The 72,089-nt window shown below is 43.7% G+C and overlaps 1 protein-coding gene across 1 annotated transcript; it reads left to right on the top strand.

Annotated features, from left to right (window-relative positions):
- Positions 1–36,059: 36,059 nt before the first annotated feature.
- On the top strand, positions 36,060–53,789 carry LOC134586112 (astacin-like metalloendopeptidase). Its single transcript, XM_063441622.1, has 11 exons — positions 36,060–36,128; positions 36,236–36,257; positions 38,114–38,248; positions 38,328–38,445; positions 38,708–38,886; positions 39,075–39,156; positions 40,480–40,607; positions 40,738–40,850; positions 52,397–52,622; positions 53,151–53,269; positions 53,550–53,789. Exons 1-11 carry the CDS (start codon positions 36,060–36,062, stop codon positions 53,787–53,789), a joined length of 1,431 nt encoding a protein of 476 aa, XP_063297692.1.
- Positions 53,790–72,089: the final 18,300 nt, after the last annotated feature.

The following is a 72,089-nucleotide window of genomic DNA, read 5'->3' as shown; positions in this document are numbered from 1 at the left end:
CTTTATCACTAATGTAAGCTTCCCTTTTGTATTCCTTGTTGTTCAACTTAGCACATATCCATACCCTTACATATATAGTATTTTTAATATATAATTTTTATAAAGTTGTTTACGCCTATAGTATCCCTTTAATGCACAGGGGTATAGGCATTCTGGATATATAGTTCATATTAAATGTTGTCTACTCTCTAGGTGTGCAAAATGTCAGCTAGAGACCACCAACATTTTGGGGCCTACAATAGAATATGGTATAAAAAATAGAAAAGTTTCCCTTTAACCCTAGATCAACAAAGTTGAATCTGTGGTTAGGGAAATGGGTCAGAGTGGGTGGTACCAGCTCCACCTAGTGGGCATGAACCCTTGATAGTAGATATAATGAAGAAAAAAACACTGAATGCTATGGTAGTAATCCCTGAAAAGACGGGGGACTACCTAGCAAGCTGGTATAATGACAAATCGGTGTTATAGTGAGCCTAATCTATCTGAAAATTGGGAGTCCAATGGATAGGGGTAAACTAGAGGAGCAAAAAATAGGAAAGACCAGCAATACAAAGTGCTGGAAATTATGGATGTGGTGCGAGGAAGTATCTCAAACTTAACAGTGTTACAGTGAAACTTTATTAGCTGCTTATAAAGAGAGATACACTTGTCACAATGTATCCATAATTAATCCTATATCCTATAAATGATACTCCCTGGGAGGCAAATCAATAATCAGTACAGAATGCTATTTCCAGGGAAGTATATGACAGTTAACCCCTAGACAGTATAGTCCCTAAAAGATATTTGTTAGTGCAATCTAGACATATGGTAATAGGAAGCACAATAATCAATAGGGAGACCGGAGAGAAAAAACGTTTAACCAAAGCTGATGCACAGTAGCAAGTAAAAAGGAAAAGTATCTATTGACCAACACAGTTAGCGATAGGAATAATTGGTGCAGAGACAAAATCTCTAATGATAAAACAATTGGATCGCTAGACTGCTAGGATTCCTTTTACTATAAATGGTCCCTTTAAACTTGTATAAGTCGTGCAGTTAGGTACCTATAAATAATAAGAGGCACAGTTATCAACAGAGAAAGGGATGAGGAAAAGAACGTTGTCAATGCTGGTGCATAGTAGTGGAATAACAGAAAAAATGTCTGCTAGCAGGCAAAAGCAGTAGTGGTTATAAAGTATGACGAGAAAAAATCTTTCTAAGTAACGCCAGTCAATCACTAAGCTGCTTCAAATCCCTTAGCTTCTGCTAATAAACACCTTCGTGGGTGTTCTAACGCTAAATGGTTAAACTAAATACTGTTCCTATCCATAATATCGGACTCCAAACAAAAATTAAATTGAATGATCAGAAGGAAAGATTAGTGACAATTAGACATAACGAAAAAAATATATGTGTGCAAGGAGGGGTTTCCATTCGTGCATATCGAGTGGTGCACAGTAAGAGGCAAAGTGCAGTGAGTCGGAAAGCCCCCCCCGTCTAAACCCGACGCGCGTTTCGGAGTCTGAAAACTCCTTCGTCAGGGGTCAATGTACCATATACTACACTGTGTGCAGAATTATTAGGCAAATGAGTATTTTGACCACATCATCCTCTTTATGCATGTTGTCTTACTCCAAGCTGTATAGGCTCGAAAGCCTACTACCAATTAAGCATATTAGGTGATGTGCATCTCTGTAATGAGAAGGGGTGTGGTCTAATGACATCAACACCCTATATCAGGTGTGCATAATTATTAGGCAACTTCCTTTCCTTTGGCAAAATGGGTCAAAAGAAGGACTTGACAGGCTCAGAAAAGTAAAAAATAGTGAGATATCTTGCAGAGGGATGCAGCACTCTTAAAATTGCAAAGCTTCTGAAGCGTGATCATCGAACAATCAAGCGTTTCATTCAAAATAGTCAACAGGGTCGCAAGAAGCGTGTGGAGAAACCAAGGCGCAAAATAACTGCCCATGAACTGAGAATAGTCAAGCGTGCAGCTGCCATGATGCCACTTGCCACCAGTTTGGCCATATTTCAGAGCTGCAACATCACTGGAGTGCCCGAAAGCACAAGGTGTGCAATACTCAGAGACATGGCCAAGGTAAGAAAGGCTGAAAGACGACCACCACGGAACAAGACACACACGCTGAAACGTCAAGACTGGGCCAAGAAATATCTCAAGACTGATTTTTCTAAGGTTTTATGGACTGATGAAATGAGAGTGAGTCTTGATGGGCCAGATGGATGGATTGGTAAAGGGCAGAGAGCTCCAGTCCGACTCAGACGCCAGCAAGGTGGAGGTGGAGTACTGGTTTGGGCTGGTATCATCAAAGATGAGCTTGTGGGGACTTTTCGGGTTGAGGATGGAGTCAAGCTCAACTCCCAGTTTCTGGAAGACACCTTCTTCAAGCAGTGGTACAGGAAGAAGTCTGCATCCTTCAAGAAAAACATGATTTTCATGCAGGACAATGCTCCATCACACGCGTCCAAGTACTCCACAGCGTGGCTGGCAAGAAAGGGTATAAAAGAAGAAAATCTAATGACATGGCCTCCTTGTTCACCTGATCTGAACCCCATTGAGAACCTGTGGTCCATCATCAAATGTGAGATTTACAAGGAGGGAAAACAGTACACCTCTCTGAACAGTGTCTGGGAGGCTGTGGTTGCTGCTGCACGCAATGTTGATGGTGAACAGATCAAAACACTGACAGAATCCATGGATGGCAGGCTTTTGAGTGTCCTTGCAAAGAAAGGTGGCTATATTTGTTTTTGTTATGTTTTTGAATGTCAGAAATGTATATTTGTGAATGTTGAGATGTTATATTGGTTTCACTGGTAAAAATAAATAATTGAAATGGGTATATATTTGTTTTTTGTTAAGTTGCCTAATAATTATGCACAGTAATAGTCACCTGCACACACAGATATCCCCCTAAAATAGCTATAACTAAAAACAAACTAAAAACTACTTCCAAAACTATTCTGCTTTGATATTAATGAGTTTTTTGGGTTCATTGAGAACATGGTTGTTGTTCAATAATAAAATTAATCCTCAAAAATACAACTTGCCTAACAATTCTGCACTCCCTGTAGAACAGATAGCTCTCGAACTAAGACACTGACACTGTACATTTGCCTATCTATCTGTTCCCTGCTTTTAAAGAACCACTAAAGGCACCCAGACCACTTCAGCTTAATGAAGTGGTCTGGGTGCCTGGTCCAGCTAGGATTACCCCTTTTTTCTATAAACATAGCAGTTTCAGAGAAACTGCTATGTTTATATTTGGGTTAAGCCAGCCTCTAGTGGCTGTCTCATTGAAAATCACAGTCAGAAGACGCCAGCGTCCATAGGAAAGCATTGTAAATGCTTTCATATGAGACTGGCTAAATGTGCACACGGCTCTTGCCGCGCATGCGCATTTAGCCGAAGAGGAGGAGTTTAACCCCTTCCTCTCCATCTAGCCTGGCGGGAGGGGGACCCTGAGGGTGGGGGCACCCTCAGGGCACTATAGTGCCAGGAAAACGAGTATGCTTTCCTGGCACTACAGTGGTCCTTTAAGTCTGCATGTTGTTTCTAATGATGTACCGAACTGTTCGCCGGCGCATAGTTCCTGGCGAGCATAGCGTGTTCGCGTTCGCCACGGCGGGCGAACACATGCGTGGTTCAATCTACCCCCTATTCGTCATCATTGAGTAAACTTTGACCGTGTGCATCACAGTCAGCAGACACATTCCAGCCAATCAGCAGCAGACCCTCCCTTCCAGACCCTCCCAAAGCATCCATTTTAGATTCATTCTGAAGCTGCATTCTTAGATAGAGGAGGGAAAGTGTAGCTGCTGCTCATTTGGTAGGGAAATGGATAGCTAGGCTAGTGTATTCAGTGTCCACTACAGTCCTGAAGGACTCATCTGATCTCTGCTGTAAGGACAGCACCCCAAAAAGCCCTTTTTAGGGCTAGAACATCAGTCGGCTTTTTTTTTCCTGTGTAATCTAATTGCAGTTGCCTGCCTGCCAGCTTATGTTGCCCAGTGCCACCACTCATATCACTCATATTAAAAAAATTTTTTCACTGTAATAGATTGAATAGCAGTTAGTTGTCTGCAAGCGTCTGTGTGTCAGGCCTACAGCGTGTACTCTACCAACCTCTGCCAGTGCACAGTGCCACTCATATCTGGTGTCACAATAGCGTGCATTTAAAAACAAAAATTTTTTTTTACTGTTATAGTTTGAATAGCAGTTAGTTGTCTTCAAGCATGTGTGTCAGGCCTACAGCGTCTACTCTGCCAACCTCTGCCAGTGCACAGTGCCACTCATATTTGGTGTCACAATAGCGTGCATTTAAACACAATTTTTTTTCACTGTTATAGATTGAATAGTAGTTAGTTGTCTGCAAGCGTCTCTGTGTGTCAGGCCAACAGTGTGTACTCTGCCAACCTCTGCCAGTGCACAGTGCCACTCATATCTGGTGTCACAATAGCGTGCATTTAAAAACATTTTTTTTTCACTGTTATAGATTGAATAGCAGTTAGTTGTCTGCAAGCGTCTCTGTGTGTCAGGCCAACAGCGTGTACTCTGCCAACCTCTGCCAGTGCACAGTGCCACTCTTATCTGGTGTCGCAAAAGATTGCATTTAAAAACAAAAAAACTTTTTTCACTGCTATAGATTGAATAGCAGTTAGTTGTCTTCAAGCGGGTGTGTCAGGTCTCACAGTAGCTTGCACGCATAGTACCACTAATTAAAAAAAAATGACAGGCAGAGGCAGGCCACCCCGCAGTGGCCGTCATGGTCGGGGTGCTGTGATTCCCTTTTGCCCTAGAATAATGCCCAGTTTTCAGAGGCCATGTACCCTGAACTTGAAAAGTTCTGAGGACATAGTTGACTGGCTAACACAGGACACCCAATCTTCTATAGCTTCTGCTCGGAACCTTGACGCACCATCCTCCTCCAGCTTAGCTTCGGGCACCTCTCAAGATACCACTCACCCGCCTGCCGCCACCACCAACACTAGCACCACAGCCACTTCACTTTATCTGTCAGAGGAGTTATTTACACATCCGTTTGAAGAAATGAGTGATGCACAACCATTATTGCCAGAGGATGTAGATAACAGGGATATGTCTCAGTCAGGCAGCATTACACACATGGATGTACGGTGTGATGAAGATGATGTTGTACCCGCTGCTGCTTCCTTTGCTGAGTTGTCAGATACAAGTGAAGCGGTTGATGATGACGATGCGTCCATGGATGTCATGTGGTTGCCTGCTCGGCAAGAAGAAGAACAGGGCGAAAGTTCATATGGGGAGACAGAGAGGAGGAGGAGACGAGTCGCAAGGAGCTAGTGGCACAGTCAGACAGCATGCATCGGCACCCGGGGTCAGCCCGAAAGCACGCCAATCAACGCATGCTGTGTCCACCACCAGAATGCCGTCATTGCAGAGCTCAACAGTGTGGCTTTTTTTTTGTGTGTCTGCCTCTGACAACAGCGATGCCATTTGCAACCTGTGCCAAAAGAAACTGAGTTGTGGGAAGTCCAACACCCACCTAGGTACAACTGCTTTGCGTAGGCACATGATCGCACATCACTAACGCCTATGGGATCAACACATGAGTACAAGCAGCACACAAACTCAAAGCCGCCATCCTCCTCCTGGTCCAGCATCTTTAGCCACATAAAAGACTACTGTCCTACTTGCCCCCTCTCAACCATCCGCCACTCCGTCTCTCGCCTTGAGCAGTTCCCGCTCATCTGCCCACAGTCAGGACATGTTTGAGCATAAGAAGCCAATGTCAGAAAGTCACCCCCTTGCCCAGTGTCTGACAGCTGGCTTGTCTGAACTATTAGCCCACCAGCTTTTACCATACAAGCTGGAGGAGTCTGAGGAGTTCAAAAAATTTGTAGCTATTGGGACACCGCAGTGGAAGGTACCCGGACGAAATTTAATTTTCACAAAAGTCAATCCCCAACCTGTACTCGATTGTGCAAAAGGAAGTAATGGCATGTCTGGCACACAGTGTTGGGGCAAGGGTCCATCTGACCACTGATACCTGGTCTGCAAAGCATGGTCAGGGCAGGTATATCACCTACACTGCACATTGGGTAAACCTGCTGACGGCTGCCAAGCATGAAATGCGTGGCTCTGCAGAGGAGTTGGTGACACCACCACGACTTGCAGGCAAGCCTGCTGCCACCTCCTCTACTCCTCCTACTCTATCCTCTTCCATAACCTCCTTGGCTGAGTCCTTTTCTGCTGCTGCGTCTTGCTCCACATCAACGGCACCCCCCCAGCTCCCCAGGTACTATTCCACATCCCGGATACGGCAGTGTCACGCTGTCTTGGGTTTGACTTGCTTGAAAGCAGAGAGTCACACCGGACAAGCACTCCTGTCCGCCCTGAACGCACAGGTGGAAAAGTGGCTGACTCCACAGCAACTGGATATTGGCAAAGTGGTTTGTGACAATGGAACAAATTTGTTGGCGGCATTAAAGTTGGGCAAATTGACACATACAACGCTTTGTGCATAAGTACACAGGCTTACAGGACGTCCTGAAGCAGGCCAGGAAGGTGTGTGGCCATTAAGGCGTTCCTACACGGCCATGGCGCACTTTGCAGATATCCAGCGGCGAAACAACATGCCAGTGAGGCGCTTGATTTGCGACAGCCCGACACATTTGAATTCTACACTCCTAATGTTCGACCGCCTGCTCCAACAAGAAAAAGCCGTTAATGAATATTTGTATGACCGGGGTGCTAGGACAGCCTCTGGGGAGCTGGGAATTTTTTTGCCACGTTACTGGACGCTCATGCGCAATGCCTGTAGGCTCATGCGTCCTTTTAAGGAGGTGACAAACCTAGTCAGTCGCACCGAAGGCACCATCAGCGACATCATACCATTTGTTTTCTTCCTGGAGCGTGCCCTGCGAAGAGTGCTCGATCAGGCCGTAGATGAGCATGAAGAGGAAGAGTTGTGGTCACCATCACCACCAGAAAAAGCCTTATCAGCATCGCTTGCTGGACCTGCGGCAACGCTGGAAGAGGATTGTGAGGAAGAGGAGTCAGAGGAGGAATGTGGCTTTGAGGAGGAGGAGGAGGAGGAAGACCAACCACAACAGGCCTCCAAGGGTGCTCGTTGTCACCTATCTGGTACCCGTGGTGTTGTACGTGGCTGGGGGGAAGAACATACCTTCATTGAGATCACTGAGGAGGAGGAACGGGAAATGAGTAGCTCGGCATCCAACCTTGTACAAATGGGGGCTTTCATGCTGTTGTGCCTGTTAAGGGAGCCTCGTATAAAAAGGCTGAAGGAGAACGACCTGTACTGGGTGTCCACGCTACTAGACCCCTGGTATAAGCAGAAAGTGGCTGAAATGTTACCAAATTACAAGTTGGAAAGGATGCAGCATTTGCTAAATAAATTAAAAAGTATGCTTTACACAGCATATAAGGGTGATGTCACAGCACAACGGGAATCTAACAGGGGAAGAGGTGAAAGTTATCCTCATCCTCCCATGACCACGCCGGCAAGGAGACGTGTTGTTGATGGAGGACATGCGGAGCTTTTTAAGTCCTACGCATCGCCACAGCCCTTCGGGATCCACCCTCAGAGAACGACTCGACCGACAGGTAGCAGACTACCTCGCCTTAACTGCAGATTTCGACACTCTGAGGAGCGATGAACCCTTTGACTACTGGGTGTGCAGGCTTGACCTGTGGCATGAGCTATCCCAATTTGCGATAGAACTTCTGGCCTGCCCCGCTTCAAGTGTCCTGTCAGAAAGGACCTTCAGTGCAGCAGGAGGTATTGTCACTGAGAAGAGAAGTCGCCTAGGTCAAAAAAGTCTAGATTACCTCACCTTTATTAAGATGAATGAGGGATGGATCCCGAAGGGCAGTACAAAGGGCGATACATTCGACTAAAAAAGGCCGGATGAGATGAGCTGCCTTGGGCTAAAAATGGTCCACACGCTGCTGTATTTTAGCTCTGAATGCCGGTTGACTTGCGTGACTTATCCGCCACCAACTAGGGTTCAAGCCACAATGTCTGATCGTCCCAGACCGACCTGCTACCGATGCAAACAACCAGGGCATCTCATGGCTAGCTGCCCCCTTAATACGCACCAGACCCCCAAGAATTACAATTACCCCTCTGGGTCATATCGTCCTGCCCGGGCACTCTGTGTTAACAAAGAAGCCCCTATGGAGGAATATTTGGGACCACTTCAGGCTTGCTGGACAACTTGATAGCAGACTTTAGTATGAAGAAATAAGACTATCTGTAGCAAGACAGGTACAGCTGAACTTGAATAATACTTGATTTGAGGAAAGCTGTAGCAGGCTTGCTGGACAACTTGATAGCAGACTTTAGTATGAAGAAATAAGACTATCTGTAGCAAGACAGGTACAGCTGAACTTGAATAATACTTGATTTGAGGAAAGCTGTAGCAGGCTTGCTGGGCAACTTGATAGCAGACTTTAGTATGAAGAAATAAGACTATCTGTAGCAAGACAGGTACAGCTGAACTTGAATAATACTTGATTTGAGGAAAGCTGTAGCAGGCTTGCTGGACAACTTGATAGCAGACTTTAGTATGAAGAAATAAGACTATCTGTAGCAAGACAGGTACAGCTGAACTTGAATAATACTTGATTTGAGGAAAGCTGTAGCAGGCTTGCTGGACAACTTGATAGCAGACTTTAGTAAGTTGAAATAAAGCTTTAACATTGTTAGCTCTTATCTCAGAGACTGTAAGTTACTTAGCTTCTAGAAGTTGAGGGATTGTGTCCCCAGCTCTCCTCTGAGGCGGTTGCTTCAGTGAATGGTTGTAGAGAGTGCTGGCACTTGTCGGTGATGAGGAGAGATGTTGGGGACTCGATTATTCCTCCAGTCCGGTCTAGTAGCATGTGGTCGTCTCAGCGAGGTATGTGAGTCGGTGAGTTAGGTGCGGTACGCGTTTCAATAATCCAGCCTCTATCAGCTGGTGCGGTCGCATTAAATAGTAGACCGCGTCAATGGGGGTGTGGCTAAGCTCCGTCAAACCCGCAAGCATGAGGAGACATCGGGAGGCTTAAGGCCTGACAGTACCCCCACCTTAATGAGCAACCTCAGGGTGCTATATCAACATGGTCTAGAAGGGTAGCGTCTGTGAAAAGCGGAAATCAATTTGTCTGCATGGATTCCAGAGGAGTTTTCCCAAGTATCTTCATCAATTCCATATCCCCTCCATCTAATGAGGTATTGTAAAGAGCCATGATGAACTCTCGAATCAAGAATTTTCTGAATCTCGTATTCTTCTTCACCCTGGACTAGAACAGGATCAGGAGAAGTAGTTACAGCTCCATGGAAAGGATGAGGATGATGAGTTTTAAGTAAGGATACATGGAAAACAGGATGAATTTTCAAAGTAGATGGAAGCTTCAATTCGACAACATTACAGTTGATTATTGACTTAATTGGGAATGGACCATGAAAAAGGGAACTTAACTTCTTAGATGGCCAATTTATGAAAATGTCCTTTGAGGAAAGCCAGACAAGATCCCCAATACCATAATCGGGGGAAGATTTTTCTTTAATATCAAAATTTTTTCTTTGAGTGGATGATGCAAATTCCAAAAGTTCATGCAAAAATTTGAATAAAGATGACATGTGAGAGATTTGATTCGAAACGGAGGAGTTAGACAAAAGATTTGTTTGAGCAGGAAACAAGGAGGGATGAAATCCATAGTTTGAGAAAAATGGATTCATTTTGCTATTAGTATGATAGGAGTTGTTGTATACAAATTCTGTCATGGCCAACCAGGTTATCCAATCATCTTGTAAGTGAGAACAATAACATTGTAGATATTGCTCTAAGCATTGGTTGACTCTTTCAGTTTGTCCATCAGTTTGGGGATGATATGTGGATGCCAGTTTACGTTGGATATGAAGAGAAGCACATAATGCGTTCCAGAATTTGGAGGTAAACTGAGTCCCTCGGTCTGAAATGATTTTGTCAGGCAGTCCATGAAGTTTTACAATATTGTCAAGAAATAATTTTGAAAGTTCCGAGGATGAGGGTAACATCTTTAAAGGGATAAAATGGGACATTTTCGTGAAGCGGTCCACTACCACTAGAATGGTGGTATACTGTTGAGAAGGGGGAAGATCCACCAAGAAGTGCATAGAAATGGATTGCCAAGGTTTTCCGGGAATCGATAGGTTCAATAATTGACTACTTAGGTACTGATGTCCTTGTTTGGATGTTTGGCAGATTGAACAAGTTTTAACATAAGATTTAGCGGTTTTGTCTTGATGAGGCCACCAATAATATCTATTGGACAATTCAAGGGTCTTTTTTATACCTGGATGATCTGCCAGGGTAGAATCATGAATAAAATTGAGTACTTGATTTCTGAAAGCAGGAGGTACGTAAATGTGGTCCTTGAAACAGTAGAGACCGTCTTTCTTTGATAGTTTAACTGATGTAGGAAGATTAAGAGTATCTTTACTGAGTCCTTTTATGTCGTCGAGAAGGGAAGATAGAGTCCCAACGACTGTATGAGGAGGAGGTTCCAGTTTGGTGTCCAAATAACAAGAGGGTATAGCTGGTTCTTTAGTGGTCTGAAAGCTTGGAATATGTTGTAAGCATGTTTTCTTACAATAGTCAGAGTTAAAGGTGAGAGAAAAAGGGGACCAAGAAATTTGAGGGTTGTGGTTTCTTAACCAATTGATCCCTATTATAACTGGATAAAGTGGTGATGGAAGAACATCAAATGTAAGAAATTCAGTATGAGTATGATTGGTGGTTACTTTTAGAGGGATGGTTTCATGAAGTATTGGTCCCGATGAGATGAGGGATCCATCAATCACTCTAACAGGAACAGAAGTTCTTTTACGAATACAAGGAATTTTATTCTTTGTTACAAAGGCTGAGTCGATGAACACTCCATTTGCACCGGAATCGATGACAGCCTTGGTCATAATTCTTTCATTGTCCCACTGTAATATGAGAATGATAGGGGACATTTGAGTATTTGCTGTAGAGGGGAGTGCACTTAAGATGGAAGAGGTATGAGTCTGCTTACTGCCCTTTATCCGTTTCAATAAGGGGCAATCAGAGACCAAATGAACTTGAGAGGCACAATACATGCAGAGGTTTAATATACGTCGTCGATTTTTCTCTTCAGGAGTGAGGGGGCTTCTTATTACCCCTATTTCCATAGGTTCGGTTGGTAAGGATGAGTTGTCAGAAGGCTTTGGAGGATGAAATGATTTTTTCCCAATTGAAGTTGAGAGAGCCTTTTCGGCCTTTCTTTCTCTAAGCCTTCTGTCAATGCTGATCGATAGATGAATCAGAGCATTCAAAGTAGTAGGAAGTTCTATTCTGGATAGTTCATCCTTTACAGCTTCAGATAAGCCGATTCGAAATTGGTTACGCAATGCGATGTCATTTCATTGCGTTTCTACTGCCCATCTTTTAAATTCAGCGATATAATCTTCAACGGGTCTATGTTTTTGCAGCAAGGTTCTAATTGTTAATTCAGCAGTATTTTGTTTGTATGGATCTTCATAAAGAAGAGACATGGCTTTAAAAAATTCCTCCAGTGAATCTAAGATGGGGTCATCATTGTCCAAAAAGGAATGGGCCCAGGACATAGGTTCACCTCTCAGAAATGAGATAACTGAAAAAACCTTAGATCTTTCTGTGGGATAAGATCCAGGTTTTAAAGCAATCAATAATTTGCAGGAATTATAAAACTCCCTATATTTGGAACGATCACCATAGAATTTTTCAGGGTTACATACAGCAGGATCGCTAGTTGAGTGCAGAACAGTATGAGGAGTATGCGTTTGTAAGTCTCTGACATAAGTGAGAATTCTTTCATTTGTAACCTGCAGGTCTTGCACACCTTGGTTAAGTGAATCGACTTGTTGATTCAGCAACAATACTTTAGAATCGAAATCTGCTGGTTCCATTACAAAAGGCTGGATTATTCTGTCACGTTCACAGTAAATGATGTGGAACACAACTGCAGATTTCTTAGAACTTTGATATTTTATTAAGACACTTAGATGGAACTGAGACTTCAGTTCCAGAATTACAGGTACTGTTTCTTTAAATAATAAACAGTTTGTTTCTTTAGTAATGACAAGGTTCAGAATTCATTAGAGTCCGTAATTCTTGTTAACAGTTCAAATTATAAGAGATTGTATACATTGAAATTATTAGTAGCAAGACTGGTGCAGCAAAACTTAAATAGAACTTGTTTTGAGGGATGCTGTAGCAGGCTTGCTGGACAACTTGCATAGGCGTGCGCACGGAGTGTGCCAGGTGTGCCTAGGCACACCCTAATCCCCGCGGCACGCCTGTGAGTCCTGCAGGAACGCGTGGGAACAATGTTCCCACTGTTCCTGCAGGCACTCTGCCACCCCCAAATGCCCTCCTCATCCCCCCCGAGTTACCTCATCCCCCCGCGAGGGCTGTCGACTGATGCTGGGAGCCGGAATATGACGTCATATTCCGGCTCCCAGCTACAGCAGACAGCCTGCGCGGTGAGAGGAAGCAGAGAGCACACAGCTCCCTCGCCGCGGCTGAGATGGAGACCGGCACCCGACCCACTGGACCCCAGGGACAAGTCCACGCCAGCTCTCCAGGTAGGGAGGCTGGGTGGACAATTTTAATAAAAAAATAATAATTTGTGAGTGTCTGTGTGTGTGTCTAAGTATGTCTGTGTGTGTGTGTGTAAGTATGTCTGTGAGTGTGTGTCTGAGTATGTGTGTGTGTGTGTGTCTGTCTAAGTATGTCTGTGAGTGTGTGTGTCTGTGTGTGTGTGTGTCTATGAGAGTGTGTCTGAGTATGTGAGTGTGTGTGTGTCTGTAAGTGAGTGTGAGTGTGTGTGTCTGTGAGTGTGTGTATGTGAGTGTATGTGTATGTGAATGTATGTGTGGGTGTGTGGGTGTCAGAGTATGTGTGTGTCTATAAGTGTATGTGTGTGTGTCTGTGAGTGTATGTGTGTGTGTACGCGTATATATATATGTGTGTGTGTGCACGTATATATACACGAGTGTATATTATTTTTTTAGGGGGGTGGGAATCCACTTTAGTCCACTTTATTCCCCAGGACTTGACCCCTGCCGGCAGGAGAGATCTCCGGATCTCCCCTGTAGGCTCATGCAGAGCCGGCACTATTTGAGTGCCGGCTCTGCTCTAAGCCTCCATGGGCCGGCGGGGAGATCAAAGATCTACCTCACCGGCCCACAGCAGCATGGAGGGAGGCAGGAGAGGACCCGGGGAGCTCTAGACAGAAGCTTCGCCAGGTTCCTCTCGCGAGATCTGAGCATTGCCGTGGCAACGCTCATATCTCGCAAGAGTGAACTCTAGCCCCGCAGGCTAGAGTATACTCTACACTGGACCACCAGGGATGGCACATGGCAGCAAGGATCTCCCCTCCCTACATACGGTAAGAAGGGAGGGGGGATATTTACTACAGTGCACATACAGCACCCTCACACACAGCACACATACAGCACCCTCACACACACAGCACACATACAGCACCGTCACACACACACAACACTCTCACACACAGTACACTAACAGCACCCTCACACAAACAGCACACTCACAAATACACGACACAAACAGCACCCTCACACACACAGCACCCTCACACACACCACACAAACAGCACCCTCACACAGCACACTAACAGGACCCTAACACACCCTCACACAGCACACTACCAGCACCCTCACACACAAAGCGCACCCTCACACACAACACACTAACCCACATAGCACAATACCAGCACCCTCACACACACACACAGCACCCTCACACAACGCACTAACAGCACACACACACACACAAACAGCAGTGTATGTGTGTGTGTGTGTGTGTATGTATATATATATATATATATATAAAACAAATGTATACATATATATACACACATACATGCGGTGTGTGTTTGTGCTTTAGGGTGCACACCCTAATGCAATAGGCTGCGCACGCCTATGACAACTTGATAGCAGACTTTAGTATGAAGAAATAAGACTATCTGTAGCAAGACAGGTACAGCTGAACTTGAATAATACTTGATTTGAGGAAAGCTGTAGCAGGCTTGCTGGACAACTTGATAGCAGACTTTAGTATGAAGAAATAAGACTATCTGTAGCAAGACAGGTACAGCTGAACTTGAATAATACTTGATTTGAGGAAAGCTGTAGCAGGCTTGCTGGACAACTTGATAGCAGACTTTAGTATGAAGAAATAAGACTATCTGTAGCAAGACAGGTATAGCTGAACTTGAATAATACTTGATTTGAGGAAAGCTGTAGCAGGCTTGCTGGACAACTTGATAGCAGACTTTAGTATGAAGAAATAAGACTATCTGTAGCAAGACAGGTACAGCTGAACTTGAATAATACTTGATTTGAGGAAAGCTGTAGCAGGCTTGCTGGACAACTTGATAGCAGACTTTAGTATGAAGAAATAAGACTATCTGTAGCAAGACAGGTACAGCTGAACTTGAATAATACTTGATTTGAGGAAAGCTGTAGCAGGCTTGCTGGACAACTTGATAGCAGACTTTAGTAAGTTGAAATAAAGCTTTAACATTGTTAGCTCTTATCTCAGAGACTGTAAGTTACTTAGCTTCTAGAAGTTGAGGGATTGTGTCCCCAGCTCTCCTCTGAGGCGGTTGCTTCAGTGAATGGTTGTAGAGAGTGCTGGCACTTGTCGGTGATGAGGAGAGATGTTGGGGACTCGATTATTCCTCCAGTCCGGTCTAGTAGCATGTGGTCGTCTCAGCGAGGTATGTGAGTCGGTGAGTTAGGTGCGGTACGCGTTTCAATAATCCAGCCTCTATCAGCTGGTGCGGTCGCATTAAATAGCAGACCGCGTCAATGGGGGTGTGGCTAAGCTCCGTCAAAACCGCAAGCATGAGGAGACATCGGGAGGCTTAAGGCCTGACAGTACCCCCACCTTAATGAGCAACCTCAGGGTGCTATATCAACATGGTCTAGAAGGGTAGCGTCTGTGAAAAGCGGAAATCAATTTGTCTGCATGGATTCCAGAGGAGTTTTCCCAAGTATCTTCATCAATTCCATATCCCCTCCATCTAATGAGGTATTGTAAAGAGCCATGATGAACTCTCGAATCAAGAATTTTCTGAATCTCGTATTCTTCTTCACCCTGGACTAGAACAGGATCAGGAGAAGTAGTTACAGCTCCATGGAAAGGATGAGGATGATGAGTTTTAAGTAAGGATACATGGAAAACAGGATGAATTTTCAAAGTAGATGGAAGCTTCAATTCGACAACATTACAGTTGATTATTGACTTAATTGGGAATGGACCATGAAAAAGGGAACTTAACTTCTTAGATGGCCAATTTATGAAAATGTCCTTTGAGGAAAGCCAGACAAGTGTCAGGATCGGGACAGGGATCCAACACGCAGAGTACAAAGAGTGGAAAGGTACGTATACCGGGCCTTAGAATGGCCGGACTAACGTACCGAGAGTAATAGAGAATAGTCAGAGACAAGCCGAGGTCGAGGGAACGAGAAGACAGATAAGCGAGAGACAAGCCGGGTCAAGGGATAACAGAGAAGCAGGATAGTACAACAAGCCGAGTCAAAACCAAATAGAGCAAACTAGAATACCAGAGCACTGAGTGACTAGACAAGCTAGAACCACGACAGGGCAATGAGCTGAAGTGAGAAGTAAGCTTAAATACCCTGGCTCTGGATGGTAATCACGCCTCTGACAAGTACCGATTGGATATCGGACACTTGAGTGACAGGTCGCTCGTGATAGCGTCATAACGTTACGTATTGAGCGTCCCGCTAGAAAAGGACGTGGATTCCTCGCGGCCGGTGTTTAAGTGACTGGATGAACCGCGAGGAACGAAGGAAACAGCTCGCCTGGACGGACAAACCACCAAGTCTCTACCTCCCTTAGAGGTAGAGGCCTCAGGTACCCTGACAGTACCCCCCCTCTCAGATACGCCCACCGGGCGGAAGGAACCGGGGCGAGATGGGAAGCGGAGGTGAAATGCTCTGCGAAGGCGAGAAGCATGAACGTCCTCCTGAGGTACCCAACTCCTCTCCTCAGGACCATATCCCCTCCAGTTGACCAGATATTGCAATTTTCCCCTTGAAATTCTGGAATCAATGATGGAGCTGACCTCGTACTCCTCCCGACCCTCCACCTGAACAGGACGAGGCGAGGAGACCTTAGAGGAGAATTTGTTGCAAATAAGGGGTTCCAACAAGGAGACATGAAAAGAGTCAGGAATGCGTAAGGCAGGTGGCAGAGCAAGGCGATACGCAACCGGGTTGATACGAGTGAGAACCCTGTAAGGACCTATGTAGCGAGGAGCAAATTTCATAGATGGAACTTTTAGGCGAATATTCTTAGTACTCAACCATACCCTATCCCCAGGAACAAAAACAGGAGCCGCTCTTCTATGCTTGTCAGCGTGTTTCTTGAACAATGAAGAACTATGTAACAGAATTTGCCGAGTCTGATCCCATAATTTCTTCAGGTTGGCGACATGATCATCAACCGACGGTATCCCCTGAGAAGAGGAAACCGAAGGAAAAATCGAAGGATGAAAGCCATAGTTCATGAAGAAAGGGCTAGAGCGAGTTGAATCACAAACAAGGTTATTGTGTGCGAACTCCGCCCAAGGAATCAGACCGACCCAATCGTCCTGGTGTTCGGAAACAAAGCATCGCAGATACTGTTCGATCTTTTGATTGGTACGTTCAGCAGCTCCGTTAGACTGAGGGTGATAGGCAGAGGAGAAGTTCAATTTGATACCCATTTGAGAACAAAAGGATCTCCAGAAACGTGAGACAAATTGAGAACCTCTATCAGAAACAATCTCCGAAGGAATCCCATGTAGGCGAAAAACCTCTCTCGCAAAAATCTCCGCCAATTCAGGAGAAGTCGGAAGTTTAGGTAATGGCACGAAATGGGCCATCTTAGTAAATCTATCCACCACCGTGAGAATAACAGTCTGTCTCTTGGAAGCAGGTAAATCAACGATAAAGTCTATGGACAAACAGGACCAAGGTTTCTCAGGAATGTCCAAGGGGTGTAACAGGCCACATGGAGAAGCATGAGGTAGTTTAGTCTTGGCACAAGTCTCACAAGCTGCGACGAACTCCTCAATATCTTTTCGAAGTGAAGGCCACCAGAAATCCTTGGATATCAGAGAGTATGTCTTGCGAATACCAGGATGCCCAGCTATTTTACTTTCGTGAAAACATTGTAAGAGTTCCAGTTGAAGTTCAGGAGGAACAAAGTTTCTTCCCTCAGGAGTGTCTCCGGGAGCTAGATGTTGTGACTTCAAGATCTGGTCAAGTAGCGGAGAATGAATTTTAAGACTGGTATTAGCAATAATATTGCATTTGGGTACAATGGAGGACACAAGTGGTTCAACTGAAGCAGAAGGCTCAAATTGGCGAGATAGCGCATTGGCTTTAGAATTCTTTGAGCCAGGTCTGTAAGTCAGAACGTAATTGAAATGGGTAAGAAACAACGACCAACGAGCCTGCCTGGAGGACAAACGCTTGGCCTCTCCGATATAAGACAAATTTTTGTGGTCTGTTAGAATGGTAACAGGATGTAAAGTACCTTCCAATAAATGTCTCCACTCTTTCAAAGCCTTGATAACCGCCAGTAATTCTCTGTCACCAATGTCATATCTGCTCTCAGTACCGGACAATTTTTTAGAGAAAAATCCACATGGATGTAATGGTTTGTCAACACCCAACCTTTGAGATAGGACAGCACCTAAACCAGTCTCTGATGCGTCTACCTCAAGTAGAAAAGGCAGGGAAGTGTCGGGGTGAACTAAAATTGGAGCGGAAGCGAAAAGCTCCTTGAGAGTTTTGAACGCAAGAAGAGCTTCAGTAGTCCAATTCTTAGTATCAGCCCCCTGTTTGGTCATATTAGTGATAGGTGCGATAATTGAAGAATAGCCCTTAATAAAGCGCCTATAATAATTAGAAAAACCAATAAATCTCTGTACGGCTTTAAGTCCTTTAGGTAAAGGCCACTCTAGAATGGACTGGAGTTTATCCGGATCCATCTTGAATCCCTCCCCAGAGATCACATAGCCGAGAAAGGTTACCTGGGTTTGATCAAAGCTACATTTCTCCAATTTGCAGTACAAGCCATGCTGAAGAAGCTTGTGCAAAACCCTCCTGACTTGCTTGTGATGAGTCTCAATCTCACTAGAATGTATAAGTATATCATCTAGGTACACAATGACGCACTCTTGCTGAAATTCCCTAAGAACCTCATTTATCAGATCTTGGAATACAGCTGGTGCATTGCATAACCCAAAAGGCATAACCGTATATTCATAGTGACCATAGCGAGTATTGAATGCCGTCATCCACTCATGTCCCTGCTGGATTCTCACCAAGTTATATGCCCCTCTGAGGTCTAACTTGGTGAAAATTGTAGAGCCCTTCAAACGATCGAAGAGTTCGGTGATCAAGGGAATCGGGTAGGCATTTTTAATGGTTATCTTATTTAGGCCTCGATAATCAATACAAGGTCTCAAAGAACCATCCTTCTTTTTAACAAAAAAAAATCCAGCCCCGGCAGGGGAGGAGGACCTCCTAATGAATCCCTTGTCTAAATTCTCGTGAATATACTCCTCTAGAACTGAGTTCTCTTTCGTAGATAATGGGTATACATGACCTCTGGGGGGCATGGTACCAGGGAGTAGGTTAATTTTGCAATCAAAGGACCTGTGTGGAGGTAAGGTATCGGCCTTCTTTTTGTCAAATACTGCCTTTAAATCTAGATACTGAGGCGGAATTTGTGTCTCTGTAGGATTGTCAGAGTTAGCCGATGTGTTGGTTAATCCGAGAGGTGAGACCTTCCGCAAGCATTTTTCTTGACAATTCTGTCCCCACGAAACTATCTCCCCTGACTCCCAATTAATAATAGGGTTATGTCTCCTCAACCAGGAGTACCCCAGAACTATGGGAATAGACGGAGAAGAAATGAGCAGTAAGGATATGTCCTCTCTATGTAGGATGCCAACAGTTAAGTTAATCGGTATGGTCTCATGGAAAATAACAGGCTCAAGTAACGGTCTACCATCGATGGCCTCAACAGCCAGTGGTGTCTCTTTTAACTGGGATGGAATAGCATGCTTGGCAGCAAAACCCTGATCTATAAAGCTCTCAGCAGCTCCAGAATCGATTAGTGCCATAGTCTTAACTACTCCCTTTTCCCACTTTAAAGAAACGGGTAACAGAAGCCTGAGCTCTTTGTAGTTGTGAATAGAGGACAAAGTAGAAACACCCAAGGCCTGTCCTCTAGAGAAACTTAGGTGCGAGCGTTTCCCGAACGATTGGGACAATTTAGGCGTAAATGACCTCTGACTCCACAATACATACATAAACCCTCCCTTCTCCTGTACTGTCTCTCCCTCTCTGTGAGATGAGTACTGCCTATCTGCATAGGTTCAGGAATACGTAAGTCCTCGAACTCAGAATTTTGAAAGGTAGGCGCTAGTTTAAAGGAGGGTCTACGGGTCCTATCTCGAGTGTTCTGCCTCTCTCTTAAGCGTTCATCAATCCGAGATATAAAAGAAATTAAATCCTCCAAATTCTCAGGGAGTTCTCTAGTAGCGACCTCGTCAAGAATTATATCTGATAACCCATTCAGAAACACATCTATATAAGCCTGTTCGTTCCACTTAACTTCTGCCGCCAAGGACCTGAACTCTAGTGCATAATCCACAAGTGTTCGATTGTCCTGTCTAAGGCGCAACAGTAATCTAGCTGCATTGACCTTTCTGCCAGGAGGGTCAAAAGTTCTTCTAAACGCAGCTACAAAGGCATTATAATTATAGACTAGTGGATTATCATTCTCCCAAAAGGATTGGCCCATCTCAGAGCTTTCTCAATGAGTAAAGTAATAACAAATCCAACCTTCGCTCTATCTGTAGGATAAGAGCGGGGTTGTAATTCGAAATGGATGCTAATCTGGTTCAGAAAGCCACGACACTTCTCCGGTGACCCGCCATAACGTACTGGTGGGGTAATACGGGAAGAAGCACCTACAGTGGCTACCTCTAGACCTGAGACTGCAGGAGAGATAGAAGGAGTACGTGTCTCCTCAGGTGGATTACTAGCACGAGACAAAAGTGCCTGTAGTGCCAAAGCCATCTGATCCATCCTATGCTCCATGGCGTCAAACCTGGGATCCGAAGAACCAAGCTGACTATTTGTACCTGCAGGATCCATTGGCCCTGTCGTAATGTCAGGATCGGGACAGGGATCCAACACGCAGAGTACAAAGAGTGGAAAGGTACGTATACCGGGCCTTAGAATGGCCGGACTAACGTACCGAGAGTAATAGAGAATAGTCAGAGACAAGCCGAGGTCGAGGGAACGAGAAGACAGATAAGCGAGAGACAAGCCGGGTCAAGGGATAACAGAGAAGCAGGATAGTACAACAAGCCGAGTCAAAACCAAATAGAGCAAACTAGAATACCAGAGCACTGAGTGACTAGACAAGCTAGAACCATGACAGGGCAATGAGCTGAAGTGAGAAGTAAGCTTAAATACCCTGGCTCTGGATGGTAATCACGCCTCTGACAAGTACCGATTGGATATCGGACACTTGAGTGACAGGTCGCTCGTGATAGCGTCATAACGTTACGTATTGAGCGTCCCGCTAGAAAAGGACGTGGATTCCTCGCGGCCGGTGTTTAAGTGACTGGATGAACCGCGAGGAACGAAGGAAACAGCTCGCCTGGACGGACAAACCACCAAGTCTCTACCTCCCTTAGAGGTAGAGGCCTCAGGTACCCTGACAACAAGATCCCCAATACCATAATCGGGGGAAGATTTTTCTTTAATATCAAAATTTTTTCTTTGAGTGGATGATGCAAATTCCAAAAGTTCATGCAAAAATTTGAATAAAGATGACATGTGAGAGATTTGATTCGAAACGGAGGAGTTAGACAAAAGATTTGTTTGAGCAGGAAACAAGGAGGGATGAAATCCATAGTTTGAGAAAAATGGATTCATTTTGCTATTAGTACGATAGGAGTTGTTGTATACAAATTCTGTCATGGCCAACCAGGTTATCCAATCATCTTGTAAGTGAGAACAATAACATCGTAGATATTGCTCTAAGCATTGGTTGACTCTTTCAGTTTGTCCATCAGTTTGGGGATGATATGTGGATGCCAGTTTACGTTGGATATGAAGAGAAGCACATAATGCGTTCCAGAATTTGGAGGTAAACTGAGTCCCTCGGTCTGAAATGATTTTGTCAGGCAGTCCATGAAGTTTTACAATATTGTCAAGAAATAATTTTGAAAGTTCCGAGGATGAGGGTAACATCTTTAAAGGGATAAAATGGGACATTTTCGTGAAGCGGTCCACTACCACTAGAATGGTGGTATACTGTTGAGAAGGGGGAAGATCCACCAAGAAGTGCATAGAAATGGATTGCCAAGGTTTTCCGGGAATCGATAGGTTCAATAATTGACTACTTAGGTACTGATGTCCTTGTTTGGATCTTTGGCAGATTGAACAAGTTTTAACATAAGATTTAACGGTTTTGTCTTGATGAGGCCACCAATAATATCTATTGGACAATTCAAGGGTCTTTTTTATACCTGGATGATCTGCCAGGGTAGAATCATGAATAAAATTGAGTACTTGATTTCTGAAAGCAGGAGGTACGTAAATTCGGTCCTTGAAATAGTAGAGACCGTCTTTCTTTGATAGTTTAACTGATGTAGGAAGATTAAGAGTATCTTTACTGAGTCCTTTTATGTCATTGAGAAGGGAAGATAGAGTCCCAACGACTGTATGAGGAGGAGGTTCCAGTTTGGTGTCCAAATAACAAGAGGGTATAGCTGGTTCTTTAGTGGTCTGAAAGCTTGGAATATGTTGTAAGCATGTTTTCTTACAATAGTCAGAGTTAAAGGTGAGAGAAAAAGGGGACCAAGAAATTTGAGGGTTGTGGTTTCTTAACCAATTGATCCCTATTATAACTGGATAAAGTGGTGATGGAAGAACATCAAATGTAAGAAATTCAGTATGAGTATGATTGGTGGTTACTTTTAGAGGGATGGTTTCATGAAGTATTGGTCCCGATGAGATGAGGGATCCATCAATCACTCTAACAGGAACAGAAGTTCTTTTACGAATACAAGGAATTTTATTCTTTGTTACAAAGGCTGAGTCGATGAACACTCCATTTGCACCGGAATCGATGACAGCCTTGGTCATAATTCTTTCATTGTCCCACTGTAATATGAGAATGATAGGGGACATTTGAGTATTTGCTGTAGAGGGGAGTGCACTTAAGATGGAAGAGGTATGAGTCTGCTTACTGCCCTTTATCCGTTTCAATAAGGGGCAATCAGAGACCAAATGAACTTGAGAGACACAATACATGCAGAGGTTTAATATACGTCGTCGATTTTTCTCTTCAGGAGTGAGGGGGCTTCTTATTACCCCTATTTCCATAGGTTCGGTTGGTAAGGATGAGTTGTCAGAAGGCTTTGGAGGATGAAATGATTTTTTCCCAATTGAAGTTGAGAGAGCCTTTTCGGCCTTTCTTTCTCTAAGCCTTCTGTCAATGCTGATCGATAGATGAATCAGAGCATTCAAAGTAGTAGGAAGTTCTATTCTGGATAGTTCATCCTTTACAGCTTCAGATAAGCCGATTCGAAATTGGTTACGCAATGCGATGTCATTTCATTGCGTTTCTACTGCCCATCTTTTAAATTCAGCGATATAATCTTCAACGGGTCTATGTTTTTGCAGCAAGGTTCTAATTGTTAATTCAGCAGTATTTTGTTTGTATGGATCTTCATAGAGAAGAGACATGGCTTTAAAAAATTCCTCCAGTGAATCTAAGATGGGGTCATCATTGTCCAAAAAGGAATGGGCCCAGGACATAGGTTCACCTCTCAGAAATGAGATAACTGAAAAAACCTTAGATCTTTCTGTGGGATAAGATCTAGGTTTTAAAGCAATCAATAATTTGCAGGAATTATAAAACTCCCTATATTTGGAACGATCACCATAGAATTTTTCAGGGTTACATACAGCAGGATCGCTAGTTGAGTGCAGAACAGTATGAGGAGTATGCGTTTGTAAGTCTCTGACATAAGTGAGAATTCTTTCATTTGTAACCTGCAGGTCTTGCACACCTTGGTTAAGTGAATCGACTCGTTGATTCAGCAACAATACTTTAGAATCGAAATCTGCTGGTTCCATTACAAAAGGCTGGATTATTCTGTCACGTTCACAGTAAATGATGTGGAACACAACTGCAGATTTCTTAGGACTTTGATATTTTATTAAGACACTTAGATGGAACTGAGACTTCAGTTCCAGAATTACAGGTACTGTTTCTTTAAATAATAAACGGTTTGTTTCATTTAGTAATGACAAGGTTCAGAATTCATTAGAGTCCGTAATTCTTGTTAACAGTTCAAATTATAAGAGATTGTATACATTGAAATTATTAGTAGCAAGACTGGTGCAGCAAAACTTAAATAGAACTTGTTTTGAGGGATGCTGTAGCAGGCTTGCTGGACAACTTGCATAGGCGTGCGCACGGAGTGTGCCAGGTGTGCCTAGGCACACCCTAATCCCCGCGGCACGCCTGTGAGTCCTGCAGGAACGCGTGGGAACAATGTTCCCACTGTTCCTGCAGGCACTCTGCCACCCCCAAATGCCCTCCTCATCCCCCCCGAGTTACCCTGGTAATGGACCCCCATTATATGAATATGACGTCATATTCCGGCTCCCAGCTACAGCAGACAGCCTGCGCGGCGAGAGGAAGCAGAGAGCACACAGCTCCCTCGCCGCGGCTGAGATGGAGACCGGCACCCGACCCACTGGACCCCAGGGACAAGTCCACGCCAGCTCTCCAGGTAGGGAGGCTGGGTGGACAATTTTAATAAAAAAATAATAATTTGTGAGTGTCTGTGTGTGTGTCTAAGTATGTCTGTGTGTGTGTGTGTAAGTATGTCTGTGAGTGTGTGTCTGAGTATGTGTGTGTGTGTGTGTGTCTGTCTAAGTATGTCTGTGAGTGTGTGTGTCTGTGTGTGTGTGTCTATGAGAGTGTGTCTGAGTATGTGAGTGTGTGTGTGTCTGTAAGTGAGTGTGAGTGTGTGTGTCTGTGAGTGTGTGTATGTGTATGTGAATGTATGTGTGGGTGTGTGGGTGTCAGAGTATGTGTGTGTCTATAAGTGTATGTGTGTGTTTTTGTGAGTGTATGTGTGTGTGTACGCGTATAAATATATGTGTGTGTGTGCACGTATATATACACGAGTGTATATTATTTTTTTGGGGGGGTGGGAATCCACTTTAGTCCACTTTATTCCCCAGGACTTGACCCCTGCCGGCAGGAGAGATCTCCGGATCTCCCCTGTAGGCTCATGCAGAGCCGGCACTATTTGAGTGCCGGCTCTGCTCTAAGCCTCCATGGGCCGGCGGGAAGATCAAAGATCTACCTCACCGGCCCACAGCAGCATGGAGGGAGGCAGGAGAGGACCCGGGGAGCTCTAGACAGAAGCTTCGCCAGGTTCCTCTCGCGAGATCTGAGCATTGCCGTGGCAACGCTCATATCTCGCAAGAGTGAACTCTAGCCCCGCAGGCTAGAGTATACTCTAAACTGGACCACCAGGGATGGCACATGGCAGCAAGGATCTCCCATTCCCTACATAAGGTAAGAAGGGAGGGGGGATATTTACTACAGTGCACATACAGCACCCTCACACACAGCACACATACAGCACCCTCACACACACAGCACACATACAGCACCGTCACACACACACAACACTCTCACACACAGTACACTAACAGCACCCTCACACAAACAGCACACTCACAAATACACGACACAAACAGCACCCTCACACACACAGCACCCTCACACACACACCACACAAACAGCACCCTCACACAGCACACTAACAGGACCCTAACACACCCTCACACAGCACACTACCAGCACCCTCACACACAAAGCGCACCCTCACACACAACACACTAACCCACATAGCACAAAACCAGCACCCTCACACACACACACAGCACCCTCACACAACGCACTAACAGCACACACACACACACACACACAAACAGCAGTGTATGTGTGTGTGTGTGTATGTATATATATATATATATATATATATATATATAAAACAAATGTATACATATATATACACACATACATGCGGTGTGTGTTTGTGCTTTAGGGTGCACACCCTAATGCAATAGGCTGCGCACGCCTATGACAACTTGATAGCAGACTTTAGTATGAAGAAATAAGACTATCTGTAGCAAGACAGGTACAGCTGAACTTGAATAATACTTGATTTGAGGAAAGCTGTAGCAGGCTTGCTGGACAACTTGATAGCAGACTTTAGTATGAAGAAATAAGACTATCTGTAGCAAGACAGGTACAGCTGAACTTGAATAATACTTGATTTGAGGAAAGCTGTAGCAGGCTTGCTGGACAACTTGATAGCAGACTTTAGTATGAAGAAATAAGACTATCTGTAGCAAGACAGGTATAGCTGAACTTGAATAATACTTGATTTGAGGAAAGCTGTAGCAGGCTTGCTGGACAACTTGATAGCAGACTTTAGTATGAAGAAATAAGACTATCTGTAGCAAGACAGGTACAGCTGAACTTGAATAATACTTGATTTGAGGAAAGCTGTAGCAGGCTTGCTGGACAACTTGATAGCAGACTTTAGTAAGTTGAAATAAAGCTTTAACATTGTTAGCTCTTATCTCAGAGACTGTAAGTTACTTAGCTTCTAGAAGTTGAGGGATTGTGTCCCCAGCTCTCCTCTGAGGCGGTTGCTTCAGTGAATGGTTGTAGAGAGTGCTGGCACTTGTCGGTGATGAGGAGAGATGTTGGGGACTCAATTATTCCTCCAGTCCGGTCTAGTAGCATGTGGTCGTCTCAGCGAGGTATGTGAGTCGGTGAGTTAGGTGCGGTACGCGTTTCAATAATCCAGCCTCTATCAGCTGGTGTGGTCGCATTAAATAGCAGACCGCGTCAATGGGGGTGTGGCTAAGCTCCGTCAAACCCGCAAGCTTGAGGAGACATCGGGAGGCTTAAGGCCTGACAGGAGGACAGTAGGTCCCCCTCCCCTTATCCTTATTTACTGAATATTCCCCTGTATAACAATGTTTGGCATTTAGTAAATATTCCCTATTCTGCTCTGTGTCAGTGTGCATCAGGGTCTCTGAGGACAGGTGTCAATCCATATCTGCCAAGTGACCCTATGTAGGAGGAACAGTCGCTATTCTGCTTTGTGTCAGTGTGTATCAGGGTCCCTGAGGACAGGTGTCAATCCATATCTGCCAAGTGACCCTATGTAGGGGGAACAGTCCCTATTCTGCTCTGTGTCAGTGTGTATCAGGGTCTCTGAGGACAGGTGTCAATACATATCTGCCAAGTGACCCTATGTAGGGGGAACAGTCCCTATTCTGCTCTGTGTCAGTGTGTATCAGGGTCTCTGAGGACAGGTGTCAATCCATATATGCCAAGTGACCCTATGTAGGGGGAACAGTCCCTATTCTGCTCTGTGTCAGTGTGTATCAGGGTCTCTGGAGACAGGTGTCAATCCATATGTCAAGGTGTCAATATGTCATATGTCAGGTGTTAATCCATATCTATTGTGATTTAGGAATACTAGGTGATTTATGCCCTTTATGGATTAAAACCTGACTCTGCATCAACTGTGTAATTTTCCATGGGAGTTTTGCCATGGATCCCCCTCCGGCATGTCACAGTCCGGGTGTTAGTCCCCTTGAAACAACTTTTCCATCACTATTGTGGCCAGAAAGAGTCCCTGTGGGTTTTAAAATTCGCCTGCCCATTGAAGTCTATGGCGGTTCGCCTGGTTCGCCCGTTCGCGAACATTTGCGGAACCAAAAATGTTATGTTCGCGACATCACTAGTTGTTTCTTTTATCAGTAAATAGTAAAATTCAAAAATTCATAATTCTACACAGATACACATATATCAACATTTTCATGGTTTGATAAAAACTAATTATTCATTCATTCACAAAATTATCATGGAACAATTGATCTCACAGAACTCTCAGGAAGACTTCTTACAGCCTTACAAACAAGTGTTCTCCCTTACATTCTACTGTAATGCTTAATTATAAATTATACTGTCTATCAATCATTGTCTGTGCTTAATCCTTAATGTTTATAAATGAACCTGGTTATCTATAGAAGACTTTATAGGGACTGTATAACAAATATAAAATAAATAAATATGACCTTCATAGTGGGCAATATTTCTGGGTCATATAACAGTTGTAATATAGCAATTTTCTAGGTCCCTATGGTTTACCCAAATGGTAACTGATGCCATAATACATCTGTCAATATTCAGAGCCACTCCTCTTAAACCTGTTAAACTCAAGGGTCATATGAGTTTCCAGGTGATTTTTATAATTCCCAAATCACCATGGTGCATAACTAAACAGTCATTAATGTGTATGCCTGGATCCTAGCCTCCAGACTGAAACCTTTAATGCTGAACTTGCTTTATCAAGACTAGGCTGGTTTTATCATGGAAAGACAAGTCTTGGATAGCACAGGGAAAACCCCACATATTTGACATGCTTCTTGCAATTTTAGCTCCTATTGTAAAAAAATAATAATACTTTATTTAAAGTAAGCACTGTTATTGGCCAATCAACGATGACACTATCCAGCTCCTGTTCTGCTGTTGTCTCGAATGCAGGGTTTTATCAATTTCATAGACCTAATATTTCCATCAAAGATGCATCTAGCAATATATTTATATTTCCATTAATTCAGTGATCTTAAAGGAACACTCCCAGCACCATAAATCCCACTATATTTGTTATGGTGCCTTGGCTGGCCTGGGGCTCTTCAAGTGTAAATTGCCAACTACTTACCTAGGTCACCTGGGCATCTGCGCCACATCAGGTATTATCCTGCAAAGGTAGCCAGATTTATTGTGACAGTTAATAATAAATTACCTTGCATTTTTAGAACTATTTCCCTTAGTGTCTCTTGAGTTATATTGAGAGGTATACAGTAATTTATTTTTATTTGATCTCAAACTGACAATACCCAAGAATACCAACTTATCCATTACTAATATTGTGGAAGTCTGGGAGTCACCAACATATCTGTATGCCGTTGTATGCCATAAAGCAGCTCCCACTTCTTACACCATTTTCACACAAGTACTTCTGTAAGTCACTCTGCTACATGCTAACAAATAGCAGATGCTTTTGTATTTTATGACACTCTTTAACAACATATCAGACTCTCAAATCATCCAAATATCTCATTCTTCCACTTCAATGCAGAGATTAGCTACCTTGATGATATCATTCTTTTTTGTTGTTGTAGGAGTTGAATATTTTGGAAATATTTAGAATTTCCTAATAGAACTCTGACATCATGGATTAATAAATCCACATGTCAGATGTAATATGCACGCCACAAATTCCTCCTGTTTCAAGCCTCATGTTTAGAGCTTTTATAAAAACAATTTCAAATTTTTTCTATCAAACTGCTGGATACGTTTCTCCGACAAAAGCACATTGATAGATATTGGTCTCTGCTTGGGAACGTGCATTTTCCTTAATTAATGCATTAATAAAACAGCTTTGTTTTTGTAACATTGTAACAGAATGCAGTATATTAGTCCACGATATCCGTTGGTATCTTCAGGTAATCCACAGTCAGAGTAGAAAGCACGGCAATATTCCCAATCCTCCCAATAACCGGACGAAACACAGTTTGGGAGTCAACTAACTTGCTTTATTCACAGACTTCCATATTTATGCAGTTCCCCTTGCAAGGGGTTTCCGTACAGATGTTACAGGGGATTTCTCCCATCAGGCAGCCTGATTATCCCAACAGGCATTGCTGCACGAGAGGGATACTCCCACTTAAATGGACGATTAAGTGGATTATCCCCTCGTGCAGCAAAACCGACAATTTATACAGAAATCTATATTTTATACAATTTTACTCGCTTTTAGACGAATGACCATTCGGTAGATAGCTGGGGTCGGTGGGCACATTTAGTGAGAATACCGCTCCGATCCCAGCTAAACTAACCGAACGCCGCACAAAATACATTAAAACATTGAGTTCGGTTTAAAAGTACCGAACATCTATGGGGAACAGAATGTGCCGAACGCGGAACTCCCGAACGCTCTGGAAGTCCAGCGGTGTTCGGATCATTGAGTAGCCGTTTTCAGTTCCAGGCTCTCGAGGACCGAACACCGCTGCAGAGACAAAGGATCCAAGATGGCCGACCGCCGCATGGTCGGTAGCCGAACGACGGCCACCTAGGAGAGCCCTTAATTACCGATTGCAACATTGTTGCAATCGGTTAATTGGTGCCACACGACTTGTGAGTGGGTGGTCTACCTGGGGAGCCCGCATTCGTATGGCGAACGGCCTGGATAGCCGTGTTTCGTCAAATTAAAGGGTTTTGTATGCTGGCAGCGTACGGCTGCCAGCATGCGAACGGCCATAATACAGTACATACACAGTTTAAAATACACAGTATATATTCAGCCTACGGACAACCTTTAATAACTATAGTCCAGAAGTGGCTAGGTTTGCCACAATGCTCCCCCAGAACCAAGCCGGCATACACAGTCTGATCCCAACGGATCGGCTTGGGGATGTCCGGGGGAGTGCTCACAGATCACTTCTCGAGTTCAGTCTGTCTGGATAACCCGTCGGCGTTACCGTTTTGCTTTCCTGGGCGGTAATGGATGGTGAAGTCAAAGGGCTGCAGCGCCAAACTCCAGCGCAGCAGCCTGGCATTGTCCCCAGACACACGGTTCAGCCACACCAACGGGTTGTGATCTGTGAGTAAGGAAAAAGGTTGTCCATACAAATACGGCTGTAACTTTTTAAGGGCCCACACCACGGCCAGGCATTCTTTCTCAATGGCGGCGTAGCTCACTTCACAGGGCAACAACTTTCGGCTTAAGTAGGCTACGGGATGCTCTCCGCCATCGGCTCCCACTTGGCTCAGCACTGCCCCCAATCCAAACATTGAAGCGTCTGTGTGGACAAGAAATCTTTTAGTTGGATCAGGAGCAGTTAACACAGGAGCATTAGTCAGAGCTGTCTTGAGTTGTTGGAATGCCTGTTCCCACTCTGGGGCCCAGACAACCAGTCGGGGAAGGTTCTTTTTGGTCAGGTCCGTCAGGGGTTTGGCCAGGGTGCTGTAGTCGGGAACAAATTTTCTATAATATCCGGCCGTCCCTAGGAACGCTAGCACTTGAGTCTTAGTCCTTGGGGTAGGCCACTTAGCTATGGCCTCAATCTTGGCTGGCTCGAGTCTCTGCTGCCCACACCCTACTCGGTGGCCCAGATACTGCACCTCGGCCATACCTATGTGGCACTTACTAGGTTTTAACGTTAGCCCGGCTTCCCCAATACGGTCTAAGATCGCCCCTATATGGCGTAGGTGGTCTTCCCAGGTCTGGCTAAAGATGGCTATGTCATCTAAATAGGCACAGGCATACTCCTGAAAGCCGTCCAGTAGCCGATCTACCATCCGCTGAAAGGTAGCCGGAGCGTTTTTCATTCCGAAGGGCATGACCTTGAACTGGTACAGGCCAAACGGAGTGACAAACGCCGACTTGGGGATGGCGTCATCGGCTAGAGGAATTTGCCAGTATCCCTTACACAAGTCAATGGTAGTGAGATACTGACCCCGTGCCATCTTATCTAGCAGCTCGTCTATCCGAGGCATCGGGTAGGCATCCGACACTGTTTTGTCATTCAGCCTCCGGTAGTCAACGCAGAATCGGGTAGTGCCGTCCTTTTTAGGCACCAGGACTACCGGCGATGCCCAGGGGCTATCTGAGGGTTCGATAACCCCTAGCTGCAACATTTCATCTAACTCGGCCTTCATATGGGTCCGGACTGATTCCGGAACCCTATATGGAGCCTGTCGCATAGGTAGCTGTCCCGGGGTTTCGACTCGGTGGGTGGCTAGCGGAGTGTACCCAGGTAAATTGGGGAAGGTAGCCCCTTTAGCTACGATCAGCGCCTGTACCTGGGCACGCTCGTGAGGGCTTAGCCGCTCCCCCAGCTGAACTCCCCAGGAGGGCTCTATCGGTTCTTCCGGTTCTAGTAGGTCAGGTAGGGGCAGGTTCTCCTGATCTTCTAAGGCGGAGGCACAGATTGCCGTCACATCCTCTATCCTCTCATGGTAGGGTTTGAGCATGTTCACGTGGAGCATGCGTCTCTTCCCTACCCCTGAGCAGGGGCCAATCACATAGGTAGTGTCGCATCGCTGCTCTACTACCTGGTATGGGCCTTGCCAGATGGCCTGCAGCTTGTCTGTGCGGACGGGTTTTAAAATTAACACCTTCTGTCCCACCTGAAAGCTGCGGTCTCTGGCTCCTCTATCGTACCAGCGTCGCTGGCGTTGCTGAGCCGCCTGGAGGTTGGTGTGCACAGCCTGAGTTAGCGCCTCCAGACGGTCTCTGAACTCCAGTACATATTATACGATAGGGGTTTCGTTAGTTGTACTCTCTCCCTCCCAGTGTTCTCTAATCAAGTTCAAGGGTCCCCGCACCCTTCTTCCAAACAGTAGTTCAAATGGGGAGAATCCGGTCGACTCTTGGGGGACCTCTCTATACGCAAAGAGTAGGTGAGGCAGGAACCTCTCCCAGTCTTTGTGGGTTTCCCTGAACATCCGAAGCATCTGTTACAGCGTCCCGTTGAACCTCTCACATAGTCCATTGGACTGGGGGTGGTAGGCGGAATTGACTATTGGCTTAATGCCACATACCTTCCACATATGTTGGGTGACCTCGGCAGTAAATTGGGTGCCCCGGTCCGATATTATTTCTTGGGGGAACCCTACCCTGGAAAACACTTTCATCAAGGCTTCAGCTACGGTCTCAGCATGAATGTTAGTGAGGGCCACAGCCTCGGGGTACCTGCTGGCGTAGTCCACTACGGTTAAAATGTACTTTTTGCCAGAGGGACTGGGTTTTGGCAGGGGCCCTACTATGTCTACAGCTACCCTGCTGAAGGGCTCTGCAATAATGGGTAGGGGACATAACTTGGCCTTGTGGCGATCCCCTCGTTTACCTACTCGCTGGCAAACGTCGCAGGAGGTGCAATACTGTTGCACATCCTGAGAGATTCCGGGCCAGAAAAACGCATGCGTTAAGCGATATCGGGTGCGGGTCATCCCTAGGTGTCCTGACAAGGGAATATCATGAGCAATTCTAAGCAGCTCCTGCCTATATTTCTGCGGTACCACTAACTGTTTGTTGGTCAAGGTGACAGACCCCCCCACGTCCTTTGCCGTGACACGGTATAATAACCCTTTCTCCCACGTGTACCGCTCCCCCTCTAGCCCCGCCTGGTCAACGTGTGCCCGGTCCCTATATACTTGTAGGGTGGGGTCTGTCTGTACTTCGGTCGCAAAGGTGGTCGGGGTATCCCAGGACATGGGAGTCGGGTGGGGGTCATGGTCTCTTACCTGAGCCTCAGAGTGTATCGGTGTAGCCGTGGTGCGAGCCTGCTGCCGTGTAGTTACGGGATGGGCCTCCTGGTAGGGAGCCTGGGGTATAAAAGCGGAAGTCATCTGGCCCAAGTCATTCCCCAGTACAACATCTGCGGGTAAATTTTGCATAAGCCCCACTTCCACAGTTCCCTCTCCCACACCCCAATCCAAATGTACCTTGGCAGTGGGTAGCCGGTATACTGCTCCCCCTGCCACCCGTACTGCCACTGATCCGCCAGTGTGAGTTGCGCCTGGTACCAAATGCGGTGCAACCAAAGTTAGAGTGGCTCCCGAATCCCGGAGCCCTTGTACCTCCTTCCCCTCCAGGGTCACTAGCTGCCGATGATGTTGTCGGTTGTCGGTGGCTCGGACCGACATTACTTCGTGGAGTACCCCTAGAGGTTCCTCGATTTGAGCGCTCAGCATTTCCTGGGTGGCTGGTGCTACCTGATAGTGATGCGCAGCAGCCCTTGGTGTTAAATTTTGTCGCACCTGGTTCCAAGCTTGTCGGCTCCGGTTTTGCGTACACTCACGAGAAATATGTCCCCACTACTTGCAGGTGTGACATTGAATGTTAGCCCGGCCATTGTATCGAGAGGGGGGTGGTGGATTATTTAGTGCTGGCCTGGACAGGGGTACTGTGGGGCCGGTAGGCGAAAAATTATTGGGTGGCCCGGTAATCCGAGGGAGAGTCTTACTTTGGAGTCCGTGATGCCTCCTGGCATCAAAATGCTGATCCGCCAATCTAGCGGCTTCGGGTAGGGTGAGTGGTTTCCGATCTCTCACCCATTCTTGTGCTTCTGGGGACAAACCATTAAAGAATTGCTCCAGCAGCATTAACTGCCGCAATTCCTCCATATTGGTAGCGTTGCTGGCTTGTATCCAGCCTTGTGATGCTTGATCCAGCTTGTGCGCCCACTCTGCATGAGAATCTTTCTCAGGTTTGCGCAAGCCCCTGAACTTGCGCCGGTACGCCTCTGGGGTAATGGCATACCTCTCCAAGATCGCCCTCTTTACTTTAGGGTAATCTTTGCTGTCCTCTCGGGGCACAGCGCGGTAGGCTTCAGCTGCCCTACCCGATAATTTGCCTGCCAGTAGGGGGACCCATACTGCGGGTTCCAAGTCGTGCAAATCACACAGCCTCTCGAAATCCTGTAAATACCCGTCGATCTCGTCCTTTTCTTCACAAAACACTTTAAATGCGTGATGTGGGACTTTGGGTTTTACCTGTCCGTATATGGAGGCAGTAACAGACTCTGCCCTAGGCGGTGTCTCCGGTGTGCGGTTTGCCATCAGATAATCCTGCACATCTGACATCAGCACGGTCAATATCTCCAAGGGTACTGGCTGTGGCAGAAAAGCCATCCTGGTTCTTAGCTCTTTCTGGTATGGGGTCTCTTCCATGGCTGGTGGAGGTGTACTGCTGCGAGCTCCGTCTCCCTCCATCAGTTCAGCGATCAGCACAGCTTTGGATTTGTTGCTGGCTATCTTACCCCTGGCTTCCAGTAGCTCTTTTAAAGTCTGTCGTTTCAGTATGGTATAATCAATCTCCATACGAATTGCCCTTGCTTTCCTTGTTCGGTAGTTCCAGTTTACACGAACACTGCTTTTCGGCTGTAAGGTTCGGATCCCGTCGCTTGCCACCAATTGTAACGGAATGCAGTATATTAGTCCACGATATCCGTTGGTATCTTCAGGTAATCCACAGTCAGAGTAGAAAGCACGGCAATATTCCCAATCCTCCCAATAACCGGACGAAACACAGTTTGGGAGTCAACTAACTTGCTTTATTCACAGACTTCCATATTTATGCAGTTCCCCTTGCAAGGGGTTTCCGTACAGATGTTACAGGGGATTTCTCCCATCAGGCAGCCTGATTATCCCAACAGGCATTGCTGCACGAGAGGGATACTCCCACCAAAATGGACGATTAAGTGGATTATCCCCTCGTGCAGCAAAACCGACAATTTATACAGAAATCTATATTTTATACAATTTTGCTCGCTTTTAGACGAATGACCGTTCGGTAGATAGCTGGGGTCGGCGGGCACATTTAGTGAGAATACCGCTCCGATCCCAGCTAAACTAACCGAACGCCGCACAAAATACATTAAAACATTGAGTTCGGTTTAAAAGTACTGAACATCTATGGGGAACAGAATGTGCCGAACGCGGAACTCCCGAACACTCTGGAAGTCCAGCGGTGTTCGGATCATTGAGTAGCCGTTTTCAGTTCCAGGCTCTCGAGGACCGAACACCGCTGCAGAGACAAAGGATCCAAGATGGCCGACCGCCGCATGGTCGGTAGCCGAACGACGGCCACCTAGGAGAGCCCTTAATTACCGATTGCAACATTGTTGCAATCGGTTAATTGGTGCCACACGACTTGTGAGTGGGTGGTCTACCTGGGGAGCCCGCATTCGTATGGCGAACGGCCTGGATAGCCGTGTTTCGTCAAACGAAAGGGTTTTGTATGCTGGCAGCGTACGGCTGCCAGCATGCGAACGGCCATAATACAGTACATACACAGTTTAAAATACACAGTATATATTCAGCCTACGGACAACCTTTAATAACTATAGTCCAGAAGTGGCTAGGTTTGCCACAAACATTTACTCTCACATTCTCTCATGTAGTGGATACACACATTCTAATTACAGCTAGATCTATAATAGTGATATTATGGAAAAATCACATAACTATCTCTATCGGATATCTCTATGGCAAATAAACACTATATATCAAGCCACACACTTTTTATATGGTAATATAGTATAGCCCCCAAAAATGTTACCTTCATTTTGATTGTGTGAATGCCAATCTTACCTGTGTTTTCGACTGTGAAAATTTAATTATTTGTACACAACATTCAAATCTTTTGTATCATTTTTTTACTTTACATTATTTTATGTTATGTTTTCTATTACACTACAATGTGTTTTTGTATTATACTATATTGTGTTTTGCTACATTATATTACTATACTTAAATAAATAAACTCTAAACAGATCTTATATCTGAAGCTAACTTTTAAGCAACTCAATATCACCCATAATCACAGCAAATTTCTACAGATATATTTATAGAGAGAGATTTTTTATAGTCATAAAACTGCTATAATATTGCCTTTTTGTCAGCATTTGTGATTTTGAAACAACTTGATCTAGAACACGACAGATGGGAACAAATTGAAATATCTATAGGGGGGATGTAAAGATGTGTTTATTTATAATAAATTAAATATTTCAGATTTTTTTTTGTTCCAGTTCAATTCATTATCAATTTAACATATTTATAACTTAGTTATTATAGGAAGTTATTATAAAAAATTATAGTATTTGAAGGTTTACTTGTTACAGGATTTTCCATGCATGTTTATGGAGGAAGGAGTGGTTCCCTTAGGGTTGTGATGGAGTCAGCCTCTTCACCTTTGGTACATGTATATATACTGTCCATAAGCCATATGTCAGACAATAAGGAAAAGAGAGAGGATCCTTTATACAGTTACCATGGAATTTACCAAGATATTACTGCTGATTGTAGCTGAATGGGCGATTGGCCTGGCTTTACCTGTGCAGGTATGAATATGTATTCAGAGATAGAGAGGCATTGGTTAGTTTAGAAATGTTCTGTTGTTATCTTGTCCAAACATAGACCGCATTAATGTTTATTTGCTTTCCAACAGGTCAACAATAATGTATATGGAGGTAAGTATTATATTAATACCTAGACCTGTACAATAGTTATTAATATGATAAATTTTAGCTCCTGATGTTGCGATCTCTCATGATCTAATACATACAGAATGACTGTTAGCTGCTATGATTTATTAAGTCAGAGATTTCAGATCAAATTGTTAAACAAAAAGGTGAATTTGTTGTTTTACGTTTTCTATAATATAAACATTCCTCTATAATTTGTTTTTCTCTTTCCTCCGGAAACTATCAATGATCTATGTAAAGAGGCTAAAACAGTTTTCGCACAGATAGAAGCTGCAAACAAAGGTGAGATTTACAAAAATATTCCAAATGCTAGTTATCCTGCTTCTCACAGGGATGTTTTAAAGGAAATTGTATCACATACATTTCAAGGCATTCTACTCGTACTTAGATGCATGGATTCCATGACTAGTGGAATTTGTTTGTTACTAATCTCATCTAAGTTTTTTTAAATTACTGAAACGCGAGTACACGTGTGTTATTCGTATATATTTTTTTGCTTTTACAGAAAACAATTATTTGTATTATTATTTTTTAAATTGCATGAAATGATTTAATTTTGTTGGAATGTGCAGAATAATAAAATATTAAAGTTTATTGTAATTATTATTATTATTATTATTATATTATCTATTTTTAAAAACTTTAATATAAATATGCCATCTTCACAATGTATTATTTTGGTAATTTAAGCATTACATTTAGGTTCATTAATAGCTTCTTATAATATCCTTTTTTATGAAAAAAATATATATATACTTTTTGCATGTATTTTGCATTAAACTATTTATAGGAAACTGTCACTACATTTCATATTAATATATCATTATGTTACTAACCAGTGACTCTTAAAAAATGTCCGACTGACCTAATATAGTAGATTCCAATCACCCCACACTATTATATGCTACAATAAGAAAATAAGCTGCAATATGAATACTAGCTACAATATTTATATATGCAAGAAACATATATAAATTTAAATGACATGTAGAAATCCAAATCTCTTTATCCTGCACATGGGTGCCTCCGTCTTTGACAGAGGTTATAAGTGGTTTTCAATGTTTTACTCACTAGTATAAATTCAAGAGTCCTGACAGTTCCCCTTTAATGCTTAAAGGGTTACTCCAACCACCATGACCAGTTCTGCATTTTAGCAGTGGTTATGGTGGTAGGAATCAGTACGTGCTGTGTGTCAACTTGAAAAATACTATTTCACATACACACGCATTCTGAGATATTCTTAATTGTTTGCAGGGCCAGCCCTACCTGCCAGCACAGTTTTGTTGTTTTGTTTTTTTTAATTTCTCAGTAGAGCATTATTTATTAAATAAACATATGATGTAAAAAGGGTTGGAGACTGTTTCATGAAACACATCAGTTTTAATTCTAATTCATAGGGATGTTGCATTTAAACGTTCTCTCTTTAAATTGGTATCTGGATAACATCCCAAATGGTGCAAGTTTTATTTTAATGGTTGACAGTATTAAAAAGATAAAACAATAAAAAAAAATGTAAAAATCAAGAAATAGAATAATATAGCTTAATTTATATGCTCGCTAGTACATGGGCCAGTCCTAACCTTGGAAACTAGTATTTGTTATTTGTTTACGACAATTAGTCAGCTTCCTTTCCCCAATCTCCTTCCACCAATGAAACTCAATGCTGGACATATGGTGAAGGTGTGATAAAATATTTATGGAGAATAACAAGACCTAAATATTTCAATTTATTAATATCGATATGTACATTATTAAAAGTGTTGTTTGGTTGCTTGTTATTACTATAGCATGTGTTTCCTCTTTCTTTCCTGTTTCATGAAATTGATTCATTTTAATTCCAGGTATCAGCAAGCATCTAGTGCATGGAGACATTGTCGTTAATACTGGCCGGAGTGTGAAGAATTGCTATAGTTGCTTCTGGCCGTCATCCCCGGATGGAGTGGTTCCTGTCCCTTATGTTATTTCCTCAGTATACTGTAAGTTATTATAAACATTTGTTTAACAAAAATATTCTCATATATGTAACAAATTATTGCTTGTATCTTCTCTCTACAGCTAGCATTCAGAAATTGCTCATTACTGAGGGCATGAAACAAATTGAACTCATGAGTTGTGTGACGTTTGTTCAGAGAACATCACAATGGGACTATATCAGTATAGAGTCTGGAAGTGGGTGAGTTTACGTATATGGCAGTCTGGTAAGAACATGTTAAAATATATTACAGCCTGGAAAAACTGAGCAGGGCCAAGTTTGGTTTGGCACACTCTGTGCTCTGAGCTACAAATTCCATGATGTTCATTGAGTATGTCTTGATCATGATCATGGGAGATGTAAGATGATCTAAAGTTTAGCTCTTATATTCCTTATTATTCTATTCTCTGCAACAATGTACTAATTTAAGTTATTTATTGAATTTCTTTACATAACTTCGTAGGTGCTGGTCAGATGTAGCAAGGCAAGGTGGCAAACAAACTGTCAGCCTGAACAAGTCCGGCTGCCTTGGCTCTGGAGTAATCCAGCATGAACTGATGCACTCACTGGGATTTTACCATGAGCATAGCAGGAACGACAGAGATAATTACATTGAAATCCGGTGGCAGTACATCGATGAAGGTGAGTAATTAAATTAATATATGAAAAAAACATGTCCAAAGAAACCACATTTTCATAGACTGATGAAAAGTGACAGGAGAGATTGGCAAATCTTTTCACATAGTTAATAGCCTGTAAACTATAGAGGTCAACACTATCCTTTTAAGATGAATGGTAACTGTCATGTTTGCAAATGTATTTCTTTTCAGTTAACAAGCACAACTTTAACATCGAGGACACCAACAACATGAGCCTTCCGTATGATTATACATCAGTCATGCATTACCAAAAGTGAGTTATTTTCTTTGTAGACTTTGTCTAGTCTTATAATGATATTGTATAGACTTGTGCACTATTCAAATTTCCAGCTACTCTGATATAATTTGGAATGAAAAGTATATTTAGTTTAGTCCCAAATAAATTTAATTAGTTGATTCATTTGGGATGAAGTTCGTCCCATATTTCCAGTTTGGAATTTCTATTTCGAAAAATGGAATGCCCCGATCACTGGCAAATCTTGTTTTGTTTTAGAAAGTACATAAGTCCCTATTTTGGTGTCTTTATATGGGTATGCCAAATTTAAGGGTATTAAATTAGGGAGAGATCTATGTTTAGCAGATGTCTTCCTATTTTAGTATCCTAAATCAAATTGGTACCATTATGAGAGAGTGCTATATTTTAGGGTACCACATTAGAGAGCTGTTTATTAGATATAGCTCCCTTATTTGGTATCATTAAACATGGCAATCCCAAATAAGGTACACATTTAGGGAGCTACCTAATAAGCAGTTTATATATCAAAATTAAGAAACAGGCTTTACCTAATTTTGATCTTTCAACTGTTTAGTAGATAACTCCATAAATAAAATTTGTACCATTATGTGAGAGTGCAATATGTTAGGGTACCAGATTAAAGAGCTGTATTATAAATATATCCCTTATTTGGTATCCTTAAATATGGCAATTTTACATAAGGATACCAAAGGAGCGCTTTACTAAGCAGCTTAAAGAGAAGCCATGTTCTTCATTGTGGTCTTTCAGCTCAACAGTAGATTATTCCCTAATTTGGTACCCTCCCTTATGTGGAATTATCATATTTAAGGATATCAAATTAGGAACCTGTTGAGTAAACAGCTCCATCATTTTGTGATTTTAGTCTTAAAGGGGCACTCCAGACCGATAGATCAGTTGAGCTTACTGAAATGCTTTATGTGGGAAGAAAAGTGAATACGAATTGACACTTTTATAAGTTACCCCTGTTGCACGCCCCTGGCTGTCATTCAGATTACAGATCCTGTTAGGTCCTGGTTGTTTAGCTCTGTGGAGCTAAACTCAAGAGGCAGGGAATGTCCTAGAACACCTGCCTTGCTAAGATTTCTCCCTGAAGTCTGCGATTGGACTGCCACAGAAAGTCTGGGTGGTGTAAGAAGGGGATGGCGTGCAATGGCAGCAGAAAAATGATCTGCAACTCTTCAAGCTGTTGTTAGATAACCCATTGGACAAATGCATAACTAAATGCATTCATGTTTTCTTTTGGGATGCATCTAAAAAAAAGAGATTTAGACATCAATTGTTTTCCTTTTTGGCTAACAAAAATTGTGCCTCTTTCTACAGTACTGCTTTCACTAACACCCCTGGTCAAGCTACAGTAGTTGCAAAAAGTGACCCTTCTTTACCACTTGGACAGAAAATAGGATTGAGCCACCTGGATCTGATCAAACTTAACAAACTTTATAACTGCAGTAAGTATGTCCCTAATATGTAATGTTATTATGTCAAACATTGTGTCTAAGAAATGTGGCACAAATGTCTTAGAATGGTTCAGAACTTTGTATCAGAAATTAGAAAGTAATAATCTTTCTGTTTCCTTAGATGTCTGCCGGGAAAAACTAATGGATCTATCAGGGTCTTTCTCAACTGGCAACATCTCATTTGGAAACGATGGGAGCTGCCTCTGGTTAATTCAAACTGACTCTTTCAAACTGGTTGGTAATAAAACGAATGGGATAAGTTTTATTATTAGAATCTCAATACAGTTTATATTTTATTTGGTATTTACAGCTTTATCAGATTTGTTTTTAAATTGTTTGTTTAAAATATATCCTTGTTTATAGCAAATATTGCATTATTGTTAGAGACATAATGTATATACAGGAATATTATAGATTTAGAAAAGACTGTACAGAATTAACTCATTTATGTAGTCCCACACCCATGGCAGGATTTACATAGGGGTTCATAGAGCTGAAGCTCCAGGCTCCAGGCTCCATATAATAATATATTTTTGAATACTCTGCACATGCTTTTGCTTTGTGCAGAGGGAATTAAGTATGGAAAGGGATGCAGGGGAACAAAACTAGCGTGGAAAAAAGCAGACTTTTCACAGTGTGCAAATACTCTTGCTAGTAAGAAGGGAAGGAGAGGAGTGGAAAAGTGAACAAGGGGGACACCAGGGAACTGTCCCCAGAAAGTTTAGTCTGCATAGTACATCCTTAATTGTTGAGCGTGTGTGATTAGCAGGAAGCCGAGCATGCATTTATGCCAGATTGACCTTTCAATTCTTCAGGCAGACCAGATGGGTCTGCCCCTTTGTGCCGTGCTAGTGACTTCATTTGCGTCACTGGCCCACCTCCTTCTACCTCGTCTACCAGCGTCTAACTTCACAGAATGCCAATGTTGGATGAATGGATTTGGTTGAGAGATAAACACAAGATATTAGCATAGGGTATGTGTATTCTTATAAATGAATCCTGTGAGTTTCCCTCCAGCACCACCTCCACCAGATACAAGACACTTGGGATTTATGACTGTTTTACTATTTTCTGTCGCTAAGATACTGTTTTTTTCAGCACTAGGTCCAATAGTCTATTTTTCCAGCCAGGACCGGTGCTAGGATTTTTAGTTACACAGGCGAAGATGCATTTTGGTGCCCCCCACCCTCGTTTAAAATAAGGTTCATGCAAACACAGAAATAATCATGCAGAGACATACAGACACAGACAGAGACATACATGCATACAGAGACATGCAGGCATATAAAGACATACATACAGAGGCATACCGTCATACAGACACATACATACATAGACATACAGAAACATACATAGAGACATCCAGGCATACAGAAACATACATACATACAGGCATACAAAGACATACACGCATACAGAGACATACCGTCGTACAGACACATACATATATACAGGTATACAGAGACATACAGGCATACAGACACATACGTACAAAGACATACAGGCATACAGACACATACATTTGTACATACAGAGACATACAGGCATACAGAAACATACAGACACATACATTTTGTACAGAGACATACAGGCATACAGAGACATACAGGCATACAGAAACATACATACAAAGACATACAGGCATACAGAGACCTACATACATACATACATACAGAGACATGCATACATACAGAGACATACACAATTACATACTTACATCAGTTCAATCTTGTCCCCTGGATGCATGCTCCATGGAGAATGTCCTGCAGCCCAGCCCCATCACAGGGCGCCAGCCGCGCTGTGTGGTACACAGGGAGCAGGGATATGATGTCATTCATATCCTCGCCCCCTCCACACAACCTGTGGCAGACACCAGGGTAGGTGCAGTGGCGTACACATGACCCATGGGGCCCCAGTGCGCAAATTGATCCGTGCCCCCCCCCCTCGCGTTTACTCTGCACGGGCCGGGGCTGCAACACATGGCGGCGGGCACCTGGTCGCAGGGGTTGCAGGGCTGTGACCCCTGAGACCGCGGTATGTACGCCAGTGCATGCAGATGCACACACACTTAAAGGACCACTACAGACACCCAGATCACATCAGCTCAATTAAGTGGTCTGGGTGTCAGGTCCCTCTAGTTTTAACCCTGCAGCTGAAAACATAGCAGTTTCACCGAGGGTTAATCCAGCCTCTAGTGGATGTCTCACTGACAGCCGCTAGAGGAGCTTCCGCTATTCTAAAACACTCAACGTCCATAGGAAAGCATTGAGTAATTCTTTCCTATGGGCGGTTTGAATGCGTGCGCGGCAAGAGCATTCGGAGCTGAGAGGCGGAGGGATCCCCAGCGTCAAGGGAGTCCGGCGCTAGAGAAAGGTAAGTGCTGAAGACACACACACACACTCTCATGAACAGATGAATACACACCAGCTAACAGACACACACATTTACTGACAGACACACTCAGCGACAGACATACATACACACTCACTTACAAAACATACACTCTCACTGACAAACACACTCACTAACAGACATCAAACAGACTCACTAATACACACACACACACACACTCAGCAAGAGACACACAGTAACACACTCACTGACACTCACTAGCAGACACACTCACTGACACACTAGCAGACACACACACTGACACTAGCAGACACACTCACTGACACTCACTAGCAGACACACACACTGACACTCACTAGCATACACTCATTGACTCTCACTAGCAGACACACTCACTGACACTCACTATCAGACACACACACTGACACTCACTAGCAGACACACACACTGACACTCACTAGCAGACACACTCACTGACAATCACTAGCAGACACACACACTGACACTCACTTGCAGACACACACACTGACACTCACTAGCAGACACACTCACCGACACTCACTAGCAGACACACACACTGACACTCACTAGCAGACACACACACTGACACCCACTAGCAGACACACACACTGACACTCACTAGCAGACACACTCACTGAACACACTCACTGACACTCACTAGCAGACACACACACTGACACTCACTAGCAGACACACACACTGACACTCACTAGCAGACACACACACTGACACTCACTAGCAGACACACTCACTGACACTCACTAGCAGACACACTCACTGACACTCACTAGCAGACACACACACTGACACTCACTAGCAGACACACTCACTGACACTCACTAGCAGACACACACACTGACACTCACTAGAAGACACACACACTGACACTCACTAGCAGACACACTCACTGACACTCACTAGCAGACACACACACTGACACTCACTAGCAGACACACACACTGACACTCACTAGCAGACACATACACTGACACTCACTAGAAGACACACACACTGACACTCACTAGCAGACACACACACTGACACTCACTAGCAGACACACTCACTGACACTCACTAGCAGACACACACTGACACTCACTAGCAGACACACACACACACTAACACATGTTTTTTTTTTAATTTAATCCCCCAGCCTCCTTACCTTTTGGAGTGCTGAAGGGATTCCCTGGGGTTCAGTGGTGCTGCTGGGCTCCTGGGCGGGCAGGCAGACAGGCAGGCAGGCAGGCTGGCTGGCTGGCTGGCGGGCACGCGCGAGGGAGGGAGCACTCTCCCATGTGTGCTTCCTCTTCAGCTCCCTCGCGCACCGCGTAGGGATGCCGGCGCCGGAAGATGACGTCATCTTTCGGCTCCGGTATCAGTATGCGGCGTGCGAGGGAGCTGAAGAGAAAGCACACATGGGAGAGTGCTCCCTCGCGCGCCCGCAGAACCGGGCGCTCGGCCACGCTACAATAGGTCGTCTGTTGGAGTGGAGCGCAGTGTGCTTCCCTCCTTCCGGTCAGCCTGATTTTGCGCCCCCAGGGCCGGTGCGCCCTTGTCAGGGTACCTGTGGTCTCTACCTCCAAAAGAGGTAGAGACTTAGCTGTTCCACCATCCAGACGGTCTGATGACTCCCTTCCCCGCGGTCTATCCGGTCATGCGAGGGAGTGACTGCCTTTTAGACCATCTAGGCAGGAAGTCATCATCAGGACACTCCCCCGGATCGACCTGTCAGTCAATTGCTGCAGGACCAATCAGGACGTCTCGGAGGTGTGGTTACTGCTCTGAACAGGGTATTTAACAGAGCTTCCTTCATTAGCTCATTGCCCTTTCGTGGTTCTAGCTTGTTCTAGTCACTCAGTGCTTGTGTATTCTATTATCCCTTTTGGTTTTGACCCGGCTTGTTTACCTTACTCTGCTTATCTCTGTTACCCTTGATTCGGCTTGTCTCTCGCTTACCTGTCTTCTGTTACCCTCGACCTCGGCTTGTCTTTGACCATTCTATACGGTACTACTTACGTTAGTCCGGTCATTCTAAGGTCCGGTATACGTATCTGGCTACTGTTTGTACTCTGCGTGTTGGATCCCTGTCCCGATCCTGACATTACGACAGGGCCAATGGATCCTGCAAGTACAAACAGTCAGCTGGCTTCTCCTGATCCTAGGTTTGAAGCCATGGATCACAGAATGGATCAGATGGCGCTTGCGCTACAGGCTCTATTATCTCATGCCAATAACCCACCAGAGGAGATACATAATACCCCTGTTTCTCCTGTCAGTTTAGGTCTAGAGGTAGCCACAGTGGGTGCTTCTTCTTGCATTACCCCCCCCAGTACGCTATGGTGGGGCTCCTGAGAAGTGTCGTGGTTTTTTAAACCAAATTAGTATCCACTTTGAATTGCAACCCCGCTCTTATCCTACAGATAGGGCAAAGGTAGGATTTATTATCACCCTACTTATTGAGAAAGCTCTGAGATGGGCCAACCCACTATGGGAGAACGATAACCCATTAGTGTATAACTATAACGCATTTGTAGCTGCTTTTAGAAGAACATTTGATCCTCCAGGTAGAAAGGTTAATGCAGCCAGATTACTGTTGCGCCTGAGACAGGAGAACCGAACACTGGTGGATTATGCACTAGAGTTCAGGTCTCTGGCGTCAGAAGTCAAGTGGAATGAGCAGGCGTATATGGATGTATTTTTGAATGGCCTATCTGAAGTAATCCTTGATGAGGTTGCTACCAGAGAACTCCCTGAGAATTTAGAAGATTTAATTTCGTTCATCTCTCGTATAGATGAACGTTTAAGAGAGAGACAGAACACTCGAGAGAGGAACCGGAGACCTTCTTTTAGGTTAGCCCCCGCTTTTCCAAGTCCTGACTCCACGGTATCTTTGCTTCCTGAACCTATGCAGATAGGTTATACCCGCCTCTCTGAGGAGGAAAGACAGTACAGGAGAAGAGAGGGTTTGTGTATGTATTGTGGAGCCAAGGGTCATTTACTCTCGAACTGTCCTAACCGTCCGGGAAACGCTCGCACCTAAGTCTCTCTAGAGGACAAGCCTTGGGTGTTTCTGTTTTGTCCTCTACTCCTAATTATAAAGATCACAGGCTTCTGCTACCAGTTTCCTTAACTTGGGAGAAGGAAGTAGTAAGGGCTATGGCATTGATAGATTCCGGTGCTGCTGAGAATTTTATCGACCAAGCCTTTGCTATTAAGAACAATTTCCCATCCCAGCTAAGGGAGACACCCTTGGCCGTTGAGGCCATAGATGGTAGACCACTACTAGACCCTGTTATCTTTCGTGAAACCATACCCATTAGTTTAAACGTTGGTATCCTACACGTGGAGAATTGATCTCTTTTGCTCATTTCATCCCCTTCCGTTCCCATAGTTCTGGGGTACCCATGGTTGAAGAAACATAACCCTATTATCGATTGGGAGTTAGGGGAGATACTCTCGTGGGGCCAGGGTTGCCAGGATAGGTGTTTATGCAAGGTTTCTCCATTAGCTAATGTTAACATACCTGAGACTCCTATTCAGTCCACAGAAAGACAGATACCAGACCTTTACCTAGACTTAAAGGCAGTATTTGACAAGAAGAATGCCGATTCTTTGCCGCCACACAGGCCATTTGATTGTAAAATTAAGCTCCTACCTGGGACTATGCCTCCGAGGGGCCATGTATATCCTTTGTCTGTTCAGGAAAACTTGGTTCTAGAGGAGTATATTCGGGAGAACTTAGAAAAGGGATTCATTAGGAGGTCTTCTTCCCCGGCCGGGGCTGGGTTCTTTTTCGTTAAGAAAAAGGATGGCACGCTGAGACCTTGTATCGATTACCGAGGCTTGAATAAAATAACTGTCAGAAATGCCTATCCTATTCCACTTATTACCGAGTTATTTGATCGTCTTAAGGGCTCCAAAATCTTCACCAAGTTAGATCTCAGAGGGGCATATAATTTGGTGAGAGTCCAGCAGGGACACGAGTGGATGACGGCGTTCAATACTCGGTACGGTCACTATGAATACACAGTTATGCCGTTTGGACTTTGCAATGCTCCTGCAGTATTTCAGGATCTGATTAATGAGGTACTTAGGGAGTTTCAACATGATTGTGTCATTGTCTACCTAGACGACATACTGATACACTCTAGGGAGATTGAAACTCACCATAGACAGGTCAGAGCGGTATTACAGAAACTTCTGCAACATGGTCTATACTGTAAATTGGAAAAATGCAGCTTTGATCAGTCTCAGATAGATTTTCTTGGTTACGTGATTTCTGGGGAAGGTTTTAAGATGGACCCTGACAAACTCCAGTCTATTTTAGATTGGCCATTACCTAAGGGACTCAAGGCTATTCAGAGGTTTATTGGTTTCTCCAATTATTATAGGCGCTTCATTAAGGGTTACTCGTCTATTATTGCGCCCATTACCAATATGACCAAACAGGGGGCAGAAACTAAGACGTGGTCTCCTGAAGCTCTCGCTGCTTTCAAGAGGCTCAAAGAACTTTTTGCTTCTGCTCCAATATTAGTCCATCCTGATACGACTTTGCCGTTTCTACTCGAGGTCGATGCCTCTGAGACAGGAGTAGGTGCGGTTCTGTCACAAAGATTAGCGGTAGATAAACCATTACACCCGTGTGGTTTTTTTTCCAGGAAACTTTCTGGGGCTGAGAGCAGATATGACATCGGAGACAGGGAACTGTTAGCAGTCATTAAAGCCTTAAAGGAGTGGAGACATTTGTTGGAGGGGACCCTACACCCTATTACGATTTTGACAGACCACAAAAACTTGTCATATATTGGGGAGGCTAAGCGCTTATCCTCTAGACAAGCTCGTTGGTCCTTATTCCTGACTCACTTCAATTATGTACTGACTTACAGACCTGGTTCTAAAAACTCTAAAGCCGATGCATTATCTCGCCAATATGAACCTTCTACTGTACCTGAACCAGTTCTTTCTTCTATAGTTTCGAAGTGCAATATCATTGCTAATACGAATCTCAGGATTCATTCTCCATTACTGGCCGAGATCATTAAGTTGCAACATCTCGCACCTAAACAGACCCCTGCGGGTCGTCATTTCGTTCCTCCTGCTTTTCAACTGGAACTTTTACAGTGTTTACATAATAGCAAGATGGCGGGACATCCTGGTATTCGCAAAACTTACGCCTTGATCTCTAAGGACTTCTGGTGGTCTACTTTACGGAGGGATGTTGAGGAGTTCATCGCTGCATGTGAAGTTTGTACTAAAACCAAACAACCCCATACGCTTCCATGTGGACTCCTGCAACCCTTGGAGGTTCCAGAGAAACCATGGTCCTGTTTGGCCATGGACTTTATTGTCGATCTACCTATCTCTAAAAGACAGACTGTTATCCTCACCGTGGTTGACAGGTTTACTAGGATGGCACACTTCATTCCTCTGCCTAAACTTCCGTCTTCTCCCGAATTGGCAGAGATATTCGCCAAGGAGATTTTTCGCCTACATGGGATACCCTCTCAAATTGTATCGGACAGAGGCTCCCAATTTGTTTCCCGCTTTTGGAGGTCCTTCTGCTCTCAACTTGGTATTAAATTAAACTTTTCTTCTGCCTATCATCCTCAGTCTAACGGAGCTGCTGAACGTACCAACCAGAAAATTGAACAATATTTACGATGCTTTGTTTCTGAACACCAGGATGATTGGGTCGGTTTGATTCCTTGGGCGGAGTTTGCACACAACAATCTCGTTTGCGATTCTACTCATTCAAGCCCCTTCTTCATGAATTATGGTTTTCATCCGTCTATTCTTCCTTCGGATTCTCCTTCCCAGGGGGTGCCGTCGGTTGATGTTCATGTTGCCAATTTGAGGAAGTTGTGGGATCAAACTCGACAAATCCTTGTGCACAACTCTATGTTGGTCAAGAAACACGCTGATAAACGTAGAAGGGCGGCTCCGGTCTTTGTTCCAGGTGATAGGGTATGGCTGTGCACGAGGAACATCCGTTTAAAAGTGCCCTCCATGAAGTTCGCTCCTCGGTATATTGGACCCTACAGGGTGCTGACCCGTATCAATCCGGTTGCGTATCGTTTAGCTCTTCCTAATACCTTACGCATTCCGAACTCGTTTCACGTTTCATTGCTGAAACCACTCATATGTAACAGATTTTCCTCCACAATAGCCCCTCCTCGCTCCGTTCAGGTGGAGGGTCAGGAGGAGTATGAGGTCAACTCTATTATTGATTCTCGAATCTCCCGGGGGAGAGTACAATATCTGGTTGATTGGAAGGGATATGGTCCTGAGGAGAGGAGTTGGGTACCTCAGGAGGATGTTCATGCTCCCCGTCTCCGCAGGGCGTATCACTCTCGCTTCCCATCTCGTCCCGGTTCATTCCGCCCGGTGGGCGTATCTGAGAGGGGGGGTACTGTCAGGGTACCTGTGGTCTCTACCTCCAAAAGAGGTAGAGACTTAGCTGTTCCACCATCCAGACGGTCTGATGACTCCCTTCCCCGCTGTCTATCCGGTCATGCAAGGCCGGCCGCGAGGGAGTGACTGCCTTTTACACCATCTAGGCAGGAAGTCATCATCAGGACACTCCCCCGGATCGACCTGTCAGTCAATTGCTGCAGGACCAATCAGGACGTCTCGGAGGTGTGGTTACTGCTCTGAACAGGGTATTTAACAGAGCTTCCTTCATTAGCTCATTGCCCTGTCGTGGTTCTAGCTTGTTCTAGTCACTCAGTGCTTGTGTATTCTATTATCCCTTTTGGTTTTGACCCGGCTTGTTTACCTTACTCTGCTTATCTCTGTTACCCTTGATTCGGCTTGTCTCTCGCTTACCTGTCTTCTGTTACCCTCGACCTCGGCTTGTCTTTGACCATTCTATACGGTACTACTTACGTTAGTCCGGCCATTCTAAGGTCCGGTATACGTATCTGGCTACTGTTTGTACTCTGCGTGTTGGATCCCTGTCCCGATCCTGACAGCCCTAAGGCGGCTGCCTGGGCCGCCTTATGGTAGCACCGGCCCTGTTTCCAGCCCTGTACACACCCAATATAAGTCCCCATAAAGTAACTACACGCCACATTTAAATCCCATTTCTTGAAGATAATAGTTTGGCTTATATCTTGTTGAAGTTTACAAGTCCATGACAGACTGAAATTTTATCAATGAGTCCCTTATTCATAACTGAAATTATTTATTATATTAACCCCTTAAGGACACATGACATGTCTGACATGTCACGATTCCCTTTTATTCCAGAAGTTTGGTCCTTAAGGGGTTAAATAACACTATAGGGTCAGTAACACAAATATGTATACCTAAACCTTTAGTGTTAAAAACACTACCTAGCCCCCTGTGCCCCCCCCCCACCCCCTACTTGCCCTTGAAATATAGTAAAAGTTACCTTTATTCCGGTCTGCTGGTGCCGGCTCTGTCCCTGATCTGTCTCCTATGCTGACATAATCAGAAGTGATTATCTCAGTCATTTACAATGCTTTCCCATTGGAAAGTATTGGATTGGTTGAGCCAAACGCTGCCCTGGCTAATCCGCATCTCCTCATAGAACTGACACAGGAAACACCCCTAGTGGTTGTTTGAGGAATAACCATTAGAGGTGTTATGTAAACACTACCTATCTCTGAAAAGGCAGTGTTTACAGCAAAATGCCTGCAGGGACATGGTATAGACCCCAGAACAACTACAATAAGCGGTAGTTGTTCTGGTGACTATGGTGTCTCTTTAACCCCTTAAGGACCAAACTTCTGTAATAAAAGGGAATCATGACATGTCACACATGTCGTGTGTCCTTAAGGGGTTAAAGGCACACTATGAGCCCCAAATCAACTTTAGCTTAATAGAGAGGTTTAGGTCTATGGACCAAGCATTGGTGAACAGTGGTCACTTTAGTGGTGTACCTGGAAGGGTATTAGCAGGCAAGTGCCATTTTCCTGTAGAGTCTGGGCATCTATTGGCAAGCAGGGCCACTTTTCTCATCTATTAGCAAGCAGGGGTCACATTTCTGCAGTGACAGGGTTGATGTTCCAGGAGGGATAAGCCAAATGGCAAATTATTTAGATAAACCAGAAAAAATGGTCAGAGTTGTGGCAACTGACATTTAATGTGGAGAAGTGCAAGATAATGTATCTTTGACATAAAAACCCAAGGGCAGAGTACAGAATATTTGATAGAGTCCTAACCTCAACATCTGAGGAAAGGGATTTAGCGGTGATTATTTCTGATGACTTAAAGGTAGGCAGACAATGTAATAGAGCAGCAGGAAATGCTAGCAGAATGCTTGGTTGTATAGGGAGAGGTATTAGCAGTAGAAAGAGGGAAGTGATCATGCCATTGTACAGAACACTGGTGAGACCTCACTTGGAGTATTGTATGCAGTACTGGAGACAGTATCTCCAGAAGGATATTTATACTTTAGAGAGAGTTCAGAGAAGGGCTACTAAACTGGTTCATGGATTGCAGGATAAAACTCACAAGGAAAGGTTAAAGGATCTTAACATGTATAGCTTGGAGGAAAGACGAGACAGGGGGGGTATGATAGAAACTTTGAAATACATAAACGGAATTAACACAGTAAAGGAGGAGACCATATTTAAAAGAAGAAAAACTACCACAACAAGAGGACATAGTCTTAAATTAGAGGGGCAAAGGTTTAAAAATACTATCAGGAAGTATTACTTTACTGAGAGGGTAGTGGATGCATGGAATAGCCTTCCAGCTGAAGATGTAGAGGTTAACACAGTAAAGGAGTTTAAGCATGCGTGGGATAGGCATAAGGCTATCCTAACTATAAGATAAGGCCAGGGACTAATGAAAGTATTTAGAAAATTGGGCAGACTAGATGGGTCGAATAGTTCTTATCTGCCGTCAAGTTCTATGTTTCTATGGAGCACCTGGGGCATTTATTTTCAAGCAATGGCCATCCTGAGGTTCCTGATTGCTTATTTGCAAGCAGGGTCATTTTCTTTGATGGGTTCCTAGGCAGTTATTGGCAAGCAAATGGCCACTTTCTGATGATGCTTAGGTGTTTATTGCTACCGGTGCCAATTTGTGTGGTTGCCTGAGTGGCTATTACTGACTAGGGGCCCCCATTTTATCTGGACTCCTGTTTCTTAGGAAAATGGCTTTGAAATCTGAAAAAAAAAAAAGCTTTGAAAACGTGCAAAACTATTTGCTTGAATACTAGTTAGGCAAGAGGCTATTAACTAGGCAAATTGTGTTTTGAAGCTAAAAGCTTTTTTTGCCTAAATGTACTATTTGCCTACCACATATACACTCAAAATGCCTTATTAAGTTAAAGTTGTATTAGTGCTCAGAATATTCCTTTTAGATATTTCCTATATTCTGTACTGACATTTTATTTGATCTAATGATACTTCTCATGTTGTGATCTCTTGTACCCAGGCTCACCTACTGCTCAGTAATGTCAATATCCCTGCTTCTGCCGGATGCTCTGACAGCTATATAAAGGTCTACAATGGGAACAGTAAATCTGCTGATGTTCTCTTGGACAAGACTTGTGGAGATGTAATAATCCCACCTCTTATTTCTGTTGGGTATAGCATGCTAATAGAATTTGTGAGCAACCAGGCACCAAACCTTAGCACATTTAGCGGTGTCTATAAGACAGGTAAGGTACTTCTTTATGTTAACACAAATAAGTCTCTCATTAATTTAAAAATATCCTTTGTATTTTTTTTGAATTTCTAACATTTTTAATATGCAGGTATTTTAGAAAAACAAATGCCATTAATCACATGTACGAATGATATATTGGTGGGCAATTGGCAAATGAAGGTTCTGTTTTCATGTATTTTAAGATGAACTGAAGGTGACATTTTGTCATATCAACATCTGTAGGAACTGCCATTATAAAAAAAAAGATACATATTACTAAATAAAGGATATTTTAATAACTAATAAAAAAAAAACACTGAAGTAGAATATGTAGTCATTGAAAGACTGTATGTGTTTTAGTCACTACAGCAGGATATTAGATGTATCTCTGTTCTCCATTAATACACATACATTTGTTGCATGCTCAGTTAATTCCACCTTAAAAAAATATGCACCTGTGTGCATGGAAATATTGGACAATCACTTTGTAACTGTTTAATGGAATATGGTGCTTTATGAAATCATATTTATTTACCCACAGTTTCTTACGGAGGAACTTTAACCAGCCCTTCTGGAAGAATCATCTCTCCATCCTATGGCAAGGCATATCCCAACAATATAGATGCTGAATGGTCCATTATAGCTCCACCACAGTCTAAAGTAAGGACAACCAGGGTATCAATACTTTATCAATACAATTAGAAAGTGGTGAAATATGTTCTATAGAAAACAAAAACATAGCAGACATATGAAGTAAGTCTTATTGTTTTTTATTATTATTAGTATTTTATTTTGAGTCATGTATATTTTCAGAAAACAAAATGTAGAAAAAAGAAATGTATGAATAATAGTAGTAATAGTGTAATTATCTGTTATGTCAATGAAGGCTGAAGCCCAAAAGCCATCAAACACAGTTCTAACAATGTCCTCTGTAACTTAGGTGTTTCTGGAATTCCTTGATTTTGACCTGCAAGATTGCTCAGATTGTTCCTGTGACTCTCTGACTATAATTGATGGCGCCAGCACAACTTCCCCAGTCCTGGGCAAATACTGCAACACTGATGTACCCGAGTCTTTAAAATCTTCTGGAAATGTGATGATATTGAAGTTTCAGAGTGATAGCCAGACAAGTTCTAGTGGTTTCTTTTTATCATATTTCTTTGGTAAGGATTACAAATGAAATAACAGTCAGCAGCATGCACCACAGCAGCGATATATTTATATAGAGGCCTTAAATTATTCCTTGCAGTATCTTAATTTTTTGAATCGACATTTCTATATATTGTTTCCATCAGTGGCATAACAAAATAACTCAGGTCTTGGTGCAAAAATCTGTTACAGAAATTGCAAGTAGATAGATCCTCAGCTGCTGTACAAATCCCATAAGCCTTTGCCAGCTGCAGATTGACTATTTACCCATCCTTGCAGGAATCCGTTTCTATGCAGTTTCTGTGTATGTAGGTCTGTTTTATATGGAGTATATTTGTGTGAATGTTTATATATTTGTCCACAATGCTCATTTTTGTATGTAGTGTAGGCATTTAAATGCCGGTGTGTGTGTAGTGTTTGTGTATGAATAAAGACAGGAAAGGACTGTGCCACATACAGTAAGATAAAATAAATTGAAGTAAAATAAGGATAATAAAATACAATAAGAATAAAAAATAAAAAATACTATGAGTCTTGTGTCAGCTGTGCAGACAGTCACATATGAAAGTGTCTCTTATTAAAAGAGTAGGTTCAGCTGTAGTTCCTAGATTCTTTATGCTTGGAGGATGTGGAAGGTCTAGGTGTCTTTGGTCTCCGTATGTGGGCAAAGAAGAGACAGAGATAACCTAATAGTGCAATATGTCAAGACTTAGTAAGCCATGTATTGGTAATAATGGCATTGCACTCACATATACAGGAGCTTTGGCCAGCTCTAGTGTGGATCGCCTATAGTGGTATAATCCCCACTATGGAGATATTGTGAAGGTTGGTTTTAGCTGGTGGTGGCCTAGGTGCTTAGAGAGGAAATAAAAGACAGCCACAGATAGTGCTCTCAGTAAAACAAAAATAGTTGTGTAAAATGTAAAAAGATGCTACTCACAAGTGTAAGTAAGAATATTTCCTAGAAAGTGCATTTTGCTGTATGTATACATGTGCATCCCATGTTAGTGATGTTCAGATTGTAGGAACACATACATTAAAATGTTAGAACTCTAGCAATGTGATGAGGTTTTTACATCATGTTCTTTCTAATGTCTCATGGCAGCTCTAACCTCCTCTGTCTTGCAGTGACTGACAGCTGAAACAGAAAATGGAGAGAGAAGAAATTATGTATCTGTATATAAATGTTTAAAGTATTCATCCACGCACTACATACAAATTACAATAAATGATTTAACCATAAAGTTTTTTGTAGGTTTTGCTTATATTTAAACTACACTGAACAGAATTATAAACGCAACACTTTTGTTTTTGCCCCCATTTTTCATTTGCTGAACTCAAAGATCTAAGACTTTTTCTATGTACACAAAAGGTTTATTTCTCTCAAATATTGTGCACAAATCTGTCTAAATCTGTGTTAGTGAGCACTTCTCCTTTGCCAAGATAATCCATACACCTCACAGGTGTGGCATATCAAGATGCTGATTAGACAGCATGATTATTGCAAAGGTGTACCTTAGGCTGGACACAATAAAAGGCTACTCTAAAATGTGCAGTTTTACTTTATTGGGGAGGTCCAGGGGGTTCCGAAAACCGGTCAGTATCTTGTCTGACCACCATTTTCCCCACGCAGTGCAACACATCTCCTTCACATACAATTGTTATTTGTGGCCTGTGGAATGTTGGTCCACTTCTCTTCAATGGCTGTGCGAAGTTGCTGGATATTGGCAGGACCTGGAACACGCTGTCGTATACGCCGATCCAGAGCATCCCAAACATGCTCAATGGGTGACATGTAAGGTGAGTATGCTGGCTATGCAAGAGCTGTTTTTTTTTTTTTCAGATTCCAGGAATTGTGTACAGATCCTTGCAACATGGGGCTGTGCATTATAATGCTGCAAAATCAGGTGATGGTCGTTGATTAATGGCACAGCAATGGGCCTCATGATCTCATCACAGTATCTCTGTGCATTCAAAATGAAAAATGGGAGCAAAAACAAAAGTGTTGCATTTATAATTTTGTTCAGTGTATGTCCTGGGAAGCCAAGTCTGGTAACTGACACAGGGATCAAATAGTATTAATTTTCAAACTAAAATAACCCACATCATCACCCAGTTAATTTTTATTAATTTTAAAATTGATAAAGATATTATGTCAACTAATATGATACAATACTGTAATGCGGTTTGACATAACTATTTTTTTTATTGATTTGTATGAACAATGTCCTTAAAACAGACTAATAGCCATTTGCCAATTTCTGTTGCCACTGAAAATGCAGCATTCTTGTAAAGGGTGGAGAGAGCTGGTTTGATCTGACTTTGAACTAGTGGCATGTCTCTGATTTGTTAATTTTATATATTAATAATACCAAGGCGCGATGACCCATAACAGATCCAAAGTACAGTATAGTAGTGTTGCGGACTATGTCGTTATGCTATAGACTAGTTTATGTTCCAACACACAATAGATGGACTTTACACCATTTGAGAGTTATCTTGCCTGTACCACCTTTATTCAGATCCCTACAGTGGACTTGTTTCCCTTTTTATATGTACTGAACACCAACCACCCCCTGACTCGTTAACCTCAAACGAACTGATTAATTAAAGTGCTTTCCTGGGTGGCCGCCATGGTAATATAATAGCAGTCAGTTTCCTTCACATGTGTGCATTTCAGGGCCTGCCAAGGCACAGTGTCACACCAGTGCAACTCATATCTGGTGTAACAGTAGCGTACATTAACAAAAAAAAATAGAAATTTAACTGTGAAATAATAGCAGTCAGTTTCCTTCACACGTGTGCGTTTCAGGGCCTGCCAGGGCACAGTGTCACACCAGTGCAACTCATATCTGGTGTAACAGTAGTGTACATAAAAAAAAAATAGAAATTTGACAGGGAAATAATAGCAGTCAGTTTCCTTCACACGTGTGCATTTCAGGGCCTGCCAGGGCACAGTGTCACACCAGTGCAACTCATATCTGTTGTAACAGTAGTGTACATTTAAAAAAAAAAAAAAAAAAAACTTTTTTGACAGTGAAATAATAGCAGTCAGTTTCCTTCACACGTGTGCATTTCAGGGCCTGCCAGGGCACAGTGTCACACCAGTGCAACTCATATCTGGTGTAACAGTAGTGTACATTAACAAAAAAAAAATAGAAATTTAACTGTGAAATAATAGCAGTCAGTTTCCTTCACATGTGTGCATTTCAGGGCCTGCCAGGGCACAGTGTCACACCAGTGCAACTCATATCTGTTGTAACAGTAGTGTACATTTAAAAAAAAAAAAAACACACTTTTTTGACAGTGAAATAATAGCAGTCAGTTTCCTTCACACGTGTGCATTTCAGGGCCTGCCAGGGCACAGTGTCACACCAGTGCAACTCATATCTGGTGTAACAGTAGTGTACATTAACAAAAAAAAATAGAAATTTAACTGTGAAATAATAGCAGTCAGTTTCCTTCACACGTGTGCGTTTCAGGGCCTGCCAGGACACAGTGTCACACCAGTGCAACTCATATCTGGTGTAACAGTAGTGTACATTAAAAAAAAAAAAACTAGAAATTTTACTGTGAAATAATGTGAAATAATAGAAATTTGACTGTGTCCTTCACACGTGTGCGTTTCAGGGCCTGCCAGGGCATAGTGTCACACCAGTGCAACTCATATCTGGTGTAACAGTAGTGTACATTTAAAACAAAAAAAACACTTTTTTGAATGTGAAATAATAGCAGTCAGTTTCCTTCATGCGTGTGCGTTTCAGGGCCTGCCAGGGCGCAGTGTCACACCAGTGCAACTCATATCTGGTGTAACAGTAGTGTACATTAAAAAAAAAAACTAGAAATTTGACTGTGAAATAATAGCAGTCAGTTTCCTTCACACGTGTGCGTTTCAGAGCCTGCCAGGGCACAGTGTCACACCAGTGCAACTCATATCTGGTGTAACAGTAGTGTACATTTAAAAAAAAAAAAAAAACTTTTTTGACTGTGAAATAATAGCAGTCAGTTTCCTTCACACGTGTGCGTTTCAGGGCCTGCCATGGCACAGTGTCACACCAGTGCAACTCATATTTAAAAAAAAGTAGTGTACAGTAGTGTACAGTAGTGTACATTTAAAAAAAAATACAATTTTGACTGTAATAGATTGAATAGCAGTTAGTTGTCTGCAAGCGTGTGTGTCAGGCCTACAGTGTCTACTCTGCCAACTTCTGCAAGTGCACAGTGCCACTCATATCTGTTGTCAAAGTAGCTTGCATGCATAGTACCACTAATCGATAAAAAAAAATGACAGGCAGAGGCAGGCCACCCCGCAGGAGCCGTCGTGGTCGTGGTGCTGTGATTTCCTTTGGCCCTAGAATAATGCCCAGTGTTCAGAGGCCACGTACCCTGAACTCGAAAAGTTCTGAGGACATAGTTGACTGGCTAACACAGGACACCCAATCTTCTACAGCTTCTGCTCGGAACCTTAACGCACCATCCTCCTCCAGCTTAGCTTCGGGCACCTCTCAAGTTACCACTCGCCCGCCTGCCGCCACCACCAACACTAGCACCACAGCTGCTTCACTTGATCTGTCAGAGGAGTTATTTACACATCAGTTGGAAGAAATGAGTGATGCGCAAGCATTATTGCCAGAGGATGTAGATAACAGGGATATGTCTCAGTCAGGCAGCATTACACACATGGACGTACAGTGTGATGATGATGATGTTGTACCCGCTGCTGCTTCCTTTGCTGAGTTGTCGGATACAAGCGAAGCGATTGATGATGACGATGCGTCCGTGGATGTCACGTGGGTGCCCGCTAGAAGAGAAGAAGAACAGGGGGAAAGTTCAGATGGGGAGACAGAGAGGAGGAGGAGACGAGTTGGAAGCAAGGGGAGGTCGTCGCAAGGAGCTAGTGGCACAGACAGCATGCATCGGCACCCGGGGTCAGCCAGACAGCACGCCAATCAATGCAGGCTGTTGCCACCACCAGAATGCCGTCATTGCAGAGCTCAGCAGTGTGGCATTTTTTTTGTGTGTCTGCCTCTGACAACAGCGATGCCATTTGCAACCTGTGCCAAAAGAAACTGAGTCGTGGGAAGTCCAACACCCACCTAGGTACAACTGCTTTGCAAAGGCACATGATCGCACATCACAAACGCCTATGGGATCAACACATGAGTACAAGCAGCACACAAACTCAAAGCCGCCATCCTCCTCCTGGTCCAGCATCTTCAGCCACGTCAACCACTGCTGTCCTCCTTGCGCCCTCTCATCCATCCGCCACTCCGTCTCTCGCCTTGAGCAGTTCCTGCTCATCTGCCCACAGTCAGGTGTCTGTCAAGGACATGTTTGAGCGTAAGAAGCCAATGTCACAAAGTCACCCCCTTGCCCGGTATCTGACATCTGACTTGTCTGAACTCTTAGCCCGCCAGCTTTTACCATACAAGCTGGTGGAGTCTGAGGCATTCCAAAAATTTGTAGCTATTGGGACACCGCAGTGGAAGGTACCCGGCCAAAATTTCTTTGCACAAAAGGCAATCCCCAACCTGTACTCGATTGTGCAAAAGGGGTCCATCTGACCACTGATACCTGGTCTGCAAAGCATGGTCAGGGCAGGTATATCACCTACACTTCGCATTGGGTAAACCTGCTGACGGCTGCCAAGCATGGAAGGCGTGGCTCTGCAGAGGAGTTGGTGACACCGCCACGACTTGCAGGCAGGCCTGCTGCCACCTCTTTTACTCCTCCTACGCCATCCTCTTCCATAACCTCTTCAGCTGAGTCCTCTTCTGCTGCTGCGTCTTGCTCCACATCAACGGCCCCCCCTCAGCTTCCCAGGTACTATTCCACATCCCGGATATGGCAGTGTCACGCCATCTTGGGGTTGACTTGCCTGAAAGCAGAGTGTCACACCGGACCAGCACTCCTGTCCGCCCTGAACGCACAGGTAGATCAGTGGCTGACTCCGCACCAACTGGAGATCAGCAAAGTGGTTTGTGACAACGGAAGAAATTTGTTGGCGGCATTGAATTTGGTCAAGTTGACACATGTGCCCTGCATAAGTACCCAGGCTTACAGGACGTCCTGAAGCAGGCCAGGAAGGTGTGTGGCCATTTCAGGCGTTCCTACATGGCCATGGCGCACTTTTCAGATATCCAGCGGCGAAACAACATGCCAGTGAGGCGCTTGATTTGCGACAGCCCGATACGTTGGAATTCAACACTCCTAATGTTCGACCGCCTGCTCCAACAAGAAAAAGCCGTTACATAGTTACATAGTTACATAGCTGAAAAGAGACTTGCGTCCATCAAGTTCAGCCTTCCTTACATGTGTTTTTTGCTGTTGATCCAAAAGAAGGGAAAAAAACCCAGTTTGACGCATTTCCAATTTTGCAACAAGCTAGGAAAAAAATTCCTTCTTGACCCCAGAATGGCAGTCAGATTTATCCTTGGATCAAGCAGTTATTACCCTATATTGAAAGATTATATCCTTGAATATTCTGTTTTTGCAAGTATGCATCTAGTAGCTGTTTGAACATCTGTATGGACTCTGATAAAACCACTTCTTCAGGCAGAGAATTCCACATCCTGATTGTTCTTACAGTAAAAAAAACCTTTCCTTTGCCTTAGACGAAATCTTCTTTCTTCTAATCTAAACACATGCCCTTGTGTCCGATGTGAAGTCCGGTTTGTGAATAGATTTCCACACAATGGTTTGTATTGGCCTCGAATATATTTGTATAATGTTATCATATCCCCTCTCAGGCGACGTTTTTCTAAACTAAATAGGTTTAAATTTGTTAACCTTTCTTCATAGCTGATATGTTCCATTCCTTTATTAATTTTGTAGCCCGCCTCTGCACTTTTTCTAGTGCCATAATATCCTTCTTTAGAACAGGTGCCCAAAATTGCACAGCATATTCAATGTGTGGTCTTACCAGTGATTTATAAAGAGGCAAAATTATATTCTCGTCCTGAGAATGAATACCCTTTTTCATGCATGACAATAGCCTACTGGCCTTGGCCACTGCTGATTGACATTGCACATTGTTGCATAGTTTGTTGTCTATAACAATTCCCAAGTCCTTTTCGTGTGTTGTTATCCCTAATTTGCTTCCATTAAGGGTATACATTGCTTGTGTATTCTTTACGCGGAAGTGCATAACTTTGCATTTTTCAACATTAAATTTCATATGCCATTTGAATGCCCAGTCCTCCAGTCTATCTAAATCCCTCTGCAGCAAAGTAATATCTTTCTCACATTGTATTATTTTACAAAGTTTTGTGTCATCTGCAAACACTGAAACATGACTTTCAATGCTGTCTTCAAGATCATTTATAAACATGTTAAATAGAAGGGGTCCCAGAACAGACCCCTGAGGGACACCACTGGCCACCTCTGTCCAGCTTGAAAATGTACCATTAACGACAACTCTTTGTACTCTGTTTTTAAGCCAATGTTCTACGCAAGAATAAGCATTTTCATCTAGACCAATTTCCTTGAGTTTGAACACTAATCTTCTGTGTGGAACTGTATCAAATGCCTTGGCAAAGTCCAAATAGATCACATCCACTGCAACACCCTGATCTATACTTCTACTTACTTCTTCGTAGAATGCAATCAAGTTAGTTTGACATGACCTGTGCTTCATAAAACAATGCTGATTTTTGCTGATAACCATGTTCTTCTCAAGGAATTATTGAATATAATCCCTTAATAATCTTTCAAATATTTTACCAGCCACAGAAGTTAAGCTCACAGGTCTATAATTTCCAGGCAAGAATTTTGAACCCTTTTTGAATATAGGAACCACATCTGCCTTCCTCCAATCCTCCGGAACACTTCCTGAAAGAAAAGAATCTTGAAAGATTAAAAACAGAGGTTCACTTATTTCTACACTTAGTTCCTTAAGTACACGTGGATGGATACCGTCAGGCCCTGGAGCTTTGTTTATATTAACTTTGTTTAGTTGCTGCAGCACCTTGTCTTGAGTTAACCAATTACAATTATTCTGCAAGTTTTTAGTAGCAATCATTTTCACATCTATTGCCATGGGTTCTTCCTTAATATATACAGAGGAGAAATAGTTATTTAAAATTCCTGCCTTTTCCTGGTCTTCATTGACTAACACCCCCGTTTCAGTTTCATTTTTGGGGTTTTTAGAATTTATGTACTTAAAAAATGCTTTGGGGTTGGTTTTGCTCTCTTTAGCTATAATTTTTTCATTTTGAAGTTTAGCAAGTCTAATTTACTTTTTGCACGCATTATTTGCTTCCTTATATCTTTTATAAGATGCATCTGCTTTGTCCGATTTAAATGCTTTAAATGCCCTTTTCTTATTTTTAATCTCTTGTTTTACTTTTCTAGTGAGCCTCCTTGGTTTTATTTTGTTTCTTTTATATTTATTTCCCAATGGTACATACTGAGAAATGTACCTTTCTAATATTTGTTGGAAGATGATCCATTTATCCTCAGTGTTCTTTTCACTAAAGAGTTTATGCCAGTCAATATATTGTAAAGCTTCCCTTAACTTATTGAAATTGGCCTTTTTAAAATTATATGTTTTAGTATACCCCATGTGCTTTTGTTTTTTTGAGTTTATTTCAAAGGACACTATATTGTGATCACTATTTCCCAAGTGCTCACCTACTTGAATGTTGGTCAAAAGATCAACGTTGTTTGTTAACGACTATTTGTATGACCGGGGAATTTTTTTGCCACGTTACTGGACGCTCATGCGCAATGCCTGTAAGCTCATGCGTCCTTTTGAGTAGGTGACAAACCTAGTCAGTCGCACCGAAGGCACCATCAGTGACATTATACCATTTGTTTTCTTCCTGGAGCGTGCCCTACGAAGAGTGTTGGATCAGGCCGTAGATGAGCGTGAAGAGGAAGAGGAAGAGTTGTGGTCACCATCACCACCAGAAACAGCCTTATCGGCATCGCTTGCTGGACCTGCGGCAACGCTGGAAGAGGATTGTGAGGAAGAGGAGTCAGAGGAGGAATGTGGCTTTGAGGAGGAGGAGGAAGACCAACCACAACAGGCATCCCAGGGTGCTCGTTGTCCCCTATCTGGTACCCGTGGTGTTGTACGTGGCTGGGGGGAAGAACATACCTTCAGTGAGATCACTGAGGACGAGGAATGGGACATGAGTAGCTCGGCATCCAACCTTGTGCAAATGGGGTCTTTCATGCTGCCGTGCCTGTTGAGGGACCTTCGTATAAAAAGGCTGAAGGAGAACTAGACCCCCGGTATAAGGAGAAAGTGCCTGAAATTTTACCGAATTACCGCAAGTCGGAAAGGATGCAGCAGTTCCAAAATAAATTAAAAAATATGCTTTACACAGCATATAAGGGTGATGTCACAGCACAATGGGAATCTAACAGGGGAAGAGGTGAAAGTAATCCTCCTCCTCCCACTACTACGTCGGCAAGGACAGGACGCTTTACAGACGTGTTGTTGATGGAGGACATGCGGAGCTTTTTAAGTCCTACGCATCGCCATGGCCCTTCGGGGGTCCACCTTCAGAGAACGACTCGACCGACAGGTAGCAGACTACCTCGCCTTAACTGCAGATATCGACACTCTGAGGAGCGATGTACCCCTTGACTACTGGGTGTGCAGGCTTGACCTGTGGCCTGAGCTATCCCAATTTGCGATAGAACTTCTGGCCTGCCCCGCTTCAAGTGTCCTGTCAGAAAGGACCTTCAGTGCAGCAGGAGGTATTGTCACTGAGAAGAGAAGTCGCCTAGGTCAAAAAGTCTAGATTACCTCACCTTTATTAAGATGAATGAGGGATGGATCCCAAAGGGACTGACAGTGGGCGATACATTCGACTAAAAAAAGCCTGATGAGGGGGATGTAACAGGGATTAAACTGATAAGAATAGTACTACTTAACACACCACTCCTATCTGGTGGCACATTAGATTACACGCGCAGCGCCCCAAATTTGAAGTAGGAGGACCGACCAAGCATCTTTTTCCATCTCTCTGTTCCTAAAATCGATGCCATATACACGTCCCCTGATAGGGGATGTAACAGGGATTAACCTCTTAAGGACACATGACATGTGTGACATGTCATGATTCCCTTTTATTCCAGAAGTTTGGTCCTTAAGGGGTTAAACTGATAAGAATAGTACTACTTAACACACCACTCCTATCTGGTGGCACATTAGGTTACACGCGCAGTGCCCCAAATTTATAGTAGGAGGACCAACCAAGCATCTTTTTCCATCTCCCAGTTCCTAAAATCGATGCCATATACACGTCCCCTGATAAGGGACTCAACAGGGATTAAACTGATAGGAATAATAATGCAGAGAGAGGCAACGCAGAGAGAGGAGTCTGAAGAAGAGGAGTCAGAGGAGGAAGGTGGCTTTGAGGAGGTGGAAGACCAAACATAGCAGGCGTCCCAGGGGGCTTGTTATCACCTTTCAGGGACCCTTGGTGTTGTACGTGGCTGGGTGGAGGGAGAGACCTTCAATGACATCAGTGAGGACAAGGAACGGGACATGGCTAGCTTGTTATCCAACCTTGTGCAAATGGGGAGTTTGCGGTTGTGCAAATGGACTGTTTGCGGTTGTTTGCGGTGCGTTAAACGGGGAGTTTGGTCTGCCACTGTGAAGCGGGCGTAACCCTTACGCTACCTGATCGATACAACATCATACCTGATGCACGTTATTCCAAACAATTTAGGAATGTTAGGTGATTTATGCCCTTTATGGATTAAAACCAGACTCTGCATCAACTATGTAATTTTCCATGGGAGTTTTGCCATGGATCCCCCTCCGGCATGCCACAGTCCAGGTGTTAGTCCCCTTGAAACAACTTTTCCATCACTATTGTGACCAGAAAGAGTCCCTGTGGGTTTTAAAATTCACCTGCCTATTGAAGTCTATAACGGTTCGCCCGGTTCGCCCGTTCGCGAACATTTGCGGAAATTCGCGTTCGCCGTTTGCGAACGGAAAATGTTATGTTCGCGACATCTCTATTTCCTAAGATAATTGAATTACCGACCCTTGACTTAATTATCTCCCAGACACATGGACACCTGGGAGTGGTTTGTGAATTTGGATGGAGACCCCATGCTGGGTGTCTGTGTATAAATGAATTTTGCCTTGCCTAAATAATACAGATTACTCCCAGAACTATGTCTTGTCTGGTTACTGAGGAAAAGCGAGCTATAATCACCCACGGGTCCAGTCTGGCAGTTAGCAGAGGTAACTAGTCGAGTTACCTGATGTCCGCTAGTAGTGAGGAAGAAACTACTCACCCAAATTTTTGGTGCTTCATCTACCAGGGGCCCATTTTCCCTTCTCAGTCTTGGAACTAATGTAAAGAGGGCCTGGTGCAATATTTTTGGGAGGGTTTTGAGTTTGTGTTGACTTTTACATGCAGGGTTTTGAGTTTGTGTTGACTTTTACATGCAGGCCTTTTGCGTAGTGTTGGTTTTTGAATGATGGGGTGTTTATATATAATAGCATTTTAATACAGGGTGTGTTTGTATGTAATGTTTGCGATTGATTGAAGGGGATGTGTTTGTATGTAGTGTTGGCTTTCAAACGCAGGTGCACATTTGTATGCAGTATTGGCATTTGAAATTAGGCGTGTGTTGGTATATACTTTTGGAGTTTGAATACAGAGGTGTGATTGTATGTTGTGTTGGTGTTTGCTGGGATGAATGCCCATATCCACATACACTGCCACATACATACTTACACAGATACAAATATACTTTAACATACAGATACACAAATATAAACACACACACACACATTCAGATACACACTGGTACATACACACACACTGAAACACAAACACTCAGATACACAAACAGAGATACAAACTGACACATACAAAGACCCTAACTCAGAAATACACACTGACACATACACACAAACTCAAATACACACAACTTGACACACAGATAGCCTCACTGACACATACACTCATTAACACACAGATACATGCACAGACACATTTACACACTGACATACAGATGTACACATTGACACATACACACACCCTGACTCAGAGACATAGTGACACATACACACATTGACACAAATACTGATACACACACTAACACATACACACCACCGACACAGATACACCCCCCCCCGACTCACAGATACGCTCGCAAACTGACACACACATAGACTGATGTACACATACATGTCATACTTTTCATATTTGTAGCCACCCTTCTTTTAACATATGTTTTGTATGTAGGAGAGAGGCTTACTTTGGGGTCCTGCTGATGCTGGCTGGTGCTTATCTTATCCCCGGATAAAAGGGGCCGGTTTGCACTGTCAAAAGGCAACTGTGCCTGGCCAGGCCCCTGTTCAGCAATTGCCGTTGGGTGGATCTAAATGCATGGGCCACCCAATGGGCTTCCTGAGCGTGCATGCATCAGTGCTGCAGCACCAGATGCACCGGCAGGAGTTACGCAGCTACACAGTTATGCAGTTACGCAGTTACTGCTACAGTCTAAAATCTCAGAACATTGATGGTACAGTAATAAAAAAAATAAAAAAAACTCTAAGTCAATCAGTATCTCCCCATTCATAAAAATATGTATGTACCTTTTTTTATGAATAGGGGACTGCTGATTAAGTTAGAGTATCAAAATGAAAGGTCCCTACTTAAATTTAAATTCAAATTACAATTAATAAAATTGTATTAAATTGATAGACATACATCAACAAAAAAGAAAGAAAGAAGCCTGAGCAGTAGATAAGTTAGACTAACTTACTGTGATGTTCAATCACTGCATTTGCATTAGAGATGTAAAAAAAAGTGCCATTGTTTAAGTAGAAATTACTCCAAAAATAAATAAATAAATGCTTCTCAAGTCTTACATTGGGGAAAGTGAAGGTATGGTTTAGGCAATGTGTCCCTTATAAAGTAATATTATCCCTGATAGTGAACTACGCTCTCAGTAACGGACATCTAAGGTGGAGATCAGTAGAAAACAGTATTTAGACAATAAACTTGACCAGTATACTTAAATTCTGAAAAGCATAGACAGATGAGTTTGGCACTTAAATACTAGAAGGTTTCTAGTATTAATAAGGCTAACAAGAAAGTTGCCAATATACCAAACATAAGCACAAACTATATCCATATATAAAAAATTGTTGCAATTAAAACCACGTAAGTAAATGATTAGGAGTATAACCCACTTGCAATACAATGTAACAAGGTGGTATTCTAATGTAACAAGGTGGTATTGTGTTGAGTGTGTGTGTGTGAAGGGAAGTGGGCAGTTGATTGAGGGGAAATTATATGAGACAATAGAGTAACATTCACTACCAGGCCTAGCCTAATTATAGTCCATTTGATTTAGGACTAGTGATGTACCGAACTGTCCGCCAGCGAACAGTTCCCGGCGAACTTAGCGTGTTCGCGTTCGCCGCGGCGGGCGGACACATGCGCAGTTCGATCTGCCCCCTATTCGTCATCATTGGGCAAACTTTGACCCTGTGCCTCTCGGTCAGCAGACACATTCCAGCCAATCAGCAGCACTCCCTCCCTTCCACACCCTCCAACCTCCCTCCCAGCATCCATTTTCGATTAATTCTGTGCTGCATGCTTAGTGAGAGGAGGGAAAGTTTAGCTGCTGCTGATTAGATAGGGAAATTGATAGCTAGGCTAGGGTATTCAGTGTCCACTACAATCCTGAAGGACTCATCTGATCTCTGCTGTAAGGACAGCACCCCAAAAAGCCCTTTCTAGGGCTAGAACATCAGGCTGCTTTTTTTTTTCCTGTGTAATGTAATTGCAGGTGCCTGCCTGCCAGCTTCTATGTGAGGTTCACATTGGATACTGTGCCCACTTGCCCAGTGCCACCACTCATATCTGTTTTTACAATAGGTTAAGCTTTAGATTTAAAAGAAATAATTTTTTTTCACTGTAATAGAAGAGCAGTTGCCTGCCTGCCAGCTTCTGTGTCAGGTTGGATGCCTTGCCCATTTGCCCAGTCAGTGCCACCACTCATATCTGTTTTTACAATAGGTTAAGCTTTAGATTTAAAAGAAATAATTTGTTTTCACTGTAATAGAAGAGCAGTTGCCTGCCTGCCAGCTTCTGTGTGAGGTTCACATTGGATACTGTGCCCACTTGCCCAGTGCCACCACTCATATCTGTTTTTACAATAGCTTAAGCTTTAGATTTAAAATAAATAATTTTTTTTCACTGTAATAGAAGAGCAGTTAGTTGTCTGCAAGCGTCTGGGTGTCAGGCCTACTTCAGCGTGTGCTCTGCAGACCTGTGCCAGCGTGCTTTGACAGTTGCCAATCATATCTGGTGTCTCTTTAGCGTGCTTTTACAAAGGAAAAAGGTTTCCAGTGTAAGCTAATAGCAGCCAGTCAGTGTCCTTCAAGCGGCTCTGTCAGGCCTTCCTTCAGCGTGTGCCCTGCACAACCCTGCCAGCGTACTTTGACAGTTGCCACTCATATCTGGTGTCTCTATAGCGTGCTTTTACAAAGAAAAAAGGTTTCCAGTGTAAGCTAATAGCAGCCAGTCAGTGTCCTTCAAGCGGCTCTGTCAGGCCTTCCTTCAGCGTGTGCCCTGCACAACACTGCCAACGTGCTTTGACAGTTGCCAATCATATCTGGTGTCTCTTTAGCGTGCTTTTACAAAGAAAAAAGGTTTCCAGTGTAAGCTAATAGCAGCCAGTCAGTGTCCTTCAAGCGGCTCTGTCAGGCCTTCCTTCAGCGTGTGCGCTGCACAACCCTGCCAGCGTACTTTGACAGTTGCAACTCATATCTGGTGTCTCTATAGCGTGCTTTTAAAACCAAAATTTTGTTTCCACTGTAATAGAAGAGCAGTTGCCTGCCTGCCAGCTTCTGTGTGAGGTTCACAGTGGATACTGTGCCCTCTTGCCCAGTGTCACCACTCATATCTGTTTTTACAATAGCTTAAGCTTTAGATTTAAAATAAATACATTATTTTCACTGTAATAGAAGAGCAGTTAGTTGTCTGCAAGCGTCTGGGTGTCAGGCCTCCTTCAGCGTGTGCTCTGCAGACCTGTGCCTGCGTGCTTTGACAGTTGCCAATCATATCTGGTGTCTCTTTAGCATGCTTTTACAAAGAAAAAAGGTTTCCAGTGTAAGCTAATAGCAGCCAGTCAGTGTCCTTCAAGCGGCTCTGTCAGGCCTTCCTTCAGCGTGTGCCCTGCACAACCCTGCCAGCGTGCTTTGACAGTTGCCAATCATATCTGGTGTCTCTTTAGCGTGCTTTTACAAAGAAAAAAGGTTTCCAGTGTAAGCTAATAGCAGCCAGTCAGTGTCCTTCAAGCGGCTCTGTCAGGCCTTCCTTCAGCGTGTGCCCTGCACAACCCTGCCAGCGTACTTTGACAGTTGCCACTCATATCTGGTGTCTCTATAGCGTGCTTTTACAAAGAAAAAAGAATTCCAGTGTAAGCTAATAGCAGCCAGTCAGTGTCCTTCAAGCGGCTCTGTCTGGCCTTCCTTCAGCGTGTGCCCTGCAAAACACTGCCAGCGTGCTTTGACAGTTGCCAATCATATCTGGTGTCTCTTTAGCGTGCTTTTACAAAGAAAAAAAGGTTTCCAGTGTAAGCTAATAGCAGCCAGTCAGTGTCCTTCAAGCGGCTCTGTCAGGCCTTCCTTCAGCGTGTGCCCTGCACAACCCTGCCAGCGTACTTTGACAGTTGCCACTCATATCTGGTGTCTCTATAGCGTGCTTTTAAAACCAAAATTTTGTTTCCACTGTAATAGAAGAGCAGTTGCCTGCCTGCCAGCTTCTGTGTGAGGTTCACAGTGGATACTGTGCCCTCTTGCCCAGTGCCACCACTCATATCTGTTTTTACAATAGCTTAAGCTTTAGATTTAAAATAAATAATTTTTTTTTTCACTGTAATAGAAGAGCAGTTAGTTGTCTGCAAGCGTCTGGGTGTCAGGCCTCCTTCAGCGTGTGCTCTGCAGACCTGTGCCAGCGTGCTTTGACAGTTGCCAATCATATCTGGTGTCTCTTTAGCGTGCTTTTACAAAGAAAAAAGGTTTCCAGTGTAAGCTAATAGCAGCCAGTCAGTGTCCTTCAAGCGGCTCTGTCAGGCCTTCCTTCAGCGTGTGCCCTGCACAACACTGCCAGCGTGCTTTGACAGTTGCCAATCATATCTGGTGTCTCTTTAGCGTGCTTTTACAAAGAAAAAAGGTTTCCAGTGTAAGCTAATAGCAGCCAGTCAGTGTCCTTCAAGCGGCTCTGTCAGGCCTTCCTTCAGCATGTGCCCTTCACAACCCTGCCAGCGTACTTTGACAGTTGCCACTAATATCTGGTGTCTCTATAGCGTGCTTTTAAAACCAAAATTTTGTTTCCACTGTAATAGAAGACCAGTTGCCTGCCTGTCAGCTTCTGTGTGAGGTTCACAGTGGATACTGTGCCCTCTTGCCCAGTGCCACCACTCATATCTGTTTTTACAATAGCTTAAGCTTTATATTTAAAATAAATAATTTTTTTTCACTGTAATAGAAGAGCAGTTAGTTGTCTGCAAGCGTCTGGGTGTCAGGCCTCCTTCAGCGTGTGCTCTGCAGACTTGTGCCAGCGTGCTTTGACAGTTGCCAATCATATCTGGTGTCTCTTTAGCGTGCTTTTACAAAGAAAAAAGGTTTCCAGTGTAAGCTAATAGCAGCCAGTCAGTGTCCTTCAAGCGGCTCTGTCATGCCTTCCTTCAGCGTGTGCCCTGCACAACCCTGCCAGTGTACTTTGACAGTTGCCACTCATATCTGGTGTCTCTATAGCGTGCTTTTAAAAGCAAAATTTTGTTTCCACTGTAATAGAAGAGCAGTTGCCTGCCTGCCAGCTTCTGTGTGAGGTTCACAGTGGATACTGTGCCCTCTTGCCCAGTGCCACCACTCATATCTGTTTTTACAATAGCTTAAGCTTTAGATTTAAAATAAATTTTTTTTTTTCACTGTAATAGAAGAGCAGTTAGTTGTCTGCAAGCGTCTGGGTGTCAGGCCTCCTTCAGCGTGTGCTCTGCAGACCTGTGCCAGCGTGCTTTGACAGTTGCCAATCATATCTGGTGTCTCTTTAGCGTGCTTTTACAAAGAAAAAAGGTTTCCAGTGTAAGCTAATAGCAGCCAGTCAGTGTCCTTCAAGCGGCTCTGTCAGGCCTTGCTTCAGCGTGTGCCCTGCACAACCCTGCCAGCGTACTTTGACAGTTGCCACTCATATCTGGTGTCTCTATAGCGTGCTTTTACAAAGAAAAAAGGTTTCCAGTGTAAGCTAATAGCAGCCAGTCAGTGTCCTTCAAGCGGCTCTGTCAGGCCTTCCTTCAGCGTGTGCCCTGCACAACACTGCCAGCGTGCTTTGACAGTTGCCAATCATATCTGGTGTCTCTTTAGCGTGCTTTTACAAAGAAAAAAGGTTTCCAGTGTAAGCTAATAGCAGCCAGTCAGTGTCCTTCAAGCGGCTCTGTCAGGCCTTCCTTCAGCGTGTGCCCTGCACAACCCTGCCAGCGTACTTTGACAGTTGCCAATCATATCTGGTGTCTCTATAGCGTGCTTTTAAAACCAAAATTTGTTTTTCACTGTTATAGATTGAATAGCAGTTACTTGTCTTCAAGCGGGTGTGTCAGGCCTACAGTGTGTGCTCTGCAGAACTGTTCAAGTGCACATTGCCAATCATATCTGGTGTCTCTATAGCGTGCTTTTACAAAGAAAAAAGGTTTCTAGTGTAAGCTAATAGCAGCCAGTCAGTGTCCTTCAAGCGGCTCTGTCAGTCCTTCCTTCAGCGTGTGCTCTCCAGAACTGTTCCAGTGCACATTGCCAATCATATCTGGTGTCTCTATAGCATGCTTTTAAAAACAAAATTTGTTTTTCACTGTTATAGATTGAATAGCAGTTACTTGTCTTCAGTGTGTCAGGCCTACAGTGTGTGCTCTGCAGAACTGTTACAGTTCACATTGCCAATCATATCTGGTCTCACAGTAGCTTGCACGCATAGTACCACTAATCCCCCCAAAAATGACAGGCAGAGGCAGGCCACCCCGCAGGGGCCGTCGTGGTCGTGGTGCTGTGATTCCCTTTTGCCCTAAAATAATGCCCAGTTTTCAGAAGCCACGTACCCTGAACTTGAAAAGTTCTGAGGACATAGTTGACTGGCTAACACAGGACACCCAATCTTGTACAGCCTCCGCTCGGAACCTTGACGCACCATCCTCCTCCAGCTTAGCTTCAGGCACCTCTCAAGAAACCACTCACCCGCCTGCCGCCACCACCAAAACTAGCACCACAGCCGCTTTACTTGGTATGTCAGAGGAGTTATTCACACACCCGTTTGAAGAAATGAGTGATGCGCAACCATTATTGCTAGAGGAT

This window comes from Pelobates fuscus, chromosome 2 (genome assembly GCF_036172605.1).
Source record: "Pelobates fuscus isolate aPelFus1 chromosome 2, aPelFus1.pri, whole genome shotgun sequence".
In the NCBI taxonomy this organism is placed as follows: Eukaryota; Metazoa; Chordata; class Amphibia; order Anura; family Pelobatidae; genus Pelobates; species Pelobates fuscus.
The sequence above is the reverse complement of the archived record's forward strand: the minus strand, read 5'-3'. Positions and strand labels throughout refer to the sequence as shown.

What these genes read in the sequence shown, in the direction of transcription:
- LOC134586112 (XM_063441622.1), top strand. Translation starts at nt 36,060, where the DNA reads ATGGAATTTACCAAGATATTACTGCTGATTGTAGCTGAATGGGCGATT. An exon ending in TCAGTCATGCATTACCAAAA is followed by an intron (nt 39,157 to 40,479) that starts GTGAGTTATTTT and finishes CTCTTTCTACAG; the next exon opens with TACTGCTTTCACTAACACCC. An exon ending in TAGCGGTGTCTATAAGACAG is followed by an intron (nt 52,623 to 53,150) that starts GTAAGGTACTTC and finishes ATTTACCCACAG; the next exon opens with TTTCTTACGGAGGAACTTTA.